Here is a 60,948-nt window from a genome sequence, read left to right as displayed (position 1 = left end):
GCCCTCGCACGGCTGTTCTGAGAGCGCTCCAGGGATTCTCCAAACCCAGCAAAGGCACCCGGAGACCCAGGCTGCGCTGCTCGGCTGCCGCCGAGCCTCTAGGACACCCGGAGCAGACGCGGATTTACACACCCCGAGCAGACGAGTATTTACCAACATTGCCACCCTGCTGTGAGATGTCTGCCGGGACCCCCGCCTCGGGGACACTCCCTGGCAGCTGTAGGAGGTGCTCTGCCCTGGGGCAGCTCACACAGACCCCCACTGAGGGGCAGTCACATCCCCAAAGCAGAGATGCTTCCCCCTCTCCCACATCACCCTCTCATCCTGATTCCAAGAAAGAGGCCCAGACCATCTTCCAGCAATGACCTATATTCCAGGGACTTACTTGAGACAGTGGCTTTTGACATATTGCATAAATCCCTCTTTTCTGGTCACAGACTTCTCCATCTGCCCTACTGCTCCCCTCCTCCCCGCGTACAGCCCTGCCATGCTGCTCCTGACACTGCAAGTGGTACCCTCTGCTCCACAGGTGTCATTTCTCATGGGCAGCAGGTGTGAACACAGGACACACAGGCAAGCATCAGATTTCCCTGGGGCCTCACATGAATCCCCAGCCCACAACACCTCCCCCTGGTGCAGGGGTGGCTGTTGCTCCTTTTCTCATATGGGTGGTCTGCTCTCCATTGAGACCTGTCCTTGCTCAAGGGATGCTTGCTGTTAAATATTAAATTCCTCTATTTTCCTGGTGCCTCTAGCCTCAAGACCTCCATCTTCTCACGACCCTGTGCCATAGAAGCAGAGGTTGTGCTGTTATCCTCAGCTGTTACACTCCTTCTCTCCCAGGTGTCCCACTCTGCTTGGAGCCACATGGAGCAACAACAGCAGCTTGAAACAAAATGGTCAAATGGGACGCTTTTCCCTTTTGCAAGATTGGAAAGCTGTTGCATGAAGGAACTTCTTGGAGGATATACCAGCAAAATTCAAAACCCTGGTGAAGTTTTGAGTGAGGATGGGGTGTGGCTTGGCCCCTCTCAGGAAATCTCTGTCTCAAAGACATCCTCTGTGCTGCCTACCTGTCCCTGAACGTCAGCACGTTTCTGTTCTGTTTCTGGGACAATAATTATACCTGACACAGTCCACACAGCACTGCTGCCCTTTCCACCATAGTTTTCTTGATTTTTCACTTCCAAAACTTTGGCTTTTCTGAGGTTTTTTGGGGTTTTTTTTGCTCAGAATAAAAAGGCTCCCAACAGATGCCTGCAGTGCTCTGGCTGTTTCAGGGTTCCACTGCACCCCTGAGCAGTACTGGGCCCCTGAGCTCCAGGGAACCGGGAGACCTGGAACATGGAGGAGAGATGCATCTGTTACCTTCTGCAGAACAAGCCATCAATGCTTAAAGGGAGCTTGGCTTATAAAAAGAGGGAATTTTCACAAAGGCAGATAGCAATAGCGTAGGGGAGAATGATTTCAAACTAAAAGAGAGATTTATATTAGATGTTAGAAAGAAATCTTCTTACTATGAGGGTGGTGAGGCACTGGCACAGGTTGCCCAGTGAAGCTGTAGATGTCCCACCCTTGGAAGTGTTCCAGGCCAGGGTGGAGGAGCTTTGAGCCCCTTGCCCAGGGCAGGGGGTGTTGCAATAAGGTAATCTTTAAAGTCCCTTTCACTCCAAACCATTCTGTGATTCTACGAGATCCCTGCTGTTAGGCATCCCAGCACTCTTTGTCATCAAGTGCGAGGAGCCGCATTTGGACATTTGAAGCTTGATGCTGCCCTCGCCCCTGCCGTGACTTTCTCAGCAGTAAAAGCAGGGTGACACAACGCCCAGGGAAACTCCAGTTTGATGGGTTGGAGTTGCTGGGTCTCGGGTTTTTGGTTGATAATTGCTGCCCCGAGATGTGTAAGATGTCTCTGCTTCGGCCCACATGGCTGAAGAACGAGTCAGAGCTCTTCAGTTTTCAGTCTTGAGTTGTTTATTAATTCTTATCTATAAAATTTTCTTTCTGCCCAGCCAAGATCTGCTCAGCAAGGCAGCCACAGGCACTCTGACCATCCTCAGGGCGATGTTGTCTTTTTATACTACAAACTACGTATATCATATTTACACTTAATTCCCAGTACCTATCACCTATGTTAGACAGCGCACTTCTACTCTAGACCAATCCCAAAGTGCCAGCATCACAGCAGAAGATGGAGACCAAGAAGAAGAAGAAGAAAGGCTAGACACGCCCAAGTTCCTCCATCTTGTCCCCATAACCCCCATACCAAAAATCCTAAAATCTACATTTTCACCCGGTGATAATTTTATTATTATACTATTCAAACCTCTGTGACTTTCAGGTCCTCATACAAAGCTGCTAATTTGTTCCACGAGTCAAAATCAAACCCCCAGGTGTTTTTTGGCTGCATGCCAGGGTCTCCGAGCCCCCCGGCGGGGTCCTCGGCAACTCTGGACACCCGGAGGGATGTAGCGAGTTCCGACAGCTGGGTACTGAAGGTCCTGTGGGGCGGGTGAAGGGGACAGAGATTGGCGAGCCTCAGGTCTGCGGCAGCGCGGGAGCCCAGAGGAGGCGGACGCTGCCCGGGATGCGGAGCTCAGCCCGGCTCGGCAGCCGGGAGAGGGCAGCCGCAGCCCGAGCAGCGCGGCCGGGAGGAATGCCGGCGTTCCGAGCCTCGCCGGGCACTGCTCCCTCTCCCCCCGCAGCCGCCCAGCCTGGGGACGGCTGATCCCGCCGGGATGTGCGCACACAGCCCCGTGCCCGCCCCGAGGTAAGCCCCCTCCCTCAGCAAAACCACTGCGTGGAGATAGAGCCGGGATCCTACAGAGCAGAGGGTTTTCACCGCCGGGTTCTCAGTATCCCCATCTTATCCCTATTTCCCAACTCTGTTCCATGCTACCCCCGTTCCAAAGGCGTGGATCTGCGCTTGTGGAGGGCAGGAGAAATGGGACTTTTTGTAGGAAACATCAAGGCCTTTCCCATCCTATGTGAGCCACAAACCAGGAGCAGCCTCCAGGGGCAGGTGCTTAAGAAGAAACCCCATCCTGCCCAGATTCACAGATGTCAGCAGGTACCAGGAACGGCTGCATCAGCAGGATCGGCAGCATCTCAGCTCTGCTGGGATTTGCTGGAGAGATGAAGAGTTATTCTGCCGTGAGACTGAGGAGCAGGAACGCGACTGGTGTACTCCTGGGTCTGAACAACAAAAACATAGCCTGCACACAGTCACTAAGGGCTGTGGGAAGCAGCCAAGCTTGCCCATGGGCAGGATCTCCTTGCGTGGTGCCCAGGAGGTGGCTCCATGGGCAGCATCCACGTGCTGAGGGCTGGCATCAGGGAGATGCTGCCCAGAGACAGGAGAGAAATCCACCCTCCAGAATATTCCCGTTTTTCCTTTGTAAATAAATTCTCATGTTCTTTGGGTTGGTTTTACTTGCTATCTCACCCTGTAAATTTAATGCCTTCAAAAAGTCATTCTCAAATATTGCCATGGTGCTTCAGTGAATGTCTGGCTCAACTTTATTTTGGTAAAAAAGCACAGAAATTTAAGATGCCTAAATACAACAGAACTAACATCAAGCTCTTAAAATCCTCCTTAAAAGGCAAATATCTCTCTCCCCTTCATAGATTTAACTCTCTTGTGACTCAAAACACTGTGTCAGTGATTTCAGACCAAGTGTTGAGCCTTGTTTAGCAGGCTCCAGCACCCAGCTGACTGTCCTGGGAGAAGGGCTGCCAAGTTGTCCATGGTTTCAGGAGCTGGCTGGCTTTGCCCTGTTTATCAGCTCACGAGCACTTTCTCCCTTTAATAGCAATGCAATCCAGCAAGCCATGTGACCCTGCCGGGACCAGGAGCCCTCTGAGTGCTGGGGAGGTTTTGTTTCATGTTCCCAGGTTGCTGGCTGGCGGTTTTGGACTGCACTGCCTAAATGCCAGCCCAGCCCTTGCTGCTGCCAGTCAGGCCCTGGCAGGAGGGCAGTCCCTGTAAACAGCCATGTGTGTAAGTCACCTCTCTGCGCTTCACTCCTCAGCTGAGAGCTCGCCTGTGTCTCTCAGCATGCAGTGCTTCACATGCTGCCTCCCAGCCCCTTGCAGTGCACAGGGGTGGGAGCAGCTGGGGTGGCTCAAGTCCCCAGACAGGCATCTGTCCCCAGCCCCACATGGAGGTATTCCCAGTCCTCAGCAGCCTCCAAACCTTAAACTCCACCCTTAAAGCGACTATAGTCACTACTGTGGTGTCCTCTCTAGGGTGAAGACCTGCCACAGCAGCAGGGATGGAACAGGCTATGTGAAGCTGAGGGCCACAGGCAACAAAATCTGGGGCCCAAAGAGTGGGCCCAGGCTCTGCACACTGCAGTGGCAGCTGGGCTGTGCTCCCCACTCCTCCTCTCAAGGTGAGGTGGATGAAAATCCCTGGAGCAGCAGCAGCGCAGACCTAGGGCAATGCTCACTACTGTTTTGCAGAGCAGAAGTGAAGAGCCAGAGAAGATGGAACCAGAGTGGAACATCCAGGTGTTAGCACAGGTACTGACTGTAATGTGGCAATTTCCCTATGGCACAGGGTCATGAGAGGATGAAGGTTTTGAGGCTAGAGGCACCAGGAAAATAGAGGAATTTAATACTTATACTTAACAGTGTGTCTGGTCACATCTGGGAGGAGGCACCCCATCTCGAACAGGATGATCTTTGCACAGCACTGAGCCTCCTGCCTTTTGCTCCAGGACAGGATTGCTCCCAGCTCCAGGAGAGTGTGATAGCTCTGATGGTGTGAATCAGAGCAGAACAGGGCTGGCAGGGCAGGAACTGCACTGCAGCACTTGGGGTTTTTGCTACCTTCATTTCACAATGTGGGCAGCCCAAGCTGTGACCATAATAAATAAAGTGACAGCCAGGGAGCAGAGCTCTCTGGTTTCCTGTACACCTCAGGCTGGCCAGGGTAAACACACAACAAGCCTGCACTTCAGACGGGGCCATGCCCACAGCACGTCAGCCAGAGCCTGGACACATGCCAAGCCAGCCAGAGCAAAGCCACTGAACAGGAGGCTTCGCAGGGCAAGTCCCACACAAGGCAAATATACTGGTGCTGAAGGGCACAGCCCCATTGCCCCAAGATGCCCTTCATCCAGCAGGCACCTGCACCTCTGGAATGATCACCTGTGTCTCTGGGATGTCAGGGATGGTCACTGGGGCTGGCTTCCAGGGCGTGTGTGTGCCCCATCCTTGCCCAGGCTGCAGGGTTGTAGAGGATCCTCAGACAGGCAGCTCTGAAATGGGTGCTGGGAGAGGCTTCACACCATCAGCCAGGCCTGCTCATGAGGAGACACACCCTGTGGCTGTCCCCTCTGCACAGAAACCATGAGAGGACACCACAGATTTCAGATGCACTCATCTCCAGCCCCCATAGTCCTCTTCCATCCGTGCATCTGCTCCCCTCACACCACACAGGCAGAAATCCAGCAAGTGCTAACTCAGCCAGCAGGGCTGAGGACCAGCATCCCCATCCCTCAGCACATCACCATGACAGGGCACCTGCACATCGGCATGACACCTCTCACTTCAAGCCTGGCCCAGCTCCAGGCCTCAAGCTCGTGGTCCCAAACCTCTCAATCTCTTCACCCAGCCTAGCACATGGGAGCCCAGCTCATGGATGTGACTGCTTCCTTGTGGCAAAAGATCTCAGGACATCCCTGAGCACACAGAAGCAGCAGCAAGGCACGCAAAGCTGCGGACAGGGAGGGAGGGCAGCACACAGCTCTTATGTGATGGCCCAGTTCAGCTTGTCCTGCGTGGGTTTGTGGTAGTGTAATTCAACCCCCAGACGTCTGCTCACATGTCCAAGCCTTGATCCGCCTGGACAAGAGCTGTCAGCTTCCTCTCAGCTCAAGAGGAAAGAGAAAGAGTCCCTATGGTCCCTAAATTCCGTCCTTTTGGGCTGCTGAGAGGGAGACCAGCTTTTGGACAGGATGCTGCAGACAGTCAGAACGTGTCCTTCTGCCACAGCAGAAAGGAGGAGCAGGGAGGTGTGTGGAGCCCATGATCCTCATCGGAGCCTGAGGATGGAGCAGAGGAAGAGCTGCAATGTCGGAGCTCCCCTGTGCCAGGGACATCCTGCTCCAAGGACCCCCAGGGGCAGGCAGCCCCATCAAGTGCCCTGCTCATCCAGCAGACCCCACATGACTGTCAAACCTCCTCCTTCTTCACCCAACATTGCAGCTCTCTAGCTCCGCTCAGAGCTGGCAGCCCAACAACAGCCCAGATCCCCACTACGTCCCTCCTCCCAGCACTCCACTGACAGTGCCAACCCCTGCACAGACACCCTCCGAATCAGGTTCTGCTCTCAGATTCCCACTCCCAAGGGTGGCCCAGGCCCTGCAGAGCTCGGGGATTCCCCAGATGCTGGGCTCGGCTCGGCTCTCCAGCGCTGCAGCGGCCGAGAAAGCAGCGTGTGGCTGCCGGCCAGCGGTGGCGCCAAGCAGCCCGGCTCCCGGTGCGCTGCGAGCACCACGAGCAGGCGTTGAGGAAAGCTCAGGGTCCGCTCCCGGGGCAGCACCCAGGGCCGAATGCCTGCTGCAGCCCGTCCAACCCCGCTCCTTCCAGAGGGGCTGGGCGATCGTGGAAGATGCTCAGTGTCCCTCAGCTCACGCAGGCTGCAGAGAGCAGAGCAGTATCGGGAGGCGGGAAGGGGAAAGTTCAGAGCTGGATGGAGGAAACCTCTCTCTGCCCAGGACCAGCCCCTCCTACATCCCCAGGCTACCAAAATCCACATGAGCCACTAGCTGAGGGAAGATGTGAGCAGGCTGGTGGAACCAGAGCCCACCTGCAAAGCACCTGAAAGGCCGCGTGAGCTGACTCAAGGAGGGACATCCCCAGCCTTGGCACAGCCCCAGCTCTTGTGGTGCAGGTGGGATGGAGCTGGCCACGTGTGGCTGGTGAGGCAGCAGCCTCAGCCACAAGCAGATGTGCCGCATTGGGCTGTTCCTTGGGTGATGTGGGCACCAAGCCTCAACCATGGCTGAGCTCAACACTCACAGTGCAGCCAGGAGCCAGTACAGGGACTGCTCACCCCACACGCAGCCTCCATCTCTCCCAGAGTCCGATATGGTGGGGTTGAGCTGGAATTAAGGAAAACACTAGTTTATTATCATATGATACTCAGGAGGTGGGATAGCTTATGGGCATGTTTTTGTGGTGTTGAAGAGATAGGATTGGACAACAGCAGGTAGTCTTTTGTTACTCTAGGTTCAGGGGCTCAGGGGCTCGGGGATGTACCTGGGTATGGCAAGGATCCGTTTGTCACTGTAAGGTTGCAGAAGGACCCTGCGACCCTGTTCACTTCTGCCAGCCCTGTTTTTGCAGGGGAAGTGCTGCACGGCTGCTGCACACACCTGGAATACGTGGCCATTATCCCTGCACAGGCAGAGACACTGCGGGGAGGGAAACGCTGGGTCCATCCCAGGGCTCCAGCAGTGCCAGCCTTGATGGCATCACATGGGGAAACCCAAAAGGAGACCTGGCCTCAGGTGCCACCAGAGAGGAAAGTTCCCAGTGGGTCTTCACCAGCTGGTTTCCTGTTGCACACTTCCAGCAAATCTTTTTCCTCTTAAGAATTTTCACTGTAATAAAATAGCAAACCAAACCCATTTCCAAGGGAAAGCAGCTTGGGTGGTGGACGTGTCCGGCAAAAGAGGGATGCAAGCACAAACCACAAGCTGTGAAGAGGAATGAGCCTTTTCTTCAACTCAGGGACACAAACCCCAGGGCCAGATTTCACCCTGCATGCTCCCCATCAAATAAACCTCCACAATAATAAACCCCAAAGAAATGGCCAGCCCAGGGGCAAGGGAAACTGAGTCACAGGCAGGACCTGCCTGCCTCCACTCCGCCGGGATGCAGGGATGGGAACAGGCACGGTTGGTGAACGCTGACCCCCGAGAGCGCCGGGGAGGGCTGTGCATCCTCGGGGGGGTTCCTGAGCCTCGGGGGGACACCCGCGCCCCGGAGGGCACAGCACATCAGTGCGCCACTGTGGGATCCCCATCCCAGCGTTCCGGCCGGACTGACACGGGGAGGGAGCCCCGGGGGGGGGCACCGCGAATCCCGGGCAAGCTGCGGGCGCCGGGTTCGGATCCCTCCCGGTCCCGGGGGGCGGCTCACAGGCAGGAAGCGTCCCGGGGTGGTGGCGGCAGATTGGCAGAGCCCTGCTCCAATGGAGCGGCGGCGGCAGCCCCGGCGGCTTCGCACCGCCTGCGCTGCCGGCCCCAGCCAGCCCGGTGCGGGCGCCCCGCTCCCGCTGCCGCTGCCGGCCCGGCTCCCGCTCCCATAGCGCCATGGACACATAGCCGCGGCGCCACGCAGGAAGGTAGGGAACAGTGCCCCGGTCCCCAGCCCCCGAGGGGAACCAGTGGCCGCCGCCCCGACTTCGCGGTGAGGGACCCGCGGCTGCGGTCAGGCAGCTCCCGGAGCTGTTTGCTGCCCGGGTGGAGAAAGTTGTGCGGGGGTGTGTGTGGATGTCTGCGTGTCTGTGTCCCCTCGCAAAGCGGATGCTAGGGACTTGGCCTCCCGGTCCCTCCCGGCTGCTTGTGAGTTCCGAGTGCTGCTCCCCCTTCTCCGCCCTCTGCGCCTCCGCCTTGCCCGGAGATGCTCGGGGGATTGATGTTCCTGGGCTGGGATGTTTGAGCCCTTTCCCCAGCCTCCACAGACCATCCCCTACCATTCCCGAGTTGGACAGCCCTACTGTGTCTGAAGGGAGTTTTCTGGAATGCCAGGCAAAGCGCCCCCCTGGCAGGGCCCCCTCTTCTCCTGGGGGGTCCAGGGAAAAGCTGCTCCCAATTAGGAGAGGCGCTGAGAGAGGCGCTTTCCCATGCGCGGGCGCTGGCCGGGCTCTGCCTGCCTTGTCCCTCCTTGCCCCGGGATGCTGTGTCAGTCCCAGCTTCTCTGTCCCGTGCCAGCCCCATGACTGGCCACCCCTGGGCTGTGCCCACCACCCTCACCGGCTGGCTGTGTCACCCACCAGGTCCCCTCCGAGCTCTGCCTCTGGGCTGCTGAAGGCTGTCAGAGTGTCCACGAGTCTGAGCTTGGCTTGGACATCTCTGTCAGCAGCTGTGACCCCACTGTGATGGGGCCTGAGGGTACCTTGTGCCTGGTCCCCATGGATGGGAAGAAGCTCACAGATGTGTTGTCATGCACACAAAATGGTGTTGGACTGGCTGGCATTGGCGGCATAGCCAGAGCTGAGACTTCTGGGGCTGCCCAAGCTCCTTGTGTGCCAGGAGGTGGCTGCCCCGTGTCTGGCTGCTGTGTTTGCAGGAGGAGGTGGCGTGTTTGCATGCTACCTGTTTACAGGAGGGCAGGTCACAGCTAGGTTACAGCGTGTGCAGTGACATGAGGCACACATCATCCCAGCCTGGCACAGGGAAAGGACCTTCACAGGGAGCTGGGAGCTGATGGAGGACCTCCTGTGGCAGGGACAAGGATGAGATATGGCCACAATGCCCCCTCATCAGCTATACACCCTCTGCCCCACCAACCTGGCGCTTTTTGCGCAGAAATGTGTGCTCTCCAGAGAGCTGCAAACCGAGCGTGGCAGCCAAAGTGGGACTGGAGGTGGGGGACAGGGTCAAATTGGTGACAGCAGGGTTGTTCTCAGGGCTGGATGTCACCAGCACTGGGTGAACAGGGTATGTGGGGTTCAGTGGGGTGGTGCAGAGGGCTCCCTGGAGGGTGCAGCTAATGGCAGAGCCTGCAGGAAGGTGGAAGAAAAGCAGCTCTGGTCTTGTGCTTCCTATTCCAGGAAGACGAACCTCACAGGGAGGGGAAAACTTGACTTGATTATATCTAATAAGCCACTTTTTCCCTGTCCCAGCAAGCTGTCCCAGCGGCGGGGGGAGGACGATGCTTGGCCAAGTGCAGGCCCTGTTTGTGAAGGATGAATGAATGACTCACGGCGCACTAAGCCTCCCCACCGTTTCCATCGTGGCAGCAGCAGCAGCAGCAGTTCCCCTTTGCAGCTGCTGGGCTTATCAGAAGCTGTCGTGCTGGGTGGGCACCGAGGTGGCCCGACAGCTGCAGCCCACACATGAAGATGTCCTGCCTCCCCTGCCCTTCTCACGCAGCTCACCTGGACCATCCTCAGTGGGGAAACCCTCATGGATGGCAACAGTGCGTGACATCCTCACCTGCCATGAACTAGCTGAGCACTCGGTTTAAACCCTTTATTCCACCCTGCTCTTGTTCAAAGGCAACTCCAGGCTCTTCCTGCTCACACAGGCCTCAACCTCCCTCTGGTTTCCTGCCGAATGCGTTCCTGGAGAGCTTATTCCCCTGTGGGTTTGTGCCAACATTGTGCTTTTAGTTCAAGACCTCTTCTCCCTCTCCGGTGTTTACCCTGCTATATTTATAGCTTCCTCGTTAGGCTAAGCAAGCCAAGGGATTCTTGCCTCCCCTTCTCCCGCGGGAGGGGCAGGTGCCAGCTTGTGCCTCTGCTTTTTCTCCCTTTGGAAAATTTCTGCATCTCTCACAGCTTGTTTCCCCTCCTCTTGTTTAGGCATGAAAGAGGGTGGCTCTGCCCCTGCCCAAGATACAGCCAAGGGCAGAGCTTGGATGATATGAGAGCTCTTCCCTATAGGCAGCACATGGGATCTTCAGCAGCATATGGGATGCTGATACAATGCCAGCATAAGGGATTAGCCCTGGGATGTCTGAGTTGGCTTGCTGGGATGTTTAGAGAGTTTTTGGTTTTTCTAAGTGTTCCTGTGGTTACCACAGCATCGCATGCGTGAAAATCACCAAATCTCTCTGGCCAGGGATGCCATGACCTTATGACCTGAGTTTCTACCAGCAAATCTCTCTGCACCTCCCAGTGATGGTTTTCTTCTCCCATCCAGGTTGTGAAGATGGGGAAGAGCAGCTGCCACAGTTGTGGTTGAGTCTTCTCCAACAGCCAGATTCCCATGGACCATTTCCATGGAAAAAGGAAAATTCCTCTGGAGATTAGTAGCAGGTTTGCAGGGATCAGTGTGTAATTAGGAATTATCTCTCAAGTTTGACTGCTTCCAAGGAATCTGAGTCACCCTGGCATGGCAGTGGGATGGGGTGAGCTTTGGGCTCTTTTTGAAAGGTCCCAGCACCTGCAGCCCCTGGAGCATCTGCCAAGATCTCCAGTACAGGTGGATGGCTGGGCTGGAAGGTGCAATTCCTTCCCTATAGTGGTACAAGTCTGGGACATGGCAAAAAAATTCTCCTTCTACTCTGGTGGTTGCATTGAGGGCATCTAGGAAAAGAGGGACAAGAAATCTGTCAAGACCTGATTTGCCTCTGTCTTACCAGGACTGCTCACTGAGGTCACATTGGTCACATCTGACCAGCACAGCTTGGGCTTGCTGCAGTGGGCATTGGTCGTTGCTGAAAAGGCTCTTGAGGAATTTTGGAAGAGTCTGGGTAGGGGAAGATCACATCCACCTGCTCATACATGTTTCCTAAAGATGCTTTTGGAGAGAACAGGGAGGCTGGAGGGACCTCAGGAGATCTGACATGGTTGGACATGGGGCTGTCCCATGCAGGTGGCGATGGCCTGCATGCAGGCAAGACTGCATTGGCCAGGAGAAGGGAGGATGCTGAAAGCACTTTGGAAATCAGCCTGGAGCTCCCCAGAGGCTGCTCAGCTCTGGTCCATTCCTCTCAGTACAGAGAGAGCCAAAATAGAAACTGCCTAATGAAAATTGTTATGGACCCGCAGAGATTGCCGTATAGGGAGAGGTGGGAAAGTTCAGGGCTCCACCATCTAACGAAATCCTTATGGTGGAAAGAAAATCATTTGGGCATCTTCTGGTTTATTTCACCTCCCAAAGTGAAAACAAGGCATGCCAACCCTTGTTGAGAAGCCAGTGCTGATGACGCACTGAGGGGAGGATGGGAAGGAAGAAGCTTCCAGCTTTGGTGGACCATCATCTCTGCAGCTGTTTGGGGAGGGTCTTCTGACCCATTAACCTTGAGGAATGTTGTGCTCAGCTGTAGCTGAGTGTCATCCCACCTTGGGGAGCTCCAGACAGGGCTCGGGGCTGCTGCCTGCCATCCTGCTGGCAGCCTAAGGGGTGTGGATGTGCTCACAGAAGAGCACGTGGGAGGCAGTAGGGCTGGCACGGCATCCCTGGAGCCCCCAGGCTGGCGTGGCTCTGCCTGTCCAGCTGTTTCCTTCGCCTTCCTGTGCTTTCACCATCCCCTTCCTTTGGGACAGAAGGCTTTCATCCTAGCCAGACCAATAGTCCCAAAGGCACATCACCAGCCCCTTTCTGATGAAGGTTGGCATGGACATCAGTGCCTTTCGAATTCAGTAACATCATGAAAGGCACAGTTCAGCCCTTACCTTCCTGCAAAAATAGATAGGGAAAACCAGAAAGGGCTGTCATGAAGGGTCTTCATTGTGGTCCAGCCCAGTGCCGTGCCAGTGTTGTGACAGAGCTCACAACAGCTGTGCTGCAACAGCCCTGCAAAGGTCTCCAGGGATGGCCCAGCCCAGTGGCCCAGAGTGGTTTTGCACAAGCCGCTGTCACGCAGGGTGCCTAGGCCAGCTGGCATTTTTCCAGACTTCCTCACAGGGCCAGGGCCAGCCCCTGGCTGCTGGGGAGGTCTGCAGGAGTCTTTGCTTTCCATGAGTTTTGCCTGAGGCCTCAAGGCTTAGGAGGAGCTGGTGGACCCAACCAGCTATTGCTCCATCCTTGTCTTGCAAGGGCCAACATGCAACCCCGGGGGTTCCTCAGTGCTTCGGCTGCTTTTGATTGTTTCAGCTCCTGCAAGGCTCCCGCTGGGCTGTTTCACGGCCCCCTTGAGGCTGCTCCACCCCATCCTGGCTTTGAGTTTTGCAGCTCCATGGCTGGAGCATGGCTGTGCCAGGGGAGGCATCCGTTTTCTCTGGCCTCCCTGATCCTGTGCCTAGCTCCATTTCCCCTCTCCAGCTGGGACTGTGCCCACAGTCCTTGCACCCCAGCTTACAAAAAACAGTGTACATAGCAAGGAAGATGAGTGCCTCCATTTCCTGTGCTGGCACAGGGAACAGTCAGTGTGAGGGATTCGTTTCTCAGAGCATCTTGTTGACACAGCTCTTGATCTGCTGTGCATCCACATTCCTCCGTCACAGCTTTTTGCAGATATGCACTGGGTTCTCTGGCAGCTCCTGAAGCTGGCTGGTTTGCCCTGGAGATGCCTTGGAGAGCTCTGAGCTCTCAACGCACTGAGGCTTGGGCTCAGAGGGGTCCTGGAGGATGGGGAGATGCCCAAGCTCAGACGGAGCAGCAGTGGTGCTTACACTGTGCCTGGGATAGATAAAGATGGAGAGATGAAGGACTAGAGCAAGGCAAGGTCTGTGGGGAAGCACCCCTGGGGTGCTGCTCTAAGAATAGGATGGTGCTGGGGCTGCATGTCCTGCTGCATCCCCAGACTTTATGAGACATGTCCCAAGCTTGATTGTGAGCTGTGCATGGAGAACTTTCTTCTCCAGTGCCTGGAAAGGTCTCTGAGAGCTTTTTTCACCTATTTTCCCCACCTATCAAGGGCAGAGGGACTGTGCAGCAGCATTTAACCCTACAAAGATATGTGGGGGACACATATCTGCTGCTGGCGACGTGGCTGCTGCATCTCCATCAGCAGCAGCATTTCGGGGATGGCAGCAAATGCCTCTCTGCCATCCCTCACCACAACCAGAGGAGGGTGGAGCAGAGCCAGAGGCAGCATTTGCGGCCAGCTCTATGAATTTCCAATTACCAGCTCGCCTTGCCACTGTGTGAGAGGTTCCTGCACCTAATTTTTGGTGAAACGATCCATTTTTCTCAGTAATTTAATAGCGTGGGCAGGCTGCTTGCTGTCGGGGAGCCAGCAGCAAGCACGGAGGAGCCTGTGTGCCGGGCTGCCGGCCGTAACCACCTTCCCTGGGCGACGCAGGAATGCTGACCTAATAGAAAAGACATTTAAAGAGGAGTTTTGGAGAGCAGCGCAACTCAGATTCAGCTCATGCGCATGGCTGCTGATTGTAACAGGGCCTCTCCATGCTCCAGCAGGTCCTGGGGACCGGGATGGGCAGTGGGGGCACCCCTGATGGGAGACAGGCACCAGGGCACAAGCCATGCCAGCCATCAATTGGCACAGTAGTTGCTTTATTTTCCAGGAAAAAAAGTTGCTTCCTGGGGGAACCGTCCCAAGTTGTGAACTGAGGCTGGGTTCAGCGCCCGGCTGCGGTTCTCCCAGGCTGGAAAAGCCGTCGCGTTTTGCTCTTGACATTTTCCAAATGAGATGTTTTGATTTATTCCTTCTTTCTTTCTTTTTTTTTTTTCCAATTTATTTTATTCCCTGCCCCAAGGTAATGTTTGGAAGACAAATTTAGCTCGATTTAACTCAAACCTTTTTTTAAAAAGTAAAACCACTGAAAACTAAACAAGGCCTATCATTTAGAACAAAATGTTTTGGTTTTCATTTTCCTTTTGGCATGAAAAACACAAACTTCTTTTTTTTCGTTTTCCTCTTGACCTACAAACAATTTTACTATTTTCTTTTCTCCTCCTTGTTCATTCCCAAGACCACATTGTGCATTGTGGCCAGGGAACAGGCGAGCCCTGGTGCTGTTCCCAGTGGGATGGGGGTCCCGGAGTGGATGCTTTCCTGTGGAGACCAGAGGAATCTTGCAGAATCAGGCAGGAGCCGCTCTCCCTGCTGCCAACACTGACTCAGCTGGGAGCTCCTTGTGGAAAGGGGAGGCCCCTGGCTGTGGGTCTGTTCCAGCTCTCTCAGGGGGATGTGAACCCCTGGGCAGGGCAGAGCTGTGCTGCGGGTGCTGTGCTCTGCTGCTGGGCACCCCTGCTGAGAAGAGCGAGCTCTGGCATTGCCTTCTCTCCTTGTTTATTCAGGTTTAAAATTAATCTGACCTTCCCCTGCTCAGACTTGTGCAAACACGGCACGTCCATGGGCAGGGAGCTCCTGCCGGCCCGAGGGGAGCCCTCTCTGTACCCAGCTTGTGGCGTTACTGTCCCCTCTGGGTGAGGTCCCCATGAGGATCCGGGAGCTGGGGGATGGTGGGGCTCCCTCCTGGCAAAGGCAGCTCTGGCGTCTATCAGCGCACGGTTAATCCTCTGGTGTGAGCTGCCAGAGGAGTGAGTGCCCGGATCAGGCGTCTCCGAGCTGGACCAGGGGTGGCTGCAATGCTTCCATCCCGGGCAGGAGCCCGTGTACGAGAGCCAGCGATTGTTTTCCCAGCCTTGACCCCCTCCGCTCCCCGCCAGCCCAACCCTGCATCTTCCGCCCTTTGCCAAATCCCAGCTCCCCGCTCTGCCCCAGCCTCACCGGGAGTCAGCCGGGCAGGGAGCAGGGAAGGGGTGAGGGGGAGCAGCACCGTCGCCAGACCTGGTGCAGAAGCAAGCACCCGACTCGTCCACCACCTGATTTTATTTTACTCCCCTCTCAGTGCCTCGCTGCATACCACAGCCGTGCTTTTTATAGCCCCCAGCTGCAGCCTCGGCGTGCTCCCAGCCAGCTCCCCGCCGCAGCCCTGCTCGCTCCATGCCAGCAGCCCCGGCCAGGGGCGGGGGGGATGGACGACATTCCCGGGGTCCCTGTGGCGGTTCAGGGAGCGGAGAGCATGGGCTGCGGAGGAAGGCCGATCATTAAACCCTAACCCGGAGCCACGCTCCCGTGCCGGCGGAGGCGCGCCCGGAGCCGCATGAGTCACCCCCCGTCGCAGCCGGCACGTGCCGTGTGACAGGTCGAGGCCGAGCGCTGGTGGCCCGTCCCTCGCTGTCCCCTCTGCTGCTCCCAGGCAGCCCGAGCCACCAGCTCCTTCCATGAGCCAGCTGGCTCTGCCGTGGAGGGGGTGGTGTGTCGGCGAGAGGGGCACCCCCTCCATCCCCCCCATCCCCGATTGCCCCCCAGCCTCTGGCGGGTTTACGGGGAGATTAGATGTTCCTGCCCACTCCCCGGCAGCGCTTTTACGAGCATCTGGGGCTCGCTGCTGCGTTTCCCCTTCTCACAGCCACTTCCACAGCTGGGATGCTGCTATGGGATCCAGAGCGAGGAGGAGGAGGAGGAGGAGGAGGAGGAGGGGACGAGGTATGAGGCTGTGCTGCCGGGAGCACCCCTTTGCCGGGCTGTTGCGGGGTTTGCAGAGCGGGGGCGGCCGGCCAGCGGGCGGGGAGCGAGCATCCTCGCTGGGAAGCGGCGGGGGGGCCCCGGCGCCTCACTCCCCGGGCTTTCTCCAGACGTGATTTCACCACCGCGGGGAGGGAGCGCGGCCAAGGGACAGGCCCTGCTCGCCCCGCCGGCACCCGGTTCGCTTGCCGGGGCCTTAGTCACTTGGGCCGTGCCTGGGGGTGCCGTGTGCCTCGGGACCCCGTGGGGGAGGGCCTTGGAGAGCTGGACAGGCAAAGGGAGAGGGATGGGGGAGAGGGGCCCTCCAGGCTCGCAGCACAGAGTCACCTCCTTCCCAAGCTGGGAAGGCGGGGCGGAAGGCAGTGGTGAAGCCAGATATGCACTGGGCATCTTCAGCTGAGCAGGTGGGCCGGGATGGAGCCATACTCGTTGAGCTGATCCCTGCAACTGCTTCCCAGCCTCATGCTGTGACTTTCCAGAGCTGGACATGGCAGCATGGAGAGAGAAGCGATACTGTGGAGAGGCAGCATCCTGCTTCAGGGATGGGTTCAGGGAGATAGCCCAAGGAGAGGGCTTCTCCAGAGGTTTGTGGGACCCCTGGGAATGGGAGGAGCCCTATGGGACCCTGCCAGGCCCCCCTTATTTTGCGTGGGCGCAGAGTGTTGGGTGCCTGTCAATAATTTGAAGTCTTGACCAAAAGACCATCCAGCTTATTTTACGTCCAGCAGGAAGGCAGGGAGAGGCCAACCAGTGGAGTACCAGTGGTGCTGCCATGTGGCTGCTGCCAAGCAGCTGGAGCCTGCCAGCCTTGGCTCCATGCAGGCAGGGCAGTGGGCAAGGGAAAGCAGAGAGTTGCAGGGGTCACAAGGAGGGGATGTGCAGGGGTGGGTTTTACAGAAGCACAGCTGTAATGTTGAACCCAATATGGGTCACTGTAGAGGTGGACCCTTACAAATCTGCTCCCTCCTGGAGACAATGAGTTTCAGTCCATGAGGGATGGGGTCTCACTGACAGCACCTCAGCCCTTTGGTGAGCTGGGGGGGGCTGTGGGAAGGGGGAGCTGCTCGTGCTGCCGGCCAGGTGCCGAGCATGACGGGAGAGGGGAAAGCCTCGGAGACTCGTTCTGAAACAAGGCTGCCCTTTTCTTCTACTTTACGACTGCATTTTAATATCCACAAACATCCCGCCCTCCCCGGGCCGCTGCCAGCAGAGCCTGCATCGCCTGCGCCTGGCCTGCCGAGAAACCCCGGCCAAACCCTGGGCCCCAGCGCAGGGGAGAGGATTATTTTTCCCCCCTCTTTTTTTTTTTTTTTTTTAAGATATGTTTTCTATAGCTCTAATTGGACGGGCTTGAGCCCCGGCCAAGGCAAACACACCTGGGGGAGCCTCACTTTACAGACCCCATCTGCTGTGTCGGGGGCTCTGCTCCCCACACAGCCGCTGCCTGGCCCCTTTATAGGGGAGGGGGCTGCTGGGGCTGGGGGGGTAGGACCGGTCCCACGCCAAACCACTGAGCAACCTCCGTGGAGGAGGAGAACCCAACGAGGCGGCGCAGGGAGATGGTGCAGAGGCAGTGGGGGCACCCGGCAGAGCCCTGTCCCACAGCAAGATTCCAGCCCGGCGTGGAGCTGAGGTATCTCTCCCCTGCCAGTGCTGCTGTGGTGGCACAGGGCTCTGTGCCCACCCGGGTGGGATGCTGTGGGTGGGAGATGCAGCAGGTACCAGCAATGTTTTGCCCCTCCTGGGCTGAAGAACAGCATGTTCATCAAGGGGTTGCGGTCCTCAAAATCTGCGTGTGCCCGGGGAGGGAGGATGTGGGGGTTCCCCAGCGTGTCGGGTTGTGTTTCGGGCTACAGGGCCACCTACCCAGTGAAACCCATTCAGGGGCTGTTCTGGACAGCAGACAAGGAACATCAGCATGCCAGGCCACTCCAGTGGCTTGTACTGACGTCCAAATCCATGCTGGACTGGACTTTAGGTACTTCCTGCAACTGTTGGCTTTTTGTGGGGCTTTTTAGCTGGGTTCTTCCCCTTCCAGTTGTTTCAGGATCTACCTCCAGTGCCTCCATTACCAGTGGGCAGAGCAGTGCTGGCACCCTTATGCCAGGGTTGCCAGGGTCTCATGGGCTTCACCTCATATCTGTACTTAGCCCAAGCCAAGAGAGCTGTTGGGGGTCTCTGGTTCACCTCCTCTGGGGCCAGGGTGCATACCCTGACAGCAGGATGCGTGCCAAGGAGCAGCAGCACACTCAGGTGGCACCCAGCACTTGGCTCATCCTGGAGTACATTTTTAACTCCCTTCCACACCATCTAGCAGGGGTGTGCAGGTCACAGTGCTGTGCCCCCACTCCATCCTTGGGGATGTATCAGCACGCCATCCCTTCCTTCTCCACCTGCCCTGGGTCACCCAGCAGCACCAAAGAGGCATTACTGCTGCAAAAAGCGCTCCTGGTGCTCGAGGTGCCACTGACCACTCCCAGGAGGAGCCCTGGCACCCCCTGCACCCTCTCCCCTCTGCCTGCCAAGGGTAGTACTGTGTTTTCTTGGGGTGCATTGCCACACACACACCCTGATGCACCCAAGTACTTTGCACCAGCGCTGCTGACTTGGAACAACAAGAACTGAAGTGGCAGCTTAAAATAGCAAGGTGAGATCCAGCCTCACCAAGGCCTGCTGTCTCACTTCAGGTGGTTGGGATGAGCTGTGGGGAATTACACAGGCTGGAATGTGCCTCTCTTCCCCTCTGGCCAGGCCAGGGGATCTCTCTCTGCATGGGGGGAGCTTTGGGGCACAGCCGGAGCTGTGGCAGTGCACAGGGCAGCTCAAGCATTTTGTGAAGAATTTTAGAGCTGTCCTGGCCTCCAGTCAGAGCAGGCTGCAACGGGAACATTTCGAAATTCTTTTGGATGAGGAAAATTCCACGGGCAGCCCCCCTCCAGAGAAAGTTTGGGATGGCTGAAATGTTTGGAGTGAGAGGCTGCTTGCTTTTGTTTACTCTGAACTGTAACATTGGAGGGGGGGAATCCAAATGAAAAAAGAGAGACAATAGGAGCCTGTAAACAGAGCTGGCCCCGAGTGGGGCTGGGGCTTCTCTCCAGCACTGGGGAAGGAGATGTGTCAGCACACTCACTGCATGGCCCTGCTTTCCCCCTCTTGGATACAATCACACTTAATCTTTCAGAACTTGGCTGGTTTTTTTTCCCCTAGCAAAAAACGAGCCCGACGGTGTTTTTCCAACCTTCTCAACTTAGGCAAGGCTCAGCCCCCATCCCCTGGCCCTGTACTACAGCCCCCATGTTCTCCCCTTCTTTCCACTTTTTGCCACATTTCCATCTCCTTTTGGCTTGGGCGCTGCCATCTAGTTGGCTCAGGAAGAAGTGTGGTGTGGGGGCATGGATGCTACCCCCAGTGAGGAGTTTTCCCAGCCTCTGTTCCTGCCACGTGCCTCGCAACCAGCTGCCACCCCTGAGCCGCCTCCACGTGGCAAATTTGATGACCTTAGAGATCTGTTCCAACCTTAATTATTCAGTGATTCTATGAAAGCAGGTAGGGTTGACTCCAAGCTTGGAGAAGACAGGTCATGGTTATCCCATGGGGTGAAAGAGACTGGCACCATTATCCCATCACACATTGTTGGGGGTCTGCAATTTCCATCCCCCTGCCCCTCTCCCACAGGGACACTGCTGGTGGTGTACAGGAGGTTAATGGGACACCCTTTGCTGGTGGCTTTATTTGGGCCACCCCTTGCTGATGGCTTTATATGGCTGCCCAGGTGGTCCTTAATGACTCCTGAAATCCTTCTCTTGCCCAAAAGGGATTTTGTTTTGCAAAAGGAGCGACAGCAAATTGCTAGCTGGGGGAGCATTTGTGTAAGGTGAGCTGTTTATTTTGGCCCTGCTGCATTTTGGCTGACCCATGCGCCTTCGTGCCTCAGGGATGGAGCTGAGCCTGATGGCTCCTGGGCTCCAGCCAGCTTTGGAGCAGGGGGAGGGAAGGGGGAGCATTGCCTATGGGGGATGCTGTGGGGCCCTGCTCCTGATCAGAGTTCCCAGCCCCAGGCTGGAGTTCATGAGGAGCATCAGAGGGAGCTGGGTGTGCCTGAGGTGTTCACAGGTATGTACATGTGTGTCTGTCCCCTGCATTTATGGATGCATGCGCTCTTGTATCAGCTCCAGGGCCAGCTTATGGGGGAGCTTGGTTCTGGGAGGTGCAGATGGTCCCGGGGGAGCAGGCTGCAGGCTGGTGCCCGGCTGCTGTGCTGTTCTGGGAGCTGTGTGCTCACTTAGTTCTCTGCCAGCCTGGGCTGAGCCCAGGAGCAGAAAAATGTCCCAAATCCCAAAATGTTCCCGGGACAGGAAAAGCCTTTCCCACCCTGCTGTAATCACAGGGTGGCCCAGCTCTCTGCTGGCACGTCCCACCCCTGTCCCCAGATCCAGCACTGTGCCCATCCCTGTCCTGTAACCATGTGCCAAGGACACTGGGGATGCAGCACCCCCTCCCACCAACTTCCATGCCTCCACCCTAAAAATAATCTCCAAGCTGTAAAGAAACCCACCAGCACTGCAGCTACAGCGCTGGTAGGTGTCTTTACAGCCGGGAGATTATTTTTAGGAATGCCTCTGGCACGTGGCTTTGGAGAGAGGAGTGTGGGGATGGGGATGGAGAGGGGGGCGCCCCTTCTCTCCCCCCTCGGAATGCAAGCGCTGCCAGCTGGCACAGTGTCAGGGCTGCTGGCTGCTAACAGAGCCCTCGCTGTTCTGGCCCTTGCCGATGCCTCCAGTTACAACCAGGAGCCAGAGAGCTCTTCCTGCAGGATGGAGCAGAGGAGAGCGGAAATCAGGGCGTTGGGGTGAGAGTTTCCCGGCTGGGGTAGGAGCAGAGCCTGACCTCCATGGTGCTGCTGGCATGCTGAGGTGTGTAGGGCCCCCCCCAGCCCCAAGCACCAGGAGCTGCTGGCAGCTGCTGGCTCCACAGAGGAGAGAGGTGACCCTTGGGTTATGGAGGGGTTTGGGCTTGGCTTTGGACACCAGCGGGGCTGGGGTCCCAGGGGGTGGGTCTAGTTTGGATGGAGATGTGCATTGTATCTGGCTGTGCAGATAACTGATTCCCTGGACAATGTTGGGGTTATCCCTTGTTTGGGCTGAGCTGGGCTTAACGTTATGCCAGGGTAGCATTTGGTTTAGCCCCACATTTGAACTGTGTAACCCCATGACCGGGCTGTGCTGAGGTTAACCCTGTGTTTGAGCTGAGCTGTGGGTCAGCTCCACTCCTGAGCTGTGCCGAATTTAACCCCACATTAGCATGGCATAACCACATGTTTGAGCCTCACATTTTGGCTGAGCTGAGTTCAGCCCCAGTCCTGGGCTGGGCTGAGTTTTACCACACATCTAAACTGCACTGGATTTAATTGTCCTCCTGGGCTGGGTGGAATTTAATTCTCCTTCTGGGCTGTGGGGTATAATCCAATATTTGGGTTGCCCTGAGTTAAGCCCTGCATCACGACTGTACTGGGTTTAGTCCTATGTTCAAACTGTGCACAGGTTTTATGGTACAGCACTGGTGTTACAGGGCAAGACTCCAGCTGGTTTTACTGGTTTAACTGGGGTAATTCCAGTGCACTGGGATTGCACTGGCTGCAGCTGTGCATGTGTGTGTTCTGGCACAGCCCAGCATGCATGGTACCCCCCCTACCCCAGCAGGTCCATGCACCCCACCAAAGGGGTGCGGAGAAAAACAGCCCCTTTTTGAGGTCCCCAAGGCACTGGGTTGGGGGACTGGGGACAGTGCTCAGAGCATCACCCATGCAGTGCCCAAGGTGGGCAAGGTATTGCCTCGGGTGCAGCTGGTAGTCCTGGAGACTGTGCGTGGCCCTGGTGGTGGTGGGGGACATGGTTCCCTCCAGCAGCCACTGCTGGGCTTTCTCTGGGCACCCAGGGAGGGTGCCAGCAGCATCTGGGGGCCAAGGGTGGCTGTTGCAGGGAACCATGCAGCAGTGGGGTTGATGCTCCCCTCACAGGCCCACGTTCATGCAGTGATGGTGGAAGTCAACAGCGCTGCAGGGATGGGGTGATGCCAGGGCCCTGGGCAGATCAGCAGCCACAGGGACCTACTCAGACCATGCCATGGCTCCTCAGAGCGAGGCATGGTGCTTCTGCAGGCCTGTCAGGTGCAGAGGGATTAGCAAGGCACAGCTCCAGAGGCACATTTCCCCACAGGGAAACACGGAGAGAGGAATTCCTGTGGTATTCTGCATTTCAGCATAGGACATTCTTCCTACAGCAATCACAGGCAGACAGGAGAGTTTGTAGCATGGGGCCAGGGATGCTTCCCCAGCTCCAAGGATGCTCAGAGTGGTGCCATCTCTGGGGCATTATAGCCAGCTTTGGGCCTCTCCCCATTGCTTTTTGCAGGTGGATGACTCCCACCAAGGCCTGGCACAGGGTAGGCAGAGCTGACAAGTGCTCTTGAGTTATTTGCCATATCTCTGTTGCAGCAGTGCTGCCCCTGACCACCCTAGGAAGAGGTTAAGAGGCACCCCAGATTTCTGTGCTCAGTGGGGAGCATCCCAAGTCTTCATGCTGCCATCTGCAGCCTTGAGGCACAGTGTAATCTGCTTCTGTCCCTGTCCCCATCACCCCAGCTCTGTGTGCAGCCCATTTGCTTTGAAGAGAAACTTCAAATGAAGGAAAAAAAAAAAAAAAAAAAAAAAAAAGAAAAAAAAAAAACAACAACAAAAACCTAAGAAAACAAAACCCAATGTCTTTCAAAGCCCTGAACACAATGGAAAGTTGGCTTCCCCCAGGAATCTGTGCTGGGCTTTGCCAGGCCACGGCAGGGCATGGCACAGATCAGCTGTGCCGAGGGAACTGTCACACCCGACGTGGGCATTGGTGCCAGTGCACATGGCCATGGTTTTGAGGGAGATTTTGGCTAACAGCCCTTCAGTTTGTATGCAGGAAGGGGCTGATGTCCGGATTGCTCCCCACCGCTGCCCAAAAACTTTTGCATGAGCTCAGGTGATGCCCAGCAGAACAGCAGGATCAGGGGGGTATGGAGAGTGAAACCTTGCATTTCTGGCTCACAGCCGCGGGTGCCAGAGCTGCCTGGTCACCCTGGCCATGCCAGTGACAAGAGCATGCCGTGCTGAGGGAGCAGGGTCCAGCCCTGCTGCCCTTCCCACACCCCCAGGCTGAGCTGGGTCCCTCTGCCCTGGCTGTGGCAAGGGGGTGTCACCCAGCCTGGGCTGGCGGCAGGCGTCTCTCTGGCCAGGATTAGCATGAAGGGAGGAAAAAAAGCTCTGATTGTTCCCTCTGTCCCGGCTCAGCTCCAGGACCACTGTGCCGGGACTCTGTGTCCCCAGAATGTGTCACTGCTGGTGCAAGCATCAAGGGATGTTTTCTCTGCCTGTGTGCCCATCTCTGGGGGTGTGGAGCCTCCAAGGAAGGTAGGCCTGGCCACTCACACGCTTGTGTTCATTTGTACGCCTGTTTTTCCCTTGGCCAGGGAGTTTGGTGGCAGAAAATAAGGGGATTCTTTCTGGCCAGGTTGTCTTGTAGCACCTGGCCCCCTGCCCTGCTTCTGCTCCTGGGGCATAGGAGGGCTCTGGGTCTTCTCCGGCTCTGTGGCTCTTTCCCCTTTTGTTTTTGGCCTTTGGGCAGGCAAGAAAGGGCTTGCTCCTTCTCTCTGCAGTGATTCTGTGTCCCCAGGGATAGTTTTTGGCCGTGCTCATGTGGGTCATTTACTGAGTCAGTGTGTCTGGAGGGGCTCGGTGCTGCCTTCTCACACTGTGCTGGCAGGGGTGCCCCTCTGAGGCAGGGGAGTTCCTGGGGTGCTGGGCTGAGGATGGGGAGCTCTGGGAGGACCTTGGAACAAAGGGTGATGAAGGGTGGAAGATGAGGACTGGCCATCAGGATGAGCAGTCTTAGGGTTAGGTTTAGGGTTAGAGTTAGGGACCACTAGTGTTGGGGTCTGGGTTAGTGGTCCCTAAACAGACTTAACCACCAGGGTCATTATGGAGAGGGGCTGGATACCCTCTGCAGTGTTTGAATGAAAAACCAGGGTGGTCATGAGAAGAAATTATTTTATTTTAAATCTATTTTTCTCTCTGTATATTAACACACTCTCCCTTCTTCCTGACACACACACATATACTCACTCCCCTTCCTCCTCCCCCCAGAACTATTCCTTCACTCTAGCCCACGTGGTTTTTGGAGTTATTTTTGGTCACTGCTTTTAAGAAAAAATACACTCATTTTCGTCTTCTTTTTTTTTTTTTTTCCATCACCAAAATATTTTACTTTCAGGCCAAATGTTCCCAGTTACTTACCAGCATAGTTTTGGCAGAGACATTTTCGACTGATATTTCTTGGGAACATTTCTAGGGTGGTTTGGTAGGAAAAGCTTATGACAGTCTCATGAAATTATTTACATTTGGGGCTTGTGTTTGAGGCTGCCTGGCATGCTCAGAGCGGGGTTGATGTGGGGTGCCACATGCCTTCCCCCCTCCAGCAGATTGCCTTGTAGCTCTTGCTTCCTTCGCCAGGCGGTTTGGTCTGTGGCCATGGACAGTCAGCCACAGGAGGGGAGCTGGCTGCTGCTCTGGGGTGTCTTTGCTGGGCTGGAGCATCCCTCCCTCCACTCCCTCAGCTGTTCAACCCAGGGGGACGCAGATTTATGCCTACAGATTTATGCCTGTTCTTGGGGCTGGCAGGGAGCTCCCTGCCTCATGTGCCCTCAGCCCCTGCCTGCTGCAGAGCTCAGCAGTGTGGGCGTAAATAAACAGGCCTGTCCAGTTGTGAGGGGTGGGCAGGGGAGTTTTCTAGGGAGAAATCATTCATTTCTGACTGACAGAGACTGTGTGGCACTCCTGGTAGGGACAGTGTGATGCTTGCCAGGGTGGATGCCCTGGAGTGATGCTTGCTGGCACAGACAGATGGGGCTGGGATGGATAGGATGACACTGGCTGATATGTCCTGCTGATGCAGGACTCTGCAGGTGGCTCTGGATGCTTTAGGTAGTGCTGGCTGGCACAGAAAGAGTGCTGGAAGGGCAGGATATCACAGAGCACTGCTGGCTGTGGTGGACAGGGTGATGGTGGTGGGGCAGAACAGAGCAGCTCGAGCTGTGCTGGCCAGGATGGCACTGGCTGATGTGCCCACAGTGGTGTAGGTCGGGATGGAAAGGGTGCACATCTCTGACCCTGCATCCCCTGCCCCTCTCACTGCTGATCACGGAGTGTGAGGAAGGGATTTCAGCCCCATTCTCCCCCAAATGGAGCCTTACCTGGGCCGGCCTCACAGGGGGTGCAGGCATGGGCAGTGAGTGATGTGAGACTTGGTACAACCTGAGCTATCACAGCCCTGCTCTCCCCAGCTGTGTGAGCCTCTTTAGATCTGATTGCTGTCATCTGCCATGTAAATACAGGCCAGAATTTCTCCTTGGTCCCTTCCCACCCCAGCTGCACATGCACAGGTCTCTGGACCACCCTGGGGTTGGGAGCCAGCCAAGGCCCCCAGCACAGCATTGCAATGGCAAAGAACCCTTAATCCCCCCGGCCCACACAGCCCTTAGCTCCTGGTCAGTGTTTGCCCCCTGCATCCCTGCTCCAGGCACGGGGACTGCTCAGCGACCAGGAACCAGCTGTGACTGTGCCACAGACACTGCCAGATGTCCCAGCTGGGGTCCCGGGATTCAGCTCCTGTTCTGTCCCCAGCAGGATGGGTTGAGATGAGAGGGAGATGCAGGATCCAAGGCCCTGCAGGAATACTGTGGGCTGTGGACTGTATCAGCTGTCCCACTGCAGGGAATAACACTCTCTCCTCCCCTTGTCTGCCCCCTCCAGATGCACAGTTCCATCCCAAGCCTGGGCAGGGTGATGGTGTTCCTCGCAGCAGCCCTGGCATCAGCCTCCTTTGCTATCCCTGAAGACTGGGGAGAGGAAGGTGAGACTCCCACCAAGCACCCCCATACAGCACCCTTCCCCATGTCCCATGAGGACCCTGAGGGCACCCCATTTCCCCCAGACAGGAACAGACCTACCAGGGCTACGTGAAACACAGCCCTACATCCTACAGTGATGGCCAACCTGTGTTTCTGCTCATTGCCCAGCCCCACCTGGGATGAGTCCCTTCTAGTCCCCTGTGGTGGTACCTGCATGAAGCCAGACCCCGTAGCCAGTGCCCACTGTGGGATACACCCCCAGGGGCTCCCCAGCTGCACCCCCAAGCCTGTTGTGGGGTGGTATGGAGTGCTAACACCCATCTGGGGCTGTGTGTCCCTCCAGGTGTGCAGTATGGACAGCTGGGGACAGACGTGACCCTGTCATGCCCTGGTGCCCGTGCCAGGTAAGTCTTTTCCGTGCACATCAAGGGGTCTATCCAATGGGATGGCTTACAGGGTGGGCTGGGCATCCCTGTGCTCTCGCTTATCCCGCCTGGTCTCTCCTGCCCAGCTCAGCAGTGCGATGGAGGCGAGCGGGCGCCGCAGCGCTGCCAGAGGGCTCGGGGATCCAGCAGGGATCCCTGGTGCTGCCGACCGCCAGCCCGGCCCTCGGGGGCACATACAGCTGCCACGGCGAGGACGGCAGCCTCCTGCGCTCCGTGTCCCTGCGTCTGGGGCGTGAGTAGCATGCCTGTGAGCCGGGCTGTTCCAGGGGGAGCATGGTGCCTGCAGCCCTGCCAGGGCATTGCCAGAAGGGGGCTCGGTGTTGGCACAGGCATCCCTGTGTGCTGGGTGGGCTGTGGGATGGGGGACTCCTCACTGACTGCTGTTTCTCCCGGCCCCCAGACCTGCCTGGAGTTCCCTTTGTGTCCTGCAGAGCATCTGACTATGAGAATTTCTCTTGCTCCTGGACCTCCAGTGTGGAGACCTTCCTTCCCACCAGATACATCACCACATACAGGTGAAGTATCCCCACAGGGCATGGAATGGGCTTGTTATGGTGTGAGCTCTGGGTCACAGGCAAGGATAACCACCAGATCCATCCACACATGCCCTGGGTTCACCTCTTGCCCCAAGGACCGTGCTGCACCCCAGAGCAGGTTCTGTTTTGGGGTGAGGAGAGCACCAAGCCTTTGCTTGCTTTCAGTGGGGGTCTCAGCAGCACTGGGGGGCTGGCACAGGCAGGCTCCCTCCCTGCTGACAGCTCTGCCAGCACCAGAGGGGCAATAAAAGAGAAGCAGGTCATCTGCAAGCCTCCACACTCCAGCATGCCTTGGGATGAAAGGAGCCCTGACAGCATTGCTGCTTCTAATTATCCCTGCAAGCCAAATTAGCGGGCGGCTTTGAAGTCCAATGGAGCTCATAAAGCACAGCCCTGCTGAAAGCTGCAGGAGCCGAGGGCTTGGTGGGGAGGGGGCTGAGGGGAGCATCATGGGCTCCACAGAGAGGGGGAGTGGAAGCATGGGATTTGGCAGGCTTTAGGGGGAGGGTGAAGCCAGGCTCTGGGGACCTGCTTTTATCAGTGCCTTTGCTTCTGTGTGATGAAATCCCAGGCAGGGAAGGGTGTCCCATTTCTTTTCCCTGGGATCACCAGCTCCTGCTGCCAGGCTGTTCACTGGAAGAGCTGGACATGGTTCTGGCTCTTTCCCCCATGCTGTCACATGTCTATGTCAGCGTGGGATTGTGGGACTGCTTTGCAGTGTGGACTCCTGTCCCTCCTCTGGGTCGTGGTGGGGCTCACTTTGTGCTGCCCCCTCATCCTAATCATCTGCTTTTCCATCTGTCTCCATGGCAGGAAGAAATCCCTGACAGGCGAAGAAAAGCGGAGGTAGGACTGACTCCCACCCTGCTCCTGCTCCCTGGGGACTGGCCCCCATCCCAAAGGCTCTGCTGCTGTCTTCAGCAGGGACCCTAAAGCAACAGCTGGGGGTCCCCATCAGGGAGCCAGCTACTTCCCAGCTACCCTGGGAGTCTGGGAGAAGGGTCTGCCTCAGGGAGGGACCTTCCCAGGCAGAGTGTGGAGCTGGGATGAGGGTCCCTTCTGTCACGCTCAGAGGGATATGCCAGACTCTGGAAGGATGAGTGCAGCTGAGCCTGAGGGGCTAATGTGACCGTGTTCACAGGGGTCCGAGGATGAGGGAAGAGATGAGGATCTGACTCCATGTTTCAGAAGGCTTGATTTACTATTTTATTATATATATTATATTAAAACTATACTAAAAGAATAGAAGAAAGGATTTCATCAGAAGGCTAGCTAAGAATAGAAAAAGAAGGAAAGAACAAAAGCTTCTGTCTCAGACAGAGAGTCTGAGCCAGCTGACTGTGATTGGCCATTAATTAGAAACAACCACATGACACCAATCACCGATGCACCTGTTGCATTCCACAGCAGCAGATAATCATTGTTTACATTTTGTTCCTGAGGCCTCTCGGCTTCTCAGGAGAAAAAGTCCTAAGGAAAGGATTTTTCATAAAACACGTCTGTGACAGGCTGCCTTCTCCACAAGGGTCCTGGCGTGACGGTCTTCCATGGCACCTCCTTGGCAGCATTTGGAAGCTCTGCATGGTGGGCGGGTAGGACATGTCACCAGCGTGCCTCCCTGTCTGCAGGAACAAGAACGGGCACGTGGGGCTGTGCCTGCAGGATCCGTCCCGCCCCGGCACCTGCACCGTCCACAGGTCAGAGTTCTGGAGCTCCTACCGCCTGAACATCACCGAGGTGAACCCCCTGGGCTTCAGCTACCGCCTTCTTGATGTCACCATGCAGGCCATCAGTGAGTGCCCATCCACCCACCCATCCGTCTGTCCCGCTGTTTGTCCATCCCTGGGCAGTTACCTGTGGGGGACAGCGGGGAGCCCTGTGCACAGCAGTGCGGGGTGACAAGGGCTTCCTGTGCTTTCCCACACAGTTAAGCCAGACCCTCCAGAGGGCTTGGTGGTGGAGCCCATCCCCCTGGCCCCTCGGCGGCTCCATGTGAGCTGGAAGTACCCTTCCTCCTGGCCAAAGGAACCCCACTTCCAGCTGAGGTTTCGGCTCCAGTACCGACCCGTCATCCACCGTTCCTGGTCCGTGGTGAGTGTGCAAGGGAAGGCAGGGCCAGCACAGGAGCAGGGAGTGCATGGGGCCAGGGAGAGGTGCCCCTGCCTGCCCCACAGCTCCCCTCTGCCTGGCACAGGTAGAGACAGTGAATCTGTCTGAGGTTATCACGGACGCCTTCGCCGGGCTGGAGCACGTGGTGCAGGTCAGTGCCAAGGATTTCCTGGATGCGGGGAATTGGAGCGAGTGGAGTGCTGAGGCCCGGGCAACACCAGTCAGAGGTGAGAGAGGGACAGGCTGCAGCCTCCAGCAGCCAACCACATGGTGCTATCCCTTCCCAAAGTCCCTCCAGAACTCTGAACTTCCCCTCTTCAGTCCTCGTTCCCCCCAAATATCAACCAGAGTGAGTCTAAACTCCAGGGCCGCTTTAGTTGGGAGGCAGAGCTGCAGGAGGACGAAACTCCCCAGATCTCCCAGCCCATGTCAGTCTGCAGCTGTGCTGATGCCATTTGGGGATTGCCCCCACAGGCTTGGGATAGAGAGGGGCTTCCAAAGCAACATAAGCACCTCAATGGCACCCCTGGGTTTGTGGGACCCCTGGGGCACAAAGACACCCTTCCACACTCCTCTCTGTGGGTCCCTGGGGTGCTGCATATGCTTTTGGTGAGTGTTTCCATCCATTCTGTCCTTCCAGACCTGGCCTCCACAGCAAGTGCAGAAACCACTACAGATGCCAGACTGGAGAGCCTGGCTGAGGAGCCCTCCCAGGCTCCCAACCCTGAGCCCATCAGTGAGTAGAGCACGGGGTGGCGGGCAGGAGGGCCATGTGTGTTGCTGAGAGCAATGGGAAGGGTCTCTTGCCCCAAGCCCATGTGTGGCTGGGCTGTGGGAGTGTCCAGGAGTGTGCTGGGGACTGTGACATCCCTCAGCTGTGACAGTCTCTCTGTCCCAGATGGCAGTGACCCCTTGGAGAAGATGGCCGTCCTGGTGTCCCTTGGGATCTTTGCCTTCTTCATCCTGGCTGCTGTTCTTGTCATCACCATCCTCATCTGGTAGGCTGGCTTGGAGAAGGAGGGGCTGTATGATTGCTACCCCATCCCATCCTGACCCCCAGCATGAGTGCCCTGTGATCCCCCAGCCCTGCTCTGGGGTCCCTGCCAAAACACACCCACTGATGCCCTGTAGGGTGGTTTATGCTCCCCTTGCCCCTGTGCCTCACCAGTGCCTCTTGCCAGCACACCCATTACTGCCCAGCCTGCCTGGGCTCTTTCTAACGACCCCAGATCCAAGGGACCTTTCTCTGAATCCCCTCAAGATGCTGCTCCTTCTAATATCCTCCCAAAGGCTTCTTTTGGAGAGTCTCACACTCCAGAGTCAGCACAGAGAACCTTCCATGTGCCTTTGCTCCCTGGGAATCCTGTCCCCAGGTCCCCTGTCATCCCACCACCATGAGATCTCCCTGCCATGCTCTGGCTCTGCTGTCAGTCCCTGTTCCCATCCCAATCCCATCTGGTGAGCAGTTCCTGCTGTAGCCCTGGAGCAGGCCCACTGGAGAGGTTAAGCTCAGCTGGGCACAGCTGGATAGAAACACAGCAGGATCCCTGGGAATCTGGGCAATCCTGATGCTCAGGGGGGCTGCTTGGGGTCTTCAGCCACCATTGCTCTTCTCCCCAGGCTCCGGGTGAGGAAACACGGCAAGGACAAGACCAAACCCAGCTTTTTGGTTGCTGCCACCCACTTGAAGGCACTACCAAGTGAGTCGGGGTGCAGGGTGGGGAATGGGGGGGAAATGTGGGGCAGGGAACACGGAGCATGGGGCAGGTCAGTGTCTCCAGTGTCCCCCTTGACCCCCTGTCCTCTCTCTCGGCAGAAGCTCAGATCCTGTAGTGAGCCCTGGCCGATCCCTGCTCCCTGCACCCGCTTGCCCACGCGTGGGACTTGATGCCACTGCTGGCCCCCAAGGACCCCACGCCTCCTGGGTCACCCCACAGCTGTGGACATTGCCGGAGCTCCCAACACCCTGGGGTTGCAGGATGGATCCTAAGGAGAGAGGCTCTGCTCTCGGGAGCGTTGGACTGCCTGAGCCCACCAGGAGCCAGCTGGAGTCACTGCAGGCTCAGGGTGACAGGCCAGCTCCACCTCTGAGCGCTGCTAAACCAATGGGGATAAGAGACTGAGCCAGCCCCACTGCACTGCCTAGTGCTGAGGGGGACCGTGGGTGTAGGCTCCGGGGGTGCCAGGCATCAGTGCCAGGCCAAGGCGTGCTGATCCCTGCCTGTCACCCCCACCAGCCGCCAGCAGGCAGAAGAGAACACCCCCTGCCCCTTCCCTCTGCCCCAATCCCCCGTGCTGTGGCTGGACGGAGCAGAGATGCCAATAAAGGGGATATGCCAATGCTATCATTGGCACTGTCCAGGCAAAACTCCTGTGCAGGTGATGCTGGGCCAAGGGAGAGGTGAGTGCCAGCTTGGGAATGGTCCTTGCAGGAGGTGCACAGGCAGCAGGGCTGCCTCCCAAACTGTTCAGCCCTCTTCCCCCAGGTGCATGCAGGGGCTGAGAGACCCATGCCGGGGCTAAGTGCCAGAAGAGGATGCAGACAGGCAGCTGTGTGGGACATCTCCCCTGCCCTCACAAGCATGACAGCTGAGACAGAACCCTCTGCACAGCCCCCTTGCTCTGCATGTGGCCCCCTTGCTGCACCCCGACCTGGCCCCTCTAATGTTTTCCATGTGTTGGCACCTCCAGACCCCGGTGCTCTGTGCCAGCAGCCCAACGAGATCCAGATGGAGCTGGGGGGAAATTCAGACAGCAGCAATGTGTGGAGCAGGGGGAACAGAGCCAGTGCAGGATGGGGACCCACCTGGGTCCCGGGGCTGCCCGTGAACCCACAATGCTGAGGGAGCCTGGACTGGGGCAGCACAAAGGGTCATTGTGTGGGCTGTGTTGGAGGGAGCTGGGGCAGGCTGTGCCTTTTGCAGTGTGTTGTGTGCCCACAGGCTCCCTGCTGCTCTCACTGGATGCCCTGGTTGTGGGGTCGTGAGGGCTCTCCATGCTTGGCTTTGTGGGGTTGCAGCCCCTCACTGTCCCTCATGAGCACAGGCACTGAGGGAGATGGGGGTCAGCCCTCTATCTGCAGTGTGCTGCTGGCATGGCACTGTCCCTGGGCCAGAGCAGAGCTCTCCACAGGGCACGTAAGGCAGGTCATCAAGCTGGGGAGATGTAAGGAGCCTTGGACTTCCAGGCTCAGGCTGGACTTCAGGACTCTTGCCTGGACTTCCAGGCTCAGCAGCCACATCGCCTCTCCCAGGTGTATCCCATGGCTTGACAGCTCCAGCTGTATCACACTGCCATGATCCGCTGTGCTCTGGTCCCTGGCACCCAACCCGAGCAGCACTCATTCTGACGTGTCGCACAGTCACCCCTGTCAGGTCATGGTCACCCTTGTCTCTGCTCAGTCCCCAGCATGGCATGGGCAGCCTTCACCATTGGAAACCTCTTCTTATCACCACCAGATCCCACTCCTCTGCCACTGTGGAAGGGATCACGGCAGTGGTTGTCCAGAGGTGCTGCAGAACACTGGTGATGTGCATCCCATAGCTGTGGCTCCAGTGTTGGCAAACAACTTAGTAATTTCCCAGCATCTGGTGCTGGTTTGGAGACTGATGCCTCCTTGAGATGCAGCAGCACAGCAGCCAGAAAATGGGAGACAGCAGCTCTGGCCCCTGTATTCTGCCTGCTGTTAAACTCCAGAAGGTCCATGCATGCTCCAAATAGAAGTTTGTTGCTGCTGTCTGGGGAGCCCATAGATCTGTGGTCCCTGTGTGCCAAGCCCTGTGTCCCCTTCCTTAGCTGGGGCTTGCCTGGCCAGGCAGTAGGGACACCCAGGTGTCCAGAGGTGACCAGGAGAGGCACATCTGGTCCTCATCACTGCATCCTGCTGCCCATGGCCCTGGAGGGTGACCCCTTTCCTCTCTGTTGTAAGGAGTCATGACCTGCCCTCCGTTTGGCAGCTGAGATGCCAAGGGCAGGCAGGGGGTCTGCGTGCCACCACAAAGTCCTGCCTGCCTGCACTGCAGCTTCCTGCTGGGGTATCCCATGGCTCAGCTCCCTGCCCCAGCAGCCTGTAAATGTGACACACAGGCCTTGGGGACCCAAAGGAAGCAGCAAATCCTGTGCTTTGGGGAATAAAGGTGCCTGGTGCCTGGTGCTGCCCTCCCCGTTGCCAAAGGGGAGGATGCACTGGTGCTGGACGTGGGCAAACAGGGCTTTCCAGTGGACTGAGAAGATGCAAGGGGAGGGCTGGGGTGAGCAGCAATCTGGAATAAAGGAGAGGGATCCAGATGCCAAAATCAACTTTGTCTTCAAGCTGTGGAGAAGAAAAACAGGAAGGGACCATGAGACCAGTCCCAGAGCCGGCACCTCCCTGTCCCACTGTGGGGCCAGGGCACTTCCTCTGGGCTTGGGCTCCCTGGTGGCTCACACAGCTGCTGAGTGAGCAGGAGGCTTCCTGCTGCAGGCTGGAGCCCTGCCTGGACGCACCCTGCCCCAAGTAGGCAGAGGCACATCCAAACTTGCCTTTGCTGCTGTATCCCACCCACCCCAGGGTGGATGCCGGGCCAAGATCGCCAGGGGAGCTGGTACAAACCAGGCCTGGAGATGCTGAGAATGTGCCAGGTCAAAGCAGCCCCTGGACTGCATCCACAGGAGGCAGGGATGGGTCCAGCTTCCTGGCATGGAACAGGGACCAGCCCAAGCCCAGCAGGAAAAAAAAAGTGCAGGAGAACATGGCCTGGGATAGACTTGGTGTGAAAAATTTCCATGCTACGCACCAGGGAGGGTCCCCAGCACTGAGACGCAGACACCCATATCCATTGTCTCCATCCAGCACAGGCGACCGGATCATGTCTCAGGCAGGGGCTTGTTTGGGAAATCCATAGCTTTGGCAAAAGCCTTTGCAGCAGGGCACTGGTTGTGGGCGGTTGTGCAGCACTGCCTGGGCTGTTTGACTGCCATCAGCCCTGCCAAATTTCTGAGCTAGCCCTCAGGATTGGCCTCCTCCTCTCCCTCCCTCGCTGCCAGGATCAGCCCGCATTTTGCAGGGGAGGAGGCGAGTTGCACAGGACTGTGAAGCAAAACAGTCTCAACTTACCTCTCATGGCTGCTCCTGCTTCCTTCTGTGCCAAATCCTGAGCCAGGGAAAGAAGGAAAGGCAGCTTCAGCAGAATAGCCATGAAACACTCATCTATCTATATGTGCCATGAGAGGACGCAGAGAGCAAAGGGTACAAACCACAGTCAGTGGTTCAGCAGAGAGGGAGGGAAGGAGGATGCATGGATTGAGGGAAGGAGACATGCAGATGTATGTATGCATGTGTGGATCAGTTGTCACAGGGAGGAAGGGATAGATCAATTTATAGATTAATGTATGATAGGTATTTGGATGCTCAGTTATCATCCCAAGCATCAAAGATGCTCGCTCTGCAGGGGCTGACTTGTGAAGAGGGATGAGAGGCCATGGGCTGAGAGCAAGGATTGTGTTTGAAACAAGTCTTGGGTGTGACCTGTGCACCCAGTCCTCATATAAATGGCATCACATGAGGAGACAGAGGCTGAACTGTCACCAGTTCAGGTCCTGAGAGTACTGGGGAGAATGTGGGCCATCTCCAGAGGGATTCCATCCCTCTCAGGAGCCACTTCCATCTCACACTGCCCAGACACTGAGAGAGCAGGAACAGCAGGGACTATGCCCACAGACACAGTGAATACAAACATGAATGCTTTAAAAATGTAGTGCTGAGTGTTCACCCTGACCATGGCTTTCATCTCACCTCCATGTATATACCTCTGCCTGGGAACTCGCTAGAGATACAACACTGAACCCATTAGAGACTCCTGCATCCCCCATACTCCCTCTTCTTCATCTGCCTCCCTTTCTAGCTGCCACAGGCCTGAACATTCCTTGCACTTCTTTCCTGAAACAAGAGGAGACATCACCTGCCAGGCCAGATGTGGAGAAGGGAGAGACCTGAGCTGCCTCTTGCTGCTGCATTGTCAGCTTCTCCCTCCAGAAATGGGTTGTTTCTTTTTTTGCTTGCTGGGGCTGGCCCCTTCCCTGCCTCTGGGAAGCTTTTGGTGTTTCACAGATGGGAAATGCCAAGCACCTGGCCACAGAGATGCTGGGAGGCAACAGCCAGCAGCATGGCTCTGCCCAAGCACTGCTGCTGTGATGCTCTTGGGAAATGGCTGCTCCCTGCTCCAAGTGGCAGCAGCAGCCCACAGTTTTCCTGCTAGCTTTTTCCTTTTTCTCTTTTTAATTTTTTTACTCTTTCAGCACTGGAAACAGTCCTGCTGTCCAGACAAAAGTTCCCAGTGTTTTGTGTTCTGCCCTGGAGTGTGGTGTCACTAGGGGACACGTGCTATGTGCTCCCCATGTACACATTTCTGAGCACTACAGCTCCTCAGGACTGCCATGATGCTTGCTCAGAGGAGAGGATCTCCTCCCTTCCCCATGGCAGGAACTCCATCTTCTCCTCCAGCTGCAAGGACTAAAACAGAGCAGGACACGCTTTGGGAGCTTCCCTGGGCAGCCCCTCTACCAGCTCCCCTCCCATCAGCTGCACCTTTTCCTTCCCTTCCTTCACTGCCACATCAGCTGCTTTGTCAGCATGCGCAGAATAAACTAGCAGAGGTTGTGGACAGCATGGCCCAGACCTCTGCAGAAACTTCAGTTTCTTCAGGCACTCCAGTGCTCCCCATGTTTCCAGGATACCATAGAGCAGGCACTGGGCAGACAGAGCTCTGTACAACTGTGCCTTTGTCTGCATCCTGGACCTCAGTTAAAGGTGCCTCTGGGAGTCTCGTGTGCTCTTTGTAGGGTCACATCACATTCAAGCAACTCCCAGCCTTTGTTCTCCACTGGCAGATCCACCAGATGTGGGAGCAGCTGAGCTCCACATGAATTCCAGGCACTGGCACCAGCAGAGTCACCTCTGTGCTGATGGATCTGGAGGTTGTAAGGTGCCGAAAGTGTCCAATCTGTCTGAGCCCCTCCTGGGATGATGGCTGATCCCCAGGATGACCTGCAGGACTTAAAGGCACTGATTCCCAGGGGGAAGCTAACCTGGAAAGTTCTGATCCCTAGAAATAAGCTGCCCTGGAAGGCACTGATGCCAGAGAGGATGCTGACTCGGAAGGTGCTGATTGCCAGTGGAGTGCTGGAGATGCCAGCCTGGAGGGCACTGATCCCCAGGAGGATCCTAACCTGGAAGAGTGATGCCTGGGAGGATGCCAATCTGGCAGGCACCAATCCCCAGGGGTTTGCTGATCTGAAAGACACCATTTATCCAGAACATGGTGCTTTTCCCTACTGCAGAGCACTTCTTTCAGCTCCCCACTTACACTGGGCAGCCAGGGTCCTTTCCAAGGTCTTGGGCTGGGGATCCACAGCCAGGATCCTCTCCAAGGGCTTGGGCTGGAGATCCACAGCCAGGATCCTCTCCAAGGGCTTGGGCTGGAGATCCACAGCCAGGATCCTCTCCAGGGGCTTGGGCTGGAGATCCACAGCCAGGATCCTCTCCAAGGGCTTGGGCTGGAGATCCACAGCCAGGATCCTCTCCAAGGGCTTGGGCTGGAGATCCACAGCCTGGATCCTCTCCAAGGGCTTGGGCTGGGGATCCACAGCCTGGATCCTCTCCAAGGGCTTGGGCTGGGGATCCACACTCAGGCAGGCATCTCTGGCTGGCGGCAAAGAGCCTGGCGAGCCGCCTGGGGGAAGCTGAACCAGCAGCACCTATTCCAATTTCCCTCCTCCACGGAGCTCCCAGCTGGGAGCCATTGCCCAGCTATGGGCAAGGGGGCGTGTTGCTCCCGGCTACTGCCAAAATAACCACGAGCCACCTCCTCCTGCAGGGGAGACACACAGACTCTGTCTTCCCACTAGATGGCAAACATTGCCTTCAAAAGCAGCCTTCGGAGAAATCGTGTCCATCCCTCTGAGAGGAGGCTGAGAAAACGCCCAGGGAAAAGCCCTGGGGCTGACGGGCCTGAGGCTCCTTCAGCGTGGGGCTGGGGGTGGCAGGGACCCCGGCCTGCTCCTCATCTTGCTTTTTCTGTTATTTCTGAAATGGTTGTCCTTTCCCACCTGCCTGGTTTCTCCCTGGTCCTGGAAGACTCACCCTTGCCCTGTGCTGGTGGGACTGAGCACCCTGGGCATGCAGGAGAAGCATCTGGTTGACCCTGGGTAGCACCTTGAACTTCCACAGCCAGAGAGTAAAGTCCAGGAGCTTTTCTGGGAATTAATTACACTGTGGTTTGCGAACCAAATGAGTGTTCATTCCTCTCTGCAAGTGCCCAGGTCCACAGGCAAGCCATTATGCTGTGTGTAAATAAAGGAGGCAGGGATGAAGGCTGTGTGTGGAGATGTGCACACTTGTCTGAGGTCTTCTACCAACTCAGAAGTATTTCCAGGCTTGTTTAAGTTTTAATTCAGACCCAGATTTTTTCATGGTCTCTGTATTGTCGTTGTGCAGAAGTTTCCTGAGTGTTTGCTGCTGGCCCTGGCATTGATGCAATATTGCTGTGTGGTTAAACATGATGTGTCATAGCTAATGAAGGAGCTAACTGTGGATGGTAAATGTTTAATATGGACAAATCAAGCCAATTAGGGAATGTCAAGAGGAAAGTGTGTCATCTCAGCTGTGTCTGTCCTGTGTGGAGGAGAGGTTCTGTGGAAGCGTGAAACCCCTGCCACTGCAGGATCAGCAGCCCCAAACACCAGCCAAGTTGAAAGATGCTGGATGTAGATCCTCCTGCAGACCTCCAGTCCACCCTGTGGCTACCTTCACCTGTGGGACAAGGACAGGTTTTCAGAACAAGGCTTTGTTTCTGGAGTGCAGACCTCTGGTTGGCTGGAGGGGAAGGCAGCCATCTCCAGTGCCGAGCTGGCAAATGAGAAGTAGTAAATCATCTCACTTAAAACATTCCTTGTAGACCCCCAACAGGACTCTTGGTGGTTCACAGCATGCTGCCTGGTTTTGTGGCAAGCCTGTGGCCTGGTTTTGTGGCAAGCCTGTGACTCAGCAGTGCTCAGAAAGGAGCACCATGGATCCCCAGCAATGGCAGCCCCTCACCAAGCATTAATTAAGTAATGGCAGCGGCTGTATTCCCTCCACAAAGCACTGTGGAGCCCTGCTCCTCACAGCTTCCCTGCTCCCCCGCCTCAGTTTCCTCCTGGGCACATTGTTTGGTATCATTTGGCTTAGAAGGCTCCTTCAGGTGTCCTGGCCACTTCTTCAGGAAGAGATCATTGCCCCTTCTTCCACGAGGGCTGGCAACTCCCTCACAGGGCTATTTATAGTCACAGAGAAAGCTCTGGAAAATGAAAGGAATAATGTGTCTGGGGAAAAGAAACTGAGGGAGCTGTTGGTAGCCAGTCAGCAGCCTGAGGCTCAGGGCAGCAAGCCAGGGAAGGATCGTGATGAGCCAAGCAAGTAGAAAGCCCTTCCGGCCCTTTCCATCTGGGCTCCCTGCCAGCCCTTGTGTTGGTATGTGCTGATGGCTGGGGACAGCAGGGACAGCATGGACAACGTGGATGGTGTGGGCGCTGGGGCAGCACCCCTGTGGCTTTGAGGCTTCCCATCCCTTGGTGACACTCGCAGCCTCTGCAGGCAGCAGAGCAGAAGTTAAGCACAGGTGTGGCTGCTTCACTCCTGAAGCTGAGATTTGCCAGTCCAGGAGGGTTTGACCTCTTGGCCTGAGGACACCAAGGAACAGACAAGTCCCCACATCTGGGGCTGTCATATCTTTGCCTTGATGTGTGCCTGGTTCCAGCTTTCCAGTCCAGGTCCTGGGATTGGTTCTGTCCCTGCCCTGTAGGCTCAGGGTTCTGCAGGTGGCTTCCACCAAACAAATGCTTCCTGCCTCTGCATGGCATCTCTAATTGGTGACAGGCTGCCATGGGCAGCAGCCACCCTCCCATTCCCCAGTCTTACTTTAGGCCTTGTCTCAGACCCCTGGAGGCTGGGCCCTGTCAGGAGTGGTCTCGAAGATAACCAGGGGCTGAAGCAAACTGGGGGCCATGTTCTCTCCCATCTGCAGCAGGGTGACACCATCCATATCCCTCAGCTCGTGCTGCCTGGTGAGAAAATCCTCTAAGCACGGAGCAGGCAATGCTTCAGAAAGTCTGGTAGAGCTGCGCTGAGTAAGGACCTGGACCTCTCTGCCAGTGGCCTTGCCCAGGGCTTTGGCACAATGGGGCACTGGTGGCAGACCCAAAGAGGCTGCAGGGGGCTGTGGGGCTGGACATTCCCTTTGTGCGTGTTCAGATGCCCCAGCAGGAGATGGATGAGAGGCATGGGCAGGCAAGGTAGCCGAAGGAGCTGGAGAAATGCTTTTGCTGTGTGCAGAGCTGAGGGATGAGCCCCCCCAGACCCATGTGGCAGAGCAAAGGCAATAACCCACCATGGCACACCGAGAACCCCAGCAGAATCATCACACAGAAACCAACACCCAGGCTGCGCAGAGAGGAGCAAGGATGCTCCAGCTACATTTGCACTGAGAAATCAGCTCTGCCAAGGACTGCTTTCTGGTTGGGAATGTTGCCTGCCTTTGGGGGCCAGGCGAGCTGACCTGGGCCAAAACCTGCCGGAAATGATGCTCAGAGTGTTCCAGCACAAGGGGACATTTGCTTCAGCTGCTGTCACCTGTGCAGCCCTGATGCCCTGCTGTGGGCACTGCTCTGTCTGCAGGAGCACTGGGACAGTCAAGAAGGTCAGACTCCTGCCTGTAGCCTGGCTAAAGAGAGCTGCTGAGTTCAGGGGCCCCCTGGAAGGGCAGATGGAAGGAAGCACAGTACAATTAGTGTGCCACCAATGCTGGGAGGGCAGCCTGCTGCTGCCCATCAGGAGGGGAACCCAGCAGAAACCAAAGCCTCAATTGGAGGAAAGAGGAAGAAGTCAACGCTGTTGGTGTCTCAGATCCTGCAGCGGGTTAGTGGCCTTCCCTTCCTGCGGGATTTTTGCTGTTTGCTTATTCTTATTACAATCAGCTTAGGAGCTTGGCTCTGCTCCAGGGCCCAGTTCTGCAGAAAACAGCCTCTTTCTCTTGGTTTTTGCACCACAGTCCTCTAAAAGCAGCAGTTCCTAAGCTGTGGCCTGGGGATCCCTGGTGAAGACCTGACAGATGATCTACAGACCTGCTTCACCTGTACAGTGCTCCTTGCTCTGCAGGGCTGGAAACCTATAAAAGTGTTAGAACTAGGATCTGGAGCCCAGAGGAAGTATGCTAATGCCTGAAAGGTCATGCTTTCATTTCTTCAGGAAGGCGGCCACTTAAAAGATAAAAAGCAAAAAGGATCTGCCCTCTCTACTGGAATATCAGCTGCGAAGGGAAGCACAGGTTCCCTTTGCACAGGCTCCAGCACAGCCCATGGTGACTGGTACTGTGATTCCCCTGGTGCAATAATTCAGATACCCTTCCTCAAAGCATGCCTTGGATCCAGAAAGTAAGAAAAGCCCCCAAAAGAGAAGGAGGCGAGTTGTCAGGGGGGTGGGCAGCAGCTGAAACCTCACGAGGTGCGAGAAGGGGGTGCTGCCCTCCCAGCTATGGGGTCTTGCTCCTGTCACACCAAGGGAAGCCCATCATCTTGGCATCTCTGGGATCTGGGCTGCTGATGGCTCATATCTCTCCTGTGCTCCTCATCTTTGCCAAGAACAGCAAGGAGACAACACAACTCCCCACTGCTCCTCTACTCATGGCTCAGGCCAGGAGACAAAGTACCTCTCCAAGCCACACAATCCATCAGAAGCAGAGGACAAATTACCTCTGGCAGCACAAAAAGAGAGAGGATAAGACCAAGGTGTGGAGCTTGCAGTGTCTCTGCAAGGAAATGAACCTTCTCTGTAGCACTGTGAGTATTTACTGAAATGTACACAGGGCTGTGTAATCTGCGAACCTGAGCAGACTGTAAAAAGGGGGAAAGGAGCCAAGTCCTCCCTTTATCATTTAGATTTACCTTCACTTCTTTTTTCTCTGAAGACAGTTTCCAGGCTAAGGTTTTGTATCTTGTACCCAATAAAGATACGGAAAGCCCTTTAATCTACTGCTGTGTAATCAGCAGCTTATTTCACTGCAGAGGTAAATGACACTGGTGTGAGACATTAGCTGTGCACAGCTCGGAGCTCTCTAGAAAACATCCCTGATTAGCTGGGAAGTATTCACTGGCATGCACCTGGGGCAGGCTGAGCAGGCCAGCCTTACCCCATCCCTGGCTGCAAACCAGGTGGCTTCAGTGTCCTCATACGGGTACAGGGGGCCATGCTCAGCCTTGTGACACCTTCCAAGTACACCAGGAGGGTGCCAGGAGGGATAAACCCAGCAAACGGCAGGATGGGATGTGCCTAGGGCTCTGATGTGATGTCACCTCTGAACTGGCACTGGCTCACATGTACCGGCATGGGAACCTTGAGAAAGAATAGCAGAGACCCGCCAGGATGGAGATTTTGGCTTCTTCCCGTGCTCACTGTGTGCTGTGCAAGCTCTTTCACCATAAGCCATGGGCATGTGTGGCTGTGCCCTGTGTCCAGCTCCCACTGCCTGCCTGCAGCCACTGCTGGTGCTGGGGGGAGTTTGGCAGCTGCCTTCTCCTTGCTCTGCGTTTGTGTGAGAGGGGAGCTATGGGGGGGGAAGAAGCAGGGCTCCCCTGGCCTGGAGGACTGTCAGTGTTTTCCTGTGATATTAGGACAGCAGGGAGGTAAAGAGAATGCTGAAGCATTTCCCATGGCCCTTGACAGCAGTCAGCACTGTGGCTTCAGTTCCTGCACAACAAAAGGAGCATCAGCACTCACGTGCAGGATGTGCCAGCCTTGTGTGCCTCTCTCAAGGGGCCTTACTCCTACAGATGCTGTCCAGAGACTCAGACCTGCCCTAGACCCTAAAGCCCTCACAGTCTTATCTAAACAGACCAGGCATACAATGAATGCAAGAGTTATCTGCCACTCCTGTACACAGGGAAGGAGGAGGACACTGGGTGACACACAGAGACCATGGCAGGGCATGCTCCTTGTCTTGCTTTTTCTGTTATTTCTGAAAAGGATGAGCCTATTGTTGCTGAGGAGCAGAGCACAGCAGTGCCATTCTCCCAAAACCCAGGCACTCCTGGGCTCAGAGCTGCAGCTATGTCTGCATGATAAGCTCTCTGACACAGGCAGGGAGAAATCTCTTCTGCTGGGGCTGCTCCTCCACCCTGGGCCATGCTGGTGACAAGGGGCATTTTCCCTCAGCATGACCACGAACCCTCTTGTCCCTTCAGAAACGGTGTTTGGAATGCAGCAACAGCAGCTGAAAGAGTTTTAGAGGAAGAGCAGGCATCTGTCAGAGCAACCTCTTACTTTGTGCCCATCTCTGAGTCCTGTCATGCTCACCCCAAGCACCCCTGTCCACAGAAATCACTCTCCTTTTCAATAAAAGAAACCAAAACAACCAACAAACAAACTGAATGAAACCCACAAACAGGAACCACAAAATACTTGAAATATGTTGGAGTGACCCATCAGCATTTTTCAGTCAATAGTCAGCACAGATGTGGTCCAGGGTGCTGTTTCTCTACTGCAAGGAACTGGAAGTACCCATCGGTTCCATTTGTGAATTCACATAAAACGAGCCCAGCCTCATGCACCATGTCCTGAGCCCTGCATCACCCCTGGATGCCCTCAGGCAAAGCTCTCTCCAGCTTTTCTCTCCCTGCTGCCAGGTTCTGTGGGCCTCCAGGATGTGCTGCCACACACTGACAGCCTGGGCTGGCTCCCTGTGGCAGCCAGCCTTGGACTTTGCCTGCCTGAGCAAAGACAGGAAGAGACCTGGTGGTGCCTTCCTTCTTCCCAGCGGGCGGCTGCCTTGTTCTGCTGGCCGGGATTTTTCAGGGTGTCAGGGACATTGGATTAAGCATTACTAGAGCAGGGCAGAGAGCCAGCAGAGCTCTTGTTCCCGTGGCACAGGAGGTCAAAGGACCAGCACGCTCCATCCTGGACAGCACTCACAGCTCCTCCGTCTGCAGCCACTTCCTCAGGATGTGAGAAATGCTGGGTAGGAAAAGATCTTTTGGGGATGAGGGACAGGGAAGAACCTCTGCTGGTACCCCTCATCCCAGCCCCCTGTAGGGTGAGGGGTGCCTCAGCAAGCACCTCACCCCTTTCTGCTTGGAAGAGAGCAGCAGCCCCAGTACCCCGTGGGGCTTGTCAGAGGACACCAGCAAGGAAGGTGAGAACAGGTTAATGAGCCTCTTTGATCATTCAGGAGAGTGGCAGTATATACCCCTTACAAGAATGAAAGGATGTGAAAGGCATCACGTGAAATTTCACAGTGCAAGGGCTGAAGGAGACAACCCAAGAGCAGCAGTGCTGGGTCAGGACAGAGGCTCTCTCATTTTTTCTCTCTTCTCTTCTTTTCCGTCTCTTCTGTATCAGTGGTAGCTGAGACCACTACTAGGCACATAGAGAAATCAGCAGACAGAGAAGAATCCAGAGTCATCCTTCCCTGCCAGCACCCAGGAGGCACCAGGGCAGGATCTTCCCCAGGTGGAGCTTGTGTGGGAACCATATGCACCTACCTGTGGGGCACTTGTCCAGCCCCTGGCTCTGCCCCACCTGTGCTGAGAGTTCAATGGGTTATCCACAGAGAGTGTGAAAGGAGCACTGCTGATGTTTTTTAGCTTTGACCTCAGCATTTCAGGGATGCTCATGGAACAGGAGCCTTTGGGTTGAACCTGGCAATGCTGCAGTGGGCTGTGCAGAGAATGTTTCTGACCAAATTTGACTGGGGGTCCTGGGTCAGCCTTCCTGAAGAAGAAGGAGGCTTTAAAAGGCCTTTAAGGATTCCAGGGGATCAGTGCACTTCTGATGCTGCAGGGGTAGCTTTGTGAGAAGGGAGAGGAGCTCAGGGGCTCAGTGGCTTTCAATGCTGCCCAGTTTCTGTTAGCTCCTTTCCAAAAGTTTAGGAGTTTGGCTAACACCATGCCTGTGCTTGAAGCGGGACGCATTTTCTTTTCCCATCCTTCTGACTGTTATCTGGATGACTCTCCCCTCTGTTTCCAGTAAGAAAGGATGCACAAGCAAGTCCTTCCTTAGCAGGGCATGGAGCCAGTCTGCCTTATCAGGCAAAGAAGAGCCAGCCAGGGACTTCCCATTCCTTGCTGCTGTGCCCCTTTAGGAATACCAGCCTAGTACACCTTACACGCTTCAGAAACTTCCCTAGCTCCCCCTGTGCACTCTCAGCAGTTCTGTCCCATAAGACTTTAGCTTGACTTTATTTGATGGATTTTTCCTGTTCCTGATAAGCCTCTGCCTGGAAATCCTTGGACAGGGGTATCCCACAGGAAAACTGGGAAGGATTATGCTGTTCTGGAGTAGTACAGCCCCTTTGCTCCACAGGGAAGCTTTCAAAATCCCAGCCACTGTGGCCTCCTCCAGCAACCTTTGCAAGCAGCTGAGAAAAAGTCTCACTTTGAAATTCTGATGTTCTGCTCTTTGCCTGTGCTGTCCCTGATGGCCCAGGCAAGCGTGGCATGAAGCTGCAGACTCTCTTCACAACAGAGCTGTGCCCAGACTCCATCTCCTGGCTGTTAAAGAAAGCCCATTGCAGCACCTCCATATCAAATCCGTGCACAACCACCTGACCTCCACACTGACTCACTCTGTCCAGAGCAGGAGAGCAAAAAGAGAAGGAGAAATGCTGAGCAGATTGAGGCTGCTCAGACTGGAAAGTACTGACCCAGAAGGCTTTTGTGTAAGTACAACCAGACACAGTCAGTGCGGAGAAGGTCTGCACCAGGAGGAATTCCTTCCCGGAGTACACTGAAGGGGTTCTGGAAGCAGAGAGGGCAATGACCCTCCTGAAGACCAGCCAGAGTCCTTGTGGAAAAGCACCCAGGGTCACATTTACAGGGGTGAATGCCCTGTTGAAAGAAGTTGTTCCCTCCCTACCTTTGCCTGCCCACAGCACAAGAAAGACTGCAGATTCAAAACTAGTGGTGCAAGTGAGGCAGAGCCCTCTGGAAAGCTGGAAGGTTCTGCTCATCATGGACTTGTCCCAGCTGCCAGCACAGCCCATGACGAATGGCCCCAGCATGTTCCAGCACACCACAGCCCCCCAGCATTTACTTAAGACAGCTGCAGCACAAGTAAGACAAATGAGATCCAGAGAAACCCAACCTTCTGTTGGCCTCCTCCGTCTCTATTTACATGTCTGTTTTCCCCTCCACGGCCATGCATCTCCTTTGTTTAGGAGAGTGTCTGGCTTCTGATCTTGTTCCAGATGGGTTTTTTTACTTGAGTCCTTCCTTATTCTGCTGGAGCACTGAGTGCAGACACTTGAGGGCCTGCTTTGATTAGAGTTCCCTTGACTCCAATGCTCCAGACCTTGTCCCAGCCCAAACCCTGGCCTCTGCTTGGCACTACCCTGGGGCCAGGCAGCGCACATCTCCTGCCAGCCAAACTCTCACAGCTGCCTCCCACTCCAAATCCTGGAAATATCACAAGGGTGAGGATATACCATGAGCTGGAATGGTGTCCATCTCTGTGAGCTCTCCAGTGAGATAAAGGAACCTGCAAGGGCTTCCCCCTCGAGAAGAGCCTGAGCTATGCCCTCACTCCAAGCTGGGCTGAGCATCAGGATGCTGGTGATACACCCATTCACTCCACCGGAGCATGCAGCAGCATGAGAGCTCTGCAGGGAGCCCAGCCCTGCAAGGACAGGTGGTCTGGGAAGTGTTTGGCAAGATGGGAACAGTGTGTTCTGCCAGCTAGCTCTCCAGCTTCAAACCAGCCTTTATTTATCCCTGAGCGAGGCCGCACAGCTGCTTTCAAAAGGCGTTTGATGCTAAACTCGTTGGCTTCACGTTCGCCCTGAAGAGCTCTTTTCAGTTATCTCTTTGGGTTGCTTTCCTTTTTTCCTCAAGCCCAAACTCAAATCATGCTGGTGAAACAGAGCCAAGCCTGCCAAGGCCCTCGTCAGGAGCACCCTAGCATGTGTCCCAGATGGTGACAACAAGAATGCTGGTTTTCACTGCTGATGCTTCACACTCCACTATGAGCACCGCACAGCCTGCTCTGCTTCAGAGGCACTTCTAATGGAAGAACACAAGATCTGTTTCTTTCAGTCTGGCGTGGCAAGCTCTCCCTATGCTCCCAAGGCACCTCCATCATTTAGGCACTAGGTCAGATCCTAGGAATTGCATCCAGGAGCAAAGGGTTTCCTGTGACCACAGGCAGCCTCACATCAAGCACCCAGCCGGTAAATGGGAGCTTCAGAGTGTAACTCCATCCTCCCTTCTCCACCTTTTAGAGAGATTCCCAGGGTCATGGAAAGTAAAGGATTTCACATAGCTCTCAGAAGTATAGCATTATAGCATGAGGTTGAGGAGGTCCACCTCACCCTCTAGGAACCTGGTAGGACAGTTTAACAGGGGGGAGAAAAGGATTAGAAAGGACTGCCTGGGGTCATCTAACCCATCCTGTGCTGAGCCAGAGCCAGCACTGCTTCCAGTTTTCTGACAAGCTCTGGTCACACTGGAAAAGAGCACTTTCCAGCAGTGGACATGCAGCATTTCTTCATCTGCCTCTTCCTGCTAAAAGGAATTTCCCCCAGATCTGACCCCTGTGGTTTCTTGACTTATCAGAATTGAACTCACTACTTCTTTTCACTTTCTCTTCGCTATGTCCCTTAGTGCACTTGGAGACCATGTCATCCATTCCTGGAAGCAAGATTAAATCAAGTTCCTTCCTCCTGTTGTTTGAGGCCACATCACTCACACTTCTGATCAAACTCACCACTGTCCTCCACAACCCTCCCAAGTGGGTGCACACCTTTCCAGAGCCCAACTGTCCCATGTGGGACCACACCTCCCAATGAGACTGATTTTTATAATTCATGCCCTACAGGACCGCTCATGAGTGATGTCCAAAATCCTCACTAAAGAAATCTCAGAGATAAATCAAGCTGCCACCCCTGCTGAAAGGGAAGGGGATAGCAGCTGGGTGCAGTGACAGCAAGCTGCAGGACGTGTACCCCTTTTTCTTCATCCCAACACAACCCCCACTTCTCCTATTAGCACTGCACCAACTGCTGAGTTGAGCTGGAGACCTGAGCACCTCTCAGTGTGAGGCTGACTCACAAATGGCTCTTTGTGGTGATTTTTTCTTCACTCTGCAGTAACTCAGTTTTAAACACCAGCTCTACAGCACACAGGCATGCCAGGAGATGCTATTTTTTGCAACAAACCACCTGTGTTGGATTTTCTGGCAGCAGGGCTAGTGAGTAGTTTAGCTGCAATCCAGATCAAGGTAGAGAGAGCATCCCTCCTACCATCCTCTGTCAAACTGCAAAATATCTGCTGCTCCTAGCGTCTGCAGTGGGATGGGGGGCAAAGCAGTGCAAGCTGGACAGAGCCTGCCCACCTGAAGTGAGAAGGGCTGAGCTGAGTGACAACAGCTCCAGGACCTGCTGCCCTCCTGAAGCCAGCTGAGTCCCACAGGCTCAGCAAAGAGCCATTGCACAGGGGAGACACAGCCCTCAGAAACAGCCGGGTTCCACAGAGCAGACATCATCCCTGCTTTCCCCCCAGGCAGGCAGTGAAACCCGCAGCCCTGCTGGCTCCGACACTGGGAATTCCCTGGGGTAGCTGTCCTTGTCAGGGTCAGAGGACAATGCAGTGGTGGGAAATGAAACCGAGCACTGTGAGAAGAGGCTGAATCTGTATCTGTATCCAGGACACTTCTGCTTTTGTTCTTTGCAGAGCAGTGGCTGTCATCCATCACCATAAACACACACTGGTGCCTTTCCAAAAGCTGTGTCAGCTAAATAAAAAGGTGGGAAACTATATATTGCAGGTACTTTCAAGGAAAGCATTTGATTTATTTACTAAAGACCACTTCAGCAGCTCACATTTCTGGAGCATTGTCCCTCCCACAGAGAGCAAAAAGTCACAGCTTGATAATTTAAACAGGATTAAGGAGCATCCATGTAAACAGAGTTGTGGGCTTGCAGTGCACATCTCAGCAGAGAAGGGGCTTTCCCAGACATAACATCTGCAAGAGAGAAAATGTTGCTTTCTGTGGGAAAGTGGGGAAGAATGAGATAAGGTTTGGAGCAAGAAGCAACTAAAGGCTGCAGCAGGTGAACCTCCCAAGCCAGGAAGCTTGTGAAACACCACACCTTGCAAATCTGCATTGACACAGCACAGCTGCCAGATCCTCTGGACAGGCACAGAATAGTCACGATGCCAGCAAAATACATCTAGGGCAGAAGGATCCAAGGAAACTGGGCAGAAACTGGGCAGCACGGGGCCAGGCAGACAGAGTGAGACACCAGGATTAGAGCTTTGTTCTTGTTAGATCTAAAGAAAGATTGCAGGAAGAGCCCCTGGGTGTGCCTTACTTGGTCTTCTGGCTTTCCCTTTTCACCATGGACTAGGAAAGATTTCTCATGCTTGTGGGTGTAATGCATCCCAGCCAGCCTCAGGCTGCACACCAGTTTCACAAATCCATGAGAACATCAAAAACCTTCTCGTCTTTGCTTGCCCCACGGCTGTCCCTCTCATCCCAAGCAGAGCTAACCAGATCTTTGCTAGCCCCCTCCAAGCCCCCTCCCTGCAATCTGAGCTGGTGGTGACCCCTCCCCTCAGTCTCAGTTCTTTTTGCCCTGCATCCAGGCCATTCTGCTGTTGATGCAGAGCAACTGAAGAAAGAAGGGAGGATAGGTTTCCATCAGCCTTCTGTGGCTGGGCACACAGTGTGGAGAGAAGAAAAAAGCCTTACCTAGAGGCACAGCCAGGCAGGAAAACAGGAGGGAGAGGTGGAGAGGGCCACGGAAATGGCACTAAGCCTGCTCTCACTGCCTACTGCTTGTTCAGGAGGGATGGGTAACGGGTACTTTCCAGAGCATTCCCTCAGCAGGTTAAGTCTTCACTTGGCCTCCTGGTTTTGTCTTTATGTCCAGTTTTTAGTGCTTCTGTGCATAGAGAGAGGATGGGTGCATCTGAGGGCAGAGAGGAAGGATCCCGCTCCCTTTCCAAAGGGAGCCCCGGGCAGAGCTGTGCCTGGCTCGTGGCTCAGCCCCCACTGCAATGAGCTGCAGTTTCTGCTACTTCTAGAAACACAAAAAACCAAGTCGAGTCCTGTCCAGGCACAAGGGTCTGCATGTAAGACAGCTTCTGGACTCAATTTGACTCCAGGAGCTCAGGGCAAGGCAAACACCCTGACCATGGAGCTGCAGGCTGGGCAATGCCACCAGGGAGAGTTCAGCTGCAGGAGGAGCATGGCAGGAATGGCACCAGCTCCTTTTTGGAACCATGCAGCCTGGCTAAGAGTGCTGGCAGCTTCCCACAGGACAAATCTCAGCAGGAAGTGTCCAGACAAGCAGCAGTGGTGATGACATGCTGGAAATGACGGGGGAGCAAGCAGGGGCCTGAGGATAAGAGATGCCAGTTCTGGATCCTCTCCATCATATACACATGTTGTTTGGGCAAGAGAAAACAGTATAATGGAACAAGGCTAAAGGGGCTTTTCCTCACCTGGCTTCCCACCCTTCCCAGCCATCCACACATCCCATCTCCTCATATAAACCCAGACAGATTCCTGAGCCCCTGCCAGCTAGATCTGGCACCTGTGCAAGGAAGAGCAGCCCCTTGCCTTGGCACCATGGGGTGGAAACCACCAGAATGGGGAACAACTGGCCCCTGCACTGGCAAATGTGCCCAGGGCATGTCCACTCCTCCTGTTGGCTCTTGTGCACCAGGGAGTCAGGTGAGGAAGCTGTGTGAAGGCTGTGAGAGGGGGAACAGCTTTTTGCCCCTGTGGTGCTGCTCACCTTGCCTGCAGGTCCATGTGGGGAGGATGCAGTTGGTCCCTCCCCAGTCACTCCAGGAGCAGCATGTCCAGCACATGGGGGATTCTGGAGACAGGAAAAGCCCCTGTACACCCTCTCTTTGGAGGCAAGGGGCAAAACCAGTTCCAGTAAATACCCTTCCTGGAAAGGGTATTATGGCACCAAGGGAAACCAACATAGCATTTCCCTTGGTGTCCTGCTAGCAGAGAAGCAAATGGGTGTTTCCTGCCATGGAACCTTCAGTCCTACCTCCCAGCTGGGTATGTCTGTGCCAGGTCAGACCTTGAGACCGCAGCAGATCGTGCCTGCTGTGTCTGGTGCCCCTTGAACTCAGCCTGGGCACCATCCAAGACTGCTTTCACCATGCCAGGCAGACACACGAAGTGCTCTCATGATCCCAGCTGTGAGTGCTGGCAGCCAGGGAGCGACCCAGTGCCTGCTCAGCTTGCTTGCATAGATGCAGCCTTGTCCTTTCTCTCCTGCCTTTGCACAGTCACCAGGAGAGTGGCTCTTTTGTCAGCTCCTTGTGAAAGCTTTGCACCTACAGCACCTTGTTGCTCCACAACGTGTGAAATACAGGTCCTCAGGTTTGAATAAAGGGCTACAGGGGATTCAGCCAATGCTCCAGAGCCTGAGGGATCCCGACAGGTAACTCCTGAGCTGCTGAGGGTAGGTCTGCATCGTACTGCAGTGGATTCTGGTCCGAGGATGCAGTGAGGTTAGGAAAAGAGCAAGGAAAACGTGTCTGGGGAGAGAAAAGCAGGAGGACTTTTTTACTGAAACTATCCTTGGGCTGGGAACCAGGGTTTTTGACACAGCAGTGACTAGATACTTTCCCTGAGGAAAGTGGCTGCTTCCTTCTAAAGAGATCGCTGACATTTTGAATAAGAGAAACTCACTCCCTAGTTTACTAAGCACTGAACCAATCTGGGTTTTGACAGATTTCCAAGAGGAGTTGGGCTCTGGCGTGGAGGGAGAGGCTGCTGCAGGGCTGAAGGAGGGACAAGAGCCAGGAACTCATACCTGGTCCAGGACAGCATCTCTTCTTGTCCTCCCCTGGTGGGTGGTAAGAGCAGCCTGCAGCCAGAGCTGGGATGAGGATCACCATCCACTTGAGAACCACAACAGGCAAGGAGCTAGCAGGGATCTGTGGTGTGCAGCTGCACTGCTCTGAGGAGAACACATTTACTGCTCCCAGGAGACATGAGAACCCCGGGCTTTGCAACCGTGCTCTTGAGGGCTGGTTGGCTAAAACATCCCTGAGACTCCCATGGAAATGGATTAACCTGCTTCCAACATCCAAGAGATCAGTGTAAGCCCCTTCTCCCTCATTTTCCCTGGCCCAGGACACTGTTCTCCTTGTCCTGGTAGCCTGCAGCCAAGGATGAATCTAATCCACGCCAGGCTAAGCCCCTCTGGCAGTCCCTGCCCTTCGCAGGGACCTGCTCCAGCTGCAGCAGCTCAGCCTCAGAGCAGATCCATGCCAAGCATCCTCCCCCTCCCCAGCCACGGCCCCCTCACAGGTCACTGAGCGAGCAGCAGGAAGGCTTCTGTCCAAGCCAGCACCAGTTATCCTCATTTCCCACTCAGACTGTTTATCTTGGCCCCTCTCCCCATACCAGCCTTCCTTCTCTTCCTCCTTCTGCCCAGGATTGAATTGCCGGGGCTGTCACTGTAGTTAATGGTCTGGGACAGGGCTGGTGCTCCCTGAGAGTCACACTCAGAGACAGCTGAGCCCAGGCACTGTGTGTGCACACACCAGCGAGGGGGACCCCGGAGGGGAGAGCGCCTGAAAGAGAAACGAGCCACCAGCTGAGTGAGGCAGGTGACCAGGGGAGAAGAAGGGACAGGATTAAGCTTGGGTTCAAGAGGTGTCAGCACAAAGCCATCAGGTACCTGGCTTGGACAGCCCAGCCACTGATGCCATCCACTGAGGGGTGTTCCCCTTGCCCTCAGGAATAGTCCTGGGCCATTTCATTCCCAACCTGTGCCCAGGCATGCTGGCTAGCACCAAACCTGACTAACTGGATGATGCAGACAGTCACAGCAGTGCTTGGGAGGAGAGGATGCTGCCTGCCTGTTGGGCACACGGAGCTTCAGCTGGACAGAACAGCTTTGTTCAGACATCACATGGCTTGGACAAAAGGGGACAAAAAGACAGTGTGAGACAGCAAGATCTTATTCAGAGTGCACAGGAGACCTGGGGCTCAGGAGGCAGAGGGCCACAGACTCTCAGCTTACAGTTGATGAGTGGCAGGAGCTGGGCAGGTGCCTTATCCATGGGTGTGCCCAGGAGAAGGTGTCTTCAGCAGCCTCCTTTGCCCCAAAAGCTTATCCTCCCACTCACCTGCACCCCAGCCACCAGCAAGTACTGACCTGCCAGAGGAATCAACCACACTGTGCCTCAGTTTCCCTTTACTGCAAGGACAAACCTCCCATTCCTGCAGCACTTCTTCCACGTCCTTTGCCCCTGTGGAAGCTGGAGAGCTCCAACCCAGCATCTGCACTGGCAGGACTGAAGTGTTTGGGGCTGGATGGTGCAACTCTGGCATGCTCCCTCCCACCCCATCCCTGCACACCCACAGCCTGGCTGAGCAGTGCAGAGCAGGGCGCCTGTTTTCCATGGTTTTCCCAGGAGAGACGTGCAGCCCAGCAGCTGTGTCCCTCATCCCCATAAACCCTCCTGCCTCCTCCCCACACCCCAGCACAGTCCCCTTGCCGCTGCAGCACAGCAGACAGTGCTGCCTGCTCACCGCACACTCCATGCTGGCTTTCAGGCTCAAACATGAGGCACGACAACTACCTGCTGGCTTTTCTTTTTATTTAACAAAATCATGGCACAATAAAAAAAAAATTAAAAAGGAAAAGAGAGTAAAGAAGAGGCATACACATGGAATTGTTGCAATGAACAGATCTAGCAGCAAATAACCTGAGAGCAGCACGACCTCCAGGCGTGGGCATGGGGCGGGGCTGGACAGTGGTGTCAGGCTGAGGGACTGAAAAAGGTGCAATATCCCCAAGCTAAGAGCCACATCTCTGCCTGCTCCCACAGAAAGGCTCTACTTCTACCCTTGCAAGGAAAGGCAGGAGGGAAACGGTGCAGGGAATTCAGGAGTGAGAGAGGAACCATGTCAGCTACACGTTTTCTGAGGGCATCTGGGCTGTGCTTGGCAAGGACCAGTACAATGTATGGCCCTTGTGGAACATCTCCATCACTCCCCTCCAGCCCCACACTGTTCTGTGCTGGCAGCCCTTCCCAGGGATGCAGGAGGACTCTGGGTTGGGGCTGGCAATGGAAACCAAAGGGATCAGACTATAGCTGGAGATCACAACGGCTGTATTGATGGGAAGTCTAGGAGTCCCCAGCCCGCCTCACAGACCAGTCCATCAAACAGCTTCCAGGCTGCAAAGGTGATGGAGTCCAGCAGCCCCTGGCTCAGGCTGACACAGGCTGCTGGGTTTCATTGGAGGCAGAGGGAAAAGGACAGATCAGACAGGGCTCTGCCCCGTCCCACATACTGGCATGAGTCTCAGGGAGGGTCATCCCTGAGGTTGGAGGTGGAAGCAGGTTGGCTCTGTTAGCATCAGATTCACAGCTGGGAGATGGTCCCCTCCAGCCGTTGGGACAAGCCATGGCTTCTTCAGGACCTACTTGCACTGTGGTTTGCCCTGGGGAAATGAAAAACCCAACTGATACTGGTGTACTCCTTGGGGTATGAGTTTCCCCAGGGTCCCTTCCCCTGCTGGACAAGCCATGGTAGTGATGGACCTGTCAGGGCTTGTAAAGCACCCAGCAAGCTCATCATAAGCCCTCTCCATGAAGGTGCACAAGCAGCAGACTCCAAGCTTACCGGGCAGAAGTGAGAAGGGATTTTGATCCCAGTGCCATTTGCCATGGCACACACTAGGCTCAGACAAGAGTGACACTGGGTAGGCAAAAATCCCAGGGCTGCATTTATTTGGGGTGAAAGAGGGACTACCAAAGAGGCAGACTAGTCCCAGTTGGAGGCAGGAGGGATGGAGACCAAGACAAATTTTTCATGTCTTGGTAGAGCATGGCCCTGCTCTTCCCAGCAGCCCAGTCACAATGGGAAAAGCCTGTCTGGCAGTGGATAAACCCAGCCCCTGGGCTGATCTCATGCCTGGCTGAGAACAGGGATGGTTCTTACCCTCTTGGCAGAGCTGGTATCCAGCCTCTCTTGGAGACGAATCACCCACGGGGAATGGAGGGGTGCACAGAGGCGCTTGCCCTTTGTGGTGATGAATCTGCCAGGCCCATGAGGGAAAAAAACAAGATGTAGTGACAGGAATTCCATGGATGCCCAAGAACAGCACAAGCTCTCACCCACTCCCCACCTCACTGCCCTTCCCCATCTCTGCCTGTACATGACTTTCTTCCCTGGCTTTTGTCCCCTCTCATTGAGCCTCTGGATCTCCAGGATCTCTTCTGCAGCTCTCCCTATTCCTTCACCCTCAAATCCCACTCAACATCCCTCTGCCATCCTGCTCTGCTTTCCACCCTGCCCCCATGCAAGGTTCATCCCTTGGCCATCATGGGTGCCTCAGCCATCAGCACTTGGGCTCTTACACGGCAGCAGGGATGTCACAGCCGTCCTGCACCAGCTGGAGCCAGTAATCCCTGACGATCCGCCGCGGGATGGGCGCCTCGCTGGTCCGCAGGCAGCAGTCGAGGACGTTGTTGCCGCCATGCACTGGAGGAGGAACACATTGTGCAGGCTGAGCCCAGCTGCACCTCTCCCAGAGCAGTGACAGGGCTGTGCAGGACGGTGGTGCCCTCAGGAATGCTGTCACACACCGCCCTGCCCGGGCACACAGGCACCTTTGTTGAGCGCTTTATTGCGCTCACACCCCAGTGCTGAGAGCCCTTTGCCTCCTTCCCACAGAAAGCAAAGGATATGGGGAAGAGTAAACAGGCAGAAGGCAACCCTCCTGCACCCCAGCTAGCAAGGCAGGACACAGGGGTCTTTATTTACCCCACTTCAGGGTGCTGCAATACAGACATGCATTTCTGAGGGGCTGGGGATGATTTCAGATTTATTTACTGAAGCAATCACAGCTTTGGCAGCTACCCCACCGCCAGTCCACCCCACACGGATCATCCCTGTGACAGCTGAAGGACATAGCTGACAGTGCTTCTCTGCAGGGAAGGAGATCCAGAGTCACCCTCCCAGCAAATCCTGTACTCACTGCTAACACCTGACAAGGCTGGCAGCGCCCACGGGCATCCGTACCCTCAGCAGCAAGGTGTGGTGCAACAACACAAAGCATCTGGACCCCCCAGCTCCCCACCACATGTAGAGGTTCTGATGTCACCCACCCAGACAGCTGTGACCTATGCAAACGCCACATCCAGCACCAACCAGCCCCTCAAACATCATCCCTGCCCTAACAGACACATTCCCACTTGCTCCCAGCCCTGCCACCTGCCCCCAGGCTGCCCTACAGCACAGGGTGACAGGAATGTCACCTCGGTGGTGTACTGGGGAGAATGGGACCAGGACAATCGCAGCCCAATGTGTGCAAGCTGGGCTAGGGCAATGGGAGGCAGGATTGCACCAAGGCCCTTTCCCAAACACACTTTCCCTGCCCCAGAGGCCTACAGGCTGCTGTCTGGACTTTGGGTAGGACAAAGTCCCCGTGGACAGGTTAAGAAAGAGGACGCAGGATGGCTGTGAGGAAGCGGCAACCATGTGTCCCTCTAAAAGTCTGCTGGAAATGCAAAAGAGAGAAGAAAGAGAATCCTCTAATTTCCCCAGGAAAGGCAGCCTGAGGGGTCCCATCTTACCATCCAGGATATGTCCCAGCAACAGGAGACTGAAGCAGAGAAGATGCAGCTGCTGCATTTTGCTGCTAAGCCTGGCAGAGGATGGGCTGGAGGCAATGGAGCTCCAGGCAGGAGAGGTGAGCTCTGCACAGCTTCCCTGGGCCTTGCTGCTGCTGCTCCCCACTGCTTATATACCCTTCCAGCCCATGGCTTTCACTTTCTTTTGAAGGCTGGGGCGTTGTAAAAAGGCTGGGTTTAATCCTTGAGCAGTTCCCGAATATCCCACCAGCTGCTTTCCCTGCAGCCAGCTGTTCTGGGATCCTATGGCCAAAAACTCCCTTGCCCTCTCTGCCAGCACTCAGGCTGTTGCTATGCAGGACCAGGCAGCTCCAGGGTCCTTTTACCTTGTGAAAGCACCCCAAAGCCCTGGGATAGAACTTGGGAGGCTCTCACCCCACACATTTCCCAGTCTCTTCTCTGAGACATCTCGGACATTCACAATAAATATCACGTAGCCTCAACCCTCTGATGCTGTGGGGGTAGAACTTGCCTCAACGCCAATTTTTGGGGTATATGTTGGTACTGGGATGATGTCTGTCTCCCCCCAGAGTCTCCCTTTCTGGTTGCTGAAGCCTGGCTTTTCCTCCCTGCCCTCCCCAGTGCCTGCATGGGGGCACATCCAAAGCTGGCAGAGAGGGGAGAGCCCAGTCAGCGCACTCCACTCCAGGACCACGATCTCACAGGACAAAAGACAACCTGATTTCCAGGTGTCCCAGAAAATGGGTTCTTGGCCAAAGGCTGCTACAGATCTTCCTGTAAACAGACAGGTTTTCTCCATGCAAGAGCAGAAATCCCCCACGGAGGCTGTGTGCAGAGCGCAGGGTGCCAGCATCTCACCCGCTGCGTGGGCACTGCCGAGAGCGAGGACCAGCACTCCCGCTTTGAATCTTCACAGGAGCACAGGGATGGGGGCTGTTTCTCCTTGGTATGGTGACTCACCACCGTGCCAGTGCCAGTGCCACCTGCAGTGATGTCCCTTAAACCAGGCTGCTTCAGTCCCCTGTGGGAAGCAGGGATGACTGGGGTTGTGCAGCCCAGGGGAAGAACGACGGAAGGCTCAGTGCTGTCAGCATCTTCCTTGCAGGGAGTTGGAGATGCCAGAGTCAGGGTCTTCTCTGAGGGGCCCAGGGGCAGGACAAACGTAAAGGCATCAGATGCACCTAGATAAATTCCCACTGACAAAGAGAAAAATATTTTGCAGCAGTGTCTCTATGCCTGCACTTTTACCCTTGCTCCAGCTTTGGGTTGTCCTTGCACTTAAGTGGAGAGCAGAGTACAGACCCCCTTCCAGCCAGGCACAAGGCACAGAGCTGGGACCCAGGCACCTCAGTGAGTCCCTCACGCTCTTCTCAACAGTAGGAGAGGCTCTGCCCCTTCCCCACCCCATGCTAAGAAGCAAGAGGAGACTCCTGCAGTGCCGCCAGACATGGTGCTGCATCCCTGCACTGGCACTGGCACTGGCACTGGCACTGGCACCAGCCTCATGTGTGGGGTGATCTCCTTCATCAGGAAAGCATTGCCTCTGGCTGCTCCTGTGCCCCAGCAGGAGTAGCACAAACAGGATGTGCCAGCTTAACTTCAGTCAGCACCTGCTGACACTCCCAAGCCAGCAGAAGTCGAGCTTAGGCGGTGAAGGATTAGCGTCATCAGCCCCGGGCTCCCCGCAGGTTCGGGGGTGTAGGCTGGTTCTGCAACCTAGTCTCTGCTTAATCTCCTCAGGACACTGCCAGAGAGATGTCACAGCAGGGAGGATGACAGCTCCTGGTAACTGGTGGCCAGAACTGCTCCCAGCCCAGAGCCAGCTCCTCGCTGGGGGTTGGTCTGACAGTGTGGAGCCCTCTGCAAAAAGTGGGTGCCAAGAGCAGCACTCTGCCCCACTGGGGAGGTGGGGGTTGCTGGAGGGGCTGCCCAGCCACAAACCCTTGCCTCCTTGCATGTTCTGGGCGTGGGGTGCTGGGACTCCTGTGCTGTGGGACTCCCCTCCAGGCACTGCTGGGTCTGCACCCCACGGCAAGCAGGGGTGTCCCCAGCCACCCCTTCCCTGGCACAAGGTTCTCCCACCTCCTGCTGGCTCCCAGTTGGCTCTACACCAAAAGGAGCATGCTGAGCTGGGAATATATCCCTCTGGGACTAAACCTCTTAGCCCCCTCTGGCTGCAGGGGAACCCCACCCCCTGAGCTGCCCACAGCCCCTGCCAACAACATGGGCAGGAAAGGGAGGTTGCTCTTCCTCATGACAGTTGTCAGGGAGCTTAGTGGGTCAAAGCACAGCAGCTTCACACGCCTCTGCACCCCAGGAAGAACACCAGAGTGAGGAAAGGGGCTTTCCACTTGCATTGTGAAAGGGGAATGTGGTGGGTTTCCCCCCTCTTACTGGGGGTCAGTAAGATTTCTAAGAAAAGTGTGGTCATCTCTGAAGTGCATCCCTGTGACATTCAGGAAGGTCACCCATCCCCCTAGCAGGACTGAGCCTCAGGGGCCAGAAGAGGCAGTGCAGATGGGGAAGACAGGGATCTTCAGGGTCCAGGGTCCCCAGAGGCACAAACAGGCAGGGAACTTGGTGGGGATGAGGAAAGAGCATTGCTCACACTGACTCATTTAAGCCTCTTCCTGAGCAATTAGGGAGCACTGGAGCTCCAGCCCCAAGGACACCACAGGATATAGCATGAAGCATCCATGAGCACTCACTCCTGCAGAAACCTCGATAATTCAGTTGTCAATTTAAGTGGAAATCAGAAGAGACTAATGATCCCTGTGGGAAATCCAGCCCATTGAACTGTAAACTGACCATGTGGGTATCACCTTCACCCCTGGGCTCTCCTCAGGGAGCACTGACCATGCTGCTGCCTTCCTGGAGACCTGGGAGACCTGGCAACCACGGGAGCTGCCAGGAGAGCTATTCCCCAGGCTGTCTGGCGGTGGTCTGCCTTCCACCTCTGAGCTACAGAGCTGGAAAGGGCAAAGGGGGAATTTCAGCAAATTCCAGCTACAGCCAGTCCCTGGGGGTGGGATCTGGGCTGCTGCATTCATTTCATTGGGAAATACTGGGAAAGCACTGCAGCTGCTTCAATTCCGCTTGCAACACCCAGCTCGTGGCAGCCTCACACAGCTCCCAGCACATTCCCAGTCCTGGTGCAGCACAAGGACTGAGGCCACAGCAGCCATGGGGCTCAGGGCCCCACTGGATCTCCTCTAGCTAAGTGAACACAGCCAATCTGATTAAAAGGAGATAAGGGGCGAAATTAACAAGTTACAGCTTTGCCCAGAAGTAGCAAAGATGAACCTGAAGATCTGGTTCAGAAGAACTCAAAAGGTTGCAATTCCTGCTCTGTCTCTAATACTCACTGTCTTCAGTGTCACTGATGTTGTGGTCACCATGAATGATGAGCAGCAGATCCAAAAAACCCTTCAGCTATGTCTTGCTCTACACTCCTAGGCAAGCAAACATCTCCCAAAATCCCTGCAACACGCATGTCCCTCAGCATCACCTTTGGGCTGCAGTTTCCCAGCCAGATGCTTCCTGCAAATAGCACCAAGATGGCAGTGGCCAGGTGGGATGCCCCCAGCCCTGACTCCCCGCCATCATTCTGCCTATCCTCTCTGCAACCCCTCCCTAAAATAGGGATTTCAGAGGGGATGGCTGGGGACAGCTCAAAGACCTGTATGAAAAGCAGCCAATCAGCAATTTCCTTGGCACACCCTGCGTGGCTTGGCAGAGAAGGATGCCCAGTGAGGCCACACACCCAGTGCACTTGTGGACAGATCTACAAGAAAATGGAACAGAACAAACCCTTGGGGGCTCTTTGACAACAGGCAGGAGAGACTGTGAAGTTCTTGGTTTGTTGCAGCTCTGGGGCAGGGCTTATATTGGCCCCCACACAGGATATCCTCAGAGCACAGCAGATGCTTTTCACAGCCGAGGAGCAGGTCTGCAATGGGGGGACAAGGATGGGAAACAAGCAGAGGGACCTTGGGTTCTGGGGAAATGGAAGGAGGAATGGCAGCATGAGACACGCTAAAGCCAAGGGTCTTCAGACAGCAAAACAGAAGGTGGGGGAAGGAGGACACTTGGGAATTACACATAGCCAACAAATGGGTTGAAAGGAAGCCCTGGGCTGTGCCCTCTAGGACAGCATGAATGCCAGAGGATGGCCAGGACTGGGAAATATCTTGGGGCAGGAAAGGTGAGAGCCCCTCTTGGCCACCAGCCACTTTCCCACATCCTCTGTGCTCTCAAGAACAAAACAGACCTCAGGAGAGCAGTGTTGGTGCAGAGAACACCAAAAAACACCTCGAAGATTTGCTTGGAATCCAAAGCCCCTCTCACTCCAAAAGCAGCCCTTGGCCCCCACATGGCTGCTGCAGCCCTGCCCACTCCTGCTGCTGGGCCAGGACCTGGGATGGAGGGATGGAGCTGATGTGCCTGTGTCCGGGTGAGCCTTGCTGGAGCTCCACCTGGCATCACAGCCCAGAGCACTCTGCTGCTGGCACAGCCCTGGAGCATGCTCTGCACCAGCTAATGATTTGAGCTAATCATTTGGCCTGCGCTCAAGACTTCCTTGGCTGCTCTTGTTTTCTGTCTCGCCAGGCTGCTCTCTGCCGTCACTGAAGCCTTTCTGTTCCAGAGTGGCCGAGCTATCCCGACTCTTTGCTCAGCTTTGCTTCCTTCCCTGCAGACTGATTCTGTGTCTAGGTGGGCTTTTATACATCCCTTGCCCACCTACTACCCCAGCTCACACTTCATCAGCACTGCCTTATCTTTGCACAAAGCATCAGGCTTGCCCTGCCCAGGGGTACAGCTGTGTGGATTCCTTTCTGCTGCTTCACTGCTGCACCACCTTAGACCTTCTTCTTCACATCTCTTGTCCCAGCTGTGGTCCATGGATTCAGCTCCTTTGTGAAGAAGGAATTTTGGTGCCTGCTGAGTGCTGCAGGTTGCAGCTCATTACTTCTCACAGGGAATCTCCTTGGAGGTGTTTCCCTGGTGCCATCTCACTGTAGCAGCACTGTGACCACCTGTTTCACACCTGCCTCAAGAGGCTCCCAGTAACCCTGCACCTTGTCTGCCTGGACAGCAGCATTCAGCAATAAATCTGGAAGGAGAGTGCAAACACCTGTGTGTGTGCAGCC

At 55.6% G+C, this 60,948-nt stretch overlaps 1 protein-coding gene across 4 annotated transcripts; it reads left to right on the top strand.

Annotated features, from left to right (window-relative positions):
- The first annotated feature begins 8,230 nt into the window (after positions 1–8,230).
- Positions 8,231–31,503, top strand: IL11RA (interleukin 11 receptor subunit alpha). Of its 4 annotated transcripts, none has more exons than XM_030969253.1 (13): positions 8,231–8,359; positions 25,967–26,066; positions 26,408–26,468; positions 26,576–26,742; positions 26,911–27,025; positions 27,860–27,892; positions 28,675–28,838; positions 28,974–29,137; positions 29,241–29,382; positions 29,796–29,891; positions 30,054–30,153; positions 30,776–30,855; positions 30,972–31,503. In XM_030969253.1, the coding sequence occupies exons 2-13, from the start codon at positions 25,967–25,969 to the stop codon at positions 30,986–30,988; spliced, it is 1,239 nt and encodes a 412-aa protein (XP_030825113.1). In that variant the 5' UTR covers positions 8,231–8,359; the 3' UTR covers positions 30,989–31,503. The 4 variants fall into 4 exon arrangements, with proteins under 4 accessions (XP_030825113.1, XP_030825112.1, XP_030825114.1 ...); XM_030969252.1 differs by lacking the exon at positions 8,231–8,359 and adding an exon at positions 17,598–17,758; XM_030969254.1 differs by lacking the exon at positions 8,231–8,359 and adding an exon at positions 20,127–20,238 and having other exon boundaries at positions 28,744–28,838.
- Positions 31,504–60,948: the final 29,445 nt, after the last annotated feature.

This window comes from Camarhynchus parvulus, chromosome Z, assembly GCF_901933205.1.
Source record: "Camarhynchus parvulus chromosome Z, STF_HiC, whole genome shotgun sequence".
In the NCBI taxonomy this organism is placed as follows: Eukaryota; Metazoa; Chordata; class Aves; order Passeriformes; family Thraupidae; genus Camarhynchus; species Camarhynchus parvulus.
This window is presented reverse-complemented; position numbering and strand designations above follow the sequence as displayed.

Bases quoted from the DNA above. Each gene is read 5' to 3' on its own strand.
- IL11RA (XM_030969251.1), top strand. From the start codon at position 20,194: ATGAGGAGCATCAGAGGGAGCTGGGTGTGCCTGAGGTGTTCACAG. The intron at 27,026-27,859 runs GTGAAGTATCCC...TCTCCATGGCAG, and splicing joins AGATACATCACCACATACAG to GAAGAAATCCCTGACAGGCG. The intron at 29,138-29,240 runs GTGAGTGTGCAA...TGCCTGGCACAG, and splicing joins TCCACCGTTCCTGGTCCGTG to GTAGAGACAGTGAATCTGTC.